The sequence below is a fragment of the Papio anubis genome, chromosome 17, assembly GCF_008728515.1.
Source record: "Papio anubis isolate 15944 chromosome 17, Panubis1.0, whole genome shotgun sequence".
Classification (NCBI taxonomy): Eukaryota; Metazoa; Chordata; class Mammalia; order Primates; family Cercopithecidae; genus Papio; species Papio anubis.
The window spans coordinates 66,123,293-66,192,999 of record NC_044992.1 but is presented as its reverse complement, the minus strand read 5'-3'; the positions used below and the strand labels follow the sequence as shown (position 1 = coordinate 66,192,999).

General features: G+C 52.2%; 1 protein-coding gene and 1 long non-coding RNA gene across 9 annotated transcripts; one reads left to right on the top strand and one right to left on the bottom strand.

Annotated features, from left to right (window-relative positions):
- Positions 1 to 11,569: 11,569 nt before the first annotated feature.
- Positions 11,570 to 32,132, bottom strand: GPRC5C (G protein-coupled receptor class C group 5 member C). 5 transcript variants are annotated; one of them, XM_009191167.4, is made up of 6 exons: positions 31,377 to 31,444; positions 22,116 to 23,198; positions 19,027 to 19,121; positions 16,321 to 16,470; positions 14,380 to 14,471; positions 11,570 to 13,959 (listed from the first exon to the last, which is right to left on the bottom strand). In XM_009191167.4, the coding sequence occupies exons 2-5, from the start codon at positions 23,164 to 23,166 to the stop codon at positions 14,412 to 14,414; spliced, it is 1,356 nt and encodes a 451-aa protein (XP_009189431.1). In that variant the 5' UTR covers positions 23,167 to 23,198; positions 31,377 to 31,444; the 3' UTR covers positions 11,570 to 13,959; positions 14,380 to 14,411. The 5 variants fall into 5 exon arrangements, with proteins under 5 accessions (XP_009189431.1, XP_009189430.1, XP_031513602.1 ...); XM_009191166.4 differs by lacking the exon at positions 31,377 to 31,444 and adding an exon at positions 30,877 to 30,958; XM_031657742.1 differs by lacking the exon at positions 31,377 to 31,444 and adding an exon at positions 30,495 to 30,577.
- On the top strand, positions 29,752 to 34,283 carry LOC116271076. 4 transcript variants are annotated; one of them, XR_004179499.1, is made up of 4 exons: positions 29,752 to 29,841; positions 30,117 to 31,679; positions 33,808 to 34,006; positions 34,243 to 34,283. It is a non-coding gene; the product is annotated as an uncharacterized LOC116271076 (long non-coding RNA). The 4 variants fall into 4 exon arrangements; XR_004179498.1 differs by lacking the exon at positions 34,243 to 34,283 and having other exon boundaries at positions 33,808 to 34,235; XR_004179501.1 differs by lacking the exon at positions 34,243 to 34,283 and having other exon boundaries at positions 30,117 to 31,824; positions 33,808 to 34,235.
- The last annotated feature ends 35,424 nt before the right edge of the window (positions 34,284 to 69,707 follow it).

Below are 69,707 nucleotides of genomic sequence, written 5' to 3'. Positions count from 1 at the left end.
TGGGGCCGGCCACGGTGGCTCACTCCTGTAATCCCAGCACTTTGGGAGGCTGAGGCGGGCAGATCATGAGGTCAGGAGTTCGAGACCAGCCTGGCCAACGTGGCGAAACCCTGTCTCTACTAAAAATACAAAAATGTGGTGGGCACCTGCAATCCCAGCTACTCGGGAGGCTGAGACAGAAGAATTGCTTGAACGCAGCAGGCAAAGGTTGCAGTGAGCCGAGATCGTGCCATTGCCCTCCAGCCTGGGCAACAAGAGCAAGACTCCATCTCAAAAAAAAAAAAAAAGATTCAAGACCCTTTGGATCATGACACTGTTGAGCTGAACATAAAAATGCAGGAGATGCGTCATATTCGGTGGTTTTTGTGGCCTGATCATTGCAAAGTTTCTCAAAAATTATTTTTTGATTCAACCACGACCAAAAAGGAGCTGCTGCAGTCTTAAACATCCAGGCCAGACAGAGAAGCAGAAGGCTAAGTTCTGGTGTGGCTTGTCCACTTACCACTGAATGACCTTGAGCAAAGCCTGTGGCTTCTGTAAAACGTCAATAATGACGGCTTCTCTGTGGGAATAAATATTATAATGATTATACAAATACTGAAATGTCGGTGTTCGTTAACATCCTCAGGTCAGTTTTTCTGAGGGAATACATCTCTACTTTTGGTGAAAGGTAATAGGAAAATTGGATTCAACAGGAAGTGTGCTTCACAGATAATCGATGAGATGCAATTCTCCTTAGGCACATAGAGAAACACCTGACTTACTGCAAAGGAAAGGGATCGGGGGATCCCTTAGACCCTGCCACGCCCATCCTGCTCACCCTACCCTGTCCACAAACCGAAAGGAAGAAACAAAATGGTGCAAAATAACCACAAAACATGAGAGAATTCAGGAAGTTGCACATTCTGGCTATGTCCTGATAGCTGTCAGGTAACATGACTCAGGGGGAGGATGAGCTGAGGCCACAGGGCTGGGGCCCATTTCCCAGGGCTGGGGGTGGGGGGTGGTCCCACAGCAGCCACAAAACTTCTGATCAGCTCTGGAGTCTCTTCCTGGTGTGGACACACATGCCCAGAGGCCAGTGAGGGGTGCTGGTGGCGATGTGGGGTTGGGAGCTTTCTGGGAAGACCTGCAGCAGCAGCATTGAGCCTTGTGAACCACAGGGTCCTCAGAAAAGATTTGCGGAGTGGATGGGCTTTGGCACTTCCCAGCAGAACTTCCCTTTTGAAAGCAGCCCAGTCTCAGAGCCACCCTCCTGCCGGGGCAGCCTGGCTGTTTCCCATCCACTCTGTTCCTTCCTCCCCTGAGCTTGAAGCTGGGAGGGCCTCAGCCCCATGGGTGCCACTCAAGGGCGGCCCAGAGGCTGGGCACCCAGAGCTGAGAAGCGGGATCGGGGTGGCGTGACTGTGGCCCCCCACTGGGACGAACAGCTTGACAGCTGCTGAGCACAGGATGGAAAGGGGGGGCAGGCTGACCTCTCGGGGGAACCTGCTGCCGCTTGGTGCTCTTGCTGTGTGTACTTTGAGTTGTGTACTCAGGGTCTGAATGAGATTTGCAGGGGGAGGGGCATTAGGGAAGGACAGAGACTGGGGACTAGGAAGATCTCGCTTCCTTTCTTTCCCCAGGAGCCTGGGTGAGACCAACTGCAAGAACCTGATGCTACCTGGGGACAGCCCACGCCCTGCCCTCCTGCCCATCTCTGGGGAAGCTTCCCCACCCCTCCTGCAGCCCCCAGAGGCTCAGGCAGCTTCAGCAACTCATGCCCCGGCACGTCCCACAGTCCCCAGGCCATACATAGTCCACACCAGCTGGTCACAATGACTGGTTACCTGCTCTCCTGGTTGGTCCTGGGTGTATTGTGGTCAAGATGAAGAGGAAGAGGAAGCCGTAGACAGATGTGTGGTGATCATAGTCAGAGGCCTGGGAGCCTCAGCGTCCTACAAGGTTTCCTGTCCATGATGCCAGTGCTCCATGCAGGCCCCAAACCCAAGCATGCCTGTAGTCCGGCTACTCAGGAGGCTGAGGCAGGAGAATCGCTTGCACCTGGAAGGCGGAGGTTGCAGTGAGCCGAGATCGCGCCACTGTACTCCAGCCTGGGGTGACAGAGTGAGACTCCGTCTCAAAAAAAAAAAAGAACACTGGCTCCACCTTGGCTCTGTCCCCACCCCCCAACCATCCCTGGTTGTCTGTCCCATAACTGGTTGGCCCCAAGGGGACACATTGTGACCCTACAAACTTACGGTGGCAGGGAGGGGAGTGAGCAGAGACTGGACAGAGTGGAGCTGGGGTGGGCTAGATGGTGAAACTTAGCCCTGGAACAGGCAGGTTGTGGGGAGGTGCTTGAGGGGGGTCCCACAGTCCTGCTCCTAACTCCCAAAGTGGCTGGAGCCAGGGAATGCCAATCAGGCAGTGGGACCCAGCAGCCAGGAAGGGGTGCAGTCTGCAGCCCCCTAAAGAAACTGCTCTCCTTGGAACCCTGGTGAAGTCTGAACTGGCTAGTCACAAGCAGCCCCTGTCGCCATCTGATGGTGGCTGCTAGAGCTGCCCGCTTTCTTGGACAGGCAAATCAGTTCTTATCTCTGCAGGTCTGGAAGTGGAGAGGCGTCTGTATGCGGATCCTTCCAGACTCCCCAGCCAGTAGACCAGGAACAGGGGAAGGCTCCAGCCCCTTTGGAGGAGAATCTGAAGGCTCCAGAGGGTGAAGCCCTCCAAGGGAGAGGAGGAGTGGATGAAAAGAGAGGGAGAGGCAGAAGTCACAGGGGAGGCCTGGGCACAGTGGCTCAAGCCTGTAATCCCAACACCTTGGGAGACGGAGGCGTGAGATCACTTAAGCCTAGGAGGTGGAAGCTGCAGACAGCTATGATCGTGCCACTGCACTCCAGCCTGGGAGACAGAGAGAAACCCTGTCTCTAAAAAAATAATGAAAATGTTTTAAAAAGATGTCACAGAGGAGGACATGGCACAGTGCCCAGCCTTCAGACCAGGCTACCCAGGAGGGTCCACGGGTGCCGTGGGTTGGCCTCTGTGGTCTCTTGGGCTCCTGGTTGGCAGTCGAGGAGACCCAGGGGACTCTCAATGCCCAAGAAGGTCTGTAGCCCTGAGGCCAAACTGGGACTGTCCAGCTGCCCCAGTAGCGTAAGCAGGCTGCAGCACTGTGGCTCCACTGCCTGCCTCCCATGGACTGTTCCAGGAGAGGGGAGGGGCTAGGCTGCAGGCGGGGAGTTGCCTCTAGGATGGAGAGGACAAAGGCAGGAACCTGGGTTTCACGCCTCCCTCCCCTCCCCTGAGTAAGGTTACATGCTTTACCTTAAGGCTCTAGGGTCAAGGGACACCGCCCCAGGGCTCCCAGCTGGCAGTGACCGCTTTGTGAACATGTGTTTTGGCCATAGGTGCAGGAACCCAGGGTTGTGACTTTAAATACTGCTGAGGGCCCGAGCGTGGTGACTCACACCTGTAATCCTAGCACTTTGGGAGGCTGAGGCAGGTGGATCACTTGAGGTCAGGAGTTCGAAACCAGCCTGGACAACATGGTGAAACCCTGTCTTTATTAAAAACTCCAAAAAATTATCCAGGTGTGTTGGGGAGCGCCTGTAATCCCAGGTACTTGGGAGGCTGAGGCAGGAGAATTGCTTGAAACCAGGAGGCGGAGGTTGCAGAGAGCCTAGATCATGCCACTGCACTCTAGCCTGGGAGCAAGACTCCATCTCAAAAAATAAAAAATAAATAAACACTGCTGAGATATCTAGCTTCTAGAGAATAGGAGAGTCAACTTTTATCGTGGGCGGTTTTGGGGGTGTATTAGTCAGGGTTCTCTAGAGGGACAGGACTAACATAGATGTAGATATAAAGTGGGAGTTTTTTAAGGAGTATGGACTCACACAATCACAAGGTGAGGCCCCACAACAGGCCATCTGCAAGCACAGGAGCCAGGAAGCCAGTCTGAGTTCCAAAACCTCAAAAGCAGGGAAGCTGACACTGTCGCCTTCAGTCTGTGGCCAAAGGCCCAACACCCCTGGCAAACCACTGGTGTAGGTCAAAGAGACCAAAAGCTGAAGAACTTGGAGTCCAATGTTTGAGGGCAGGAAGCATCCAGCACGGGAGAAAGATGGAGGCTGGAAGACTCAGCCGGTCTGCTCTTTTCATACCTGCTTTTATGGTGCTCACCCAGATTGAGGGTGGGTCTGCCTCTCCCAGTCCACTGACCCAAATGTTCATCTCCTTTGGCAACACCCTCATAGACATACTCAGGAACAATACTTCGCACCCTTCCATCCAATCAAGTTGACACTCAGTATCAACCATCACAGGAGGTCAGAGTGTATATGTTGGGGTGGGGACTCAGAGTGTAGCAAAAACAGCAGCGACCTGGAGAGAGCTCTGTGGGGTGAAGCAGAGAGAGACATAACTCCAATGCAGCTTCCCGGTCCCGCTGACCACATTTGCTTACACAGATTCTGGTGGAAGTCTCAAGCCTAGGTGCACATGAAAATTCTTTGGGGACCTTCGGGGGCGGGCATGGTGGCCCACACCTGCAATCCCAGCCAGTCAGGAGGCTGAGGTAGGATGATGGCTTGAGCCCAGGAGTCCTAGACCGGTCGGGCAACATATGGAGACCCTGTCTCTAAAGCAGAGTCATAAAAACATCCATGCCTGAGTCCATGAGTGGAGCCCTGGCAGAGACTCCACACCCGGAGGAAGAGGGAGGGTGGGAGGGCACTGCAGTGGGAGGAAAGAGGTTTCAGACACCAGACAGTGCATAGGAGGGGGTGGAGGAAGTGCAGAAGTCGGCTGGCCATTCCAACTCAGGGAGATATTCTCCAATCCCAGGACTACCTAAGCTCGCCACAGACAAGGAGGGGGTCTCTTCAGGGAGGACTCAGCATGACAAGTCCCAGGCTCCTGCTGAATCCTGCCCATAAAGTTGGTTCTGAAAGTGAATAAATGGATGGATGGATGGATGGATGCCGAGAGTGATGAGGAGCATGAATTCTGGGTTTCACTGCCTGGTTTGAATCCCAGCCTTGCCTCTGATAAGCTGTGTGACCTTGGCTGAGTTACTAATCTCTCTGAGCCTCAGCTTCTCCACCTGCAAAATGGGAAAAAAATCACACCACTCCACAGTGTCCACACTCCATAAATGTTGGGATTGTTGTTATCTGCAGTCTTTATTATATCACCACCACCCTCCATGCTCACGGGGAATGCATGGTGCTGCGGCCTGTGCCTCTTCTTCCCTATCCAGAAGGAGCACAAGAGCCTCCTTGGCCTCACCCCGTCCATCACACAGCCTCCTTTCCCTCTTCTTTTTCCATGCCCTGAGTGTCCCTGGCTCCCTGTCCCACCTGCCCCTTGTAATCCTGAGAGAGTCACATCTTTCAAAGGCCCACCCCTCACCTCCCCACCAGACCTTGTTCAGGGACCCCTACCTCACCCCTACATGACGTCACACTTGGATGGGCCGCCCCAAACCAGGGGACCAGGATGCATCCCCCAAGGTCTGCTGCTCCAACTGAGATCTAAGCACCACCATGCCCGCTGATGCCGCCAGGTGGCGCTCGGTGCCCAGGCACTGTCAATTTGTTCACCAAACATTAATGGCTGTCCCCATTGAGCCAGGCACTGGGTCTAAAGATGGGGACATGAAGCTAAAAATACCGCAATATCTCCTTTTCAGGAGCTCATGGTTTCGTGGAAAACATGTAAACAAAGACGGGAAAACAAAGGATTGCCTTAAAGGGTGAGAGGCAGAAATCCCAGGGGCCTAGGTAGGAAGGCCCCCTTCTATCAGACGCAGGGAAATGGCAGGAGACAAGTGGCCCAGGGGTCCTGGACACCAGCCCCGTGCCTCCTTCTCAGCCCACTTGCTCACTCTCCCCCTTGAGGAATTCTGGAAGGAGGGTGAACAGAACCCTTGAAAAATACAGAAAAACATCCAGCCTGTCCTCAAATGGGTCCTCAGTCGTGGGGGAAGCTGGGGAACCACAGCCTTAGATCTCTTGACTCTTCCCTCTCCTACCCCAACCCCGCACCACAGTCCCTCCACAAGGTCCCACCTCCACCACTGAAAAAGTGAGAAGGTGATGGCTTGAAAGGCCTCCCGGTCACTCAATCACCCAGCTCCTTCTCCCGACACCCCTAGGCAGTGGTGGAGGCAGCATTAACCCATCTCAGCCTCCCCTACAGTAGTGGGGCCCAAGTTTGGCTGATGTAACAAACACCTGGGGTACTGGCTGAGAATGCAGATTCTAGGGCCTGCCTCGGACCAGCTGGATCAGGAATCTCTCTGGTGGGGACTGGGAATCTGTCATTTAACAAACGCCGCCAGATGATTTCTAGAATCAGACAAGTTTAGGAACTGGAGTGCATAGGGGTTATGAGAATACCGGCACTTCACTGGTGCCCAGGAGAGCACCCTCTTAATCTTTCTATGACCAAAGGAGAGAGTCCCCCACCTCAACCCAGGCCATCTCCCTGGCCTACTTTCTTTTTTCTTTTTTTTTTTTTTTTTTTTTTGAGACAGAGTCTCAATATGTCACCCAGGTTGGAGTGCAGTGACATAGTTTCTGCCCACTGCAACCTCCACCTTCTGTGTTCAAGCAATTCTCCTGCCTCAGCCTCCCAAGTAGCTGGGATTACAGGTGAGCGCCACCACACCCGGCTCATTTTTGTATTTTTAGTAGAGACAGGGTTTCACCATGTTGGCCAGGCTGGTCTTGAACTCCTGGCCTCAAACAATCCCCCTGCCTTGGCCTTCCAAAGTGCTGGGATTATAGGTGTGAGCCATCACGCCTGGCCAACCAGCCTCACTTTCAGAGCCGGCACACAACTGTCTCCAGGTGACCAAAGTCCCCATCAGTGAACTCTCATCCCCAACATAGGGACATGAACACAGACGCAGGGATGGGGGTGTCTTTGCCCTTGTAGACCTCAGAGCAGGTCAGCATCTATGGACACTGTCAAGTAGCTGAGGAATTGGCACACACAGTGAGAGGTTCCCCTCAGAGACCCAGCACACCGGGCTGCAGTGAGTTGGGGAGATAGAAGCCTCAGATTTGAGGAGGTGAAAGAATTGTGTGCCACACAGACTGGGATACTAGGAGAGAGATCAGTGTGGGAATCAATGTTAATTAGAATGATGGCATGAAGCAGCCTTTGATAAATATGGATGAAAACCTGATGAACGAATGAATTAATGAGCCAAATGCTATTCCCATGTCTGTTGCTGTCTGCCCCGTGGGACAAGGCGTGTTTTATAATGATGAGCTACACGCGGAGAAACAGCACACCAATCTACTCCACGGATGTAAATCTAATTCCACCTTCGAAGAATCATTTAGCAAGGCTGGGTGGAGGGTAGGCGCTCCAGGCCACATACATGCAATGAACACACACTCCCCACCCCAGCCTCCTTGAAAACCCTCCCAAGGAGAGAATGAGTTGAAAATCCAGGCAGGGTAAAAGTTGGCCCATCTTTCTTAGGGGGAGAGATGAGGAAGGGGAGTGTGGCTGAGAGTTGCTCACTCTGGTCTTTGTGTGGGCTAGGGCAGGGACATCGCAGGCCACTGCAGCTGCTGATGGAGGGCCACTGCTACCTCTGGCCCTTTTTCTTTCTTTCAGATGAACTTTTTTTAATTACGTAATTTATTTTTATGGAAAAGAGAGAAAGGAAAGAGAGACAGAAAAAGCAAAACAAGACAAAAAATCTTCTTGTCCTTCATCTGCTTGGTACCTGTGGATTCCCACCCCCACACCCAGCGCCCTTCCCCCCCCCCCCCCCCCCCACCCCCCATCCGCGGCCAACCCCACCAATGGTCCACTTTAACATGCTATGGTGCCTTTTGTCTCTTTCCAGATTTCCTATGCAAATACAGCCAATTGTGAATACACAGGGGGAGGGGGACTACTAAAACCTCCCCTGTGAAGTCTGGAATTGGATTCTTCTGAAAATTCTGCTTTGCATGGCAGGGTGGCATGCAGATGGGGGTTGGGGCCAACAGTGCCCTGCCCCAGCCCTCTCACGGCCCTCCTGGCTCTGATGACCGCCCCCAAATGGGCCTGGTGAAGGGACAGGGCGGGATCCTCCCCAGCTGGGACCGACTCCTTTTGTCTTTCCCATGCCCCACCCTGTGTGTGTGTGTGTGTGTGTGTGTGTGTAAGGGGTGGACCCTGTGGGCCAGGATGCCCTCTGACCTTCAGTCCTGACAGCCCCTGGGCTCACACGGTAGCCTCAGCCCAGCCTCTCCTGGCGAAACTCAGGCTGCCCATGGACACCCAGTGCCTGAATCTCTTTCTGATGCCCCAGCTGGCCTGACTGCTAGTGACGGGCTTGTCCCCAGCATTCCCTGTCCCAGCACCCACATCAGGGTGGGGGGCACCCTATGGTGAGAAAGCCTGGCAGGTCACATGCTGCCGAAATACTGTCAGGTCAAGGGTCACAGTCCCTAGGCCGGCCTGAAGCAGCTGGCAGCGGTGGGGAGAAGGGGAGGCCAGCACCAGCGTCCTGGCTGCAGGGACCTCGGGCTCCCGGCCCCCAGGCCGTGTGGCTGCCTCAAATGCCCACCGTAAAACCCTCGGGGAGTGGGTCTCTACCCGGAGAGTTTGCCCCCAGGGGACATTTAGCCGTGTTCAGAGACGTTTGTGTTTGTACGGTTAGGGGGCTGACTGTGCTCCTGGCATCCAGTGGAGGGTGTCAGGGATAATATCCTGCAGTGCCCAGGCCAGCTCCACTACACAGCGATCCGGCCCCAAATGTCGCTGGTGGAGCCGAGGAACCCCGGTCTAGAGCCAGACATAAGGCAGCGGCAGGGCTCCCCGTGCCCTCGGCCCCACTACGTCCACCTGTGGAAATTCCACGACCCGGCGGGCCTCCGGGAGGGGATTCTTCCCTTGGGAAAAGGGGCCTGCTTCCCTGGCCTAACCCACCCCACCCCCGTCTCTGCGCTGGCCTGCGAGACACATGGATGAATGCGGCCCCCGCAATCCCCGGCGGCTGCGAGGCCCGGCTCTGAGGGCGGGGAGGGGCGGAGCGCGGCGGCCCGGCCCCAGGCTACAGCAGGCGCTGGGACAGCTGGCTCCGGCCGCCGCCCGGCGGCGAAGATCGGGTTGCAGGGGCCGGGGCGGGGCTTGAGGTGGGGCACGAGAGGCGTCCTCGGGTTGGCTGGAGCTGGGGTGCTGGGCCCTCGCGGGAGAGGCACGTGGGCGCGCCTGCTGCTCGGGCCCACCCCCACCTCCCCCGACCCAGGTGCGTGCGGAGGAGTGAGCTGTCTGCGGCTGGGGTTCCGGGGCCCCGAGCCCTCTCACAACCCGGTCAGATTATGACGCTGGGTTAAGGACTGAGCGTAAAACCTTCCCTGGGCCCGGGCCTCCATGGCCCTCTCATGCCGTCGGTGGAGTTGGGGATGAGGCAAGCCACTGTCGCCTTTGGGTGAATCAGAAGGAGCCACTTTCAGGCCCCTGGCTTGGAGGAGTCTGCGGGGGTGAGAGGTGGGGGGATGGGGCGGACAACCGGCTGGGACAGGCCCCACTCACCCCCGACGGGACCCAGCTTCTCTGTCCAAAGCACAGCCAGGCGGTGACCCTGTGTCCGCCGGGTTCTGCTCCAGACTTTGAGTCGGAACCCCTAGGGGTGTATCTGTGGCACAGCCCTGGGGCTTTAGGTCCCCTCTCCACTGCTGGGGACACCAACTCCAGGGCTTAGACAGAGCTGGAGACATCAGGGTGCATTTTACAGATGAGGAAACCCTTGTGGGGGTGGGGAGGGGATCAAGGGAGCTGTTGAAGGCCACAGAGCTAGCTGGAGCCAGGACCTGTCTGAGATGCCCTACCCGCCACGAAGGTGCCGCTTGAGGAGGGGATGCCCGGGGAAGCTTGCTGAAGGCACCTGCCTGCTTAATCCCAAAACGCATTTGCTGGGACTCACATGGCCACTCCCACTTGAACCCTAAGGCCTGACCTGGCAAAGGAGGGCAGGGACCAGATCGCTCTCATCTCCACTGCCTCCCGTCCACCCAGTAGACAGTGGACTTTGCTGTCAGAAAGCAGTTCTGTCCCACCTCTTCAGCCTAGCTTCCTAGACTTCCTGTGCACCTGGTGACCCTCCTAACGCCTCTGAGAGCCCTTCTCCCCTGCCAGTCAGGGCGCGCGCACTGCCAAGGGTCTCTCTCCTTAGCATCCTCTTCCAATCGCGGCAACCTGCCAAGCCACCCACTCTGGGGACCCAGGGCATGAGGCAGCGCAGAGGGAAGGGAGGATGTGGCACCAGGAGGTGCCAAACTGAAATCTGGCTGGAAGACTTGCTTGTCTGGGCAGGAAACACTGGGCAGATGGTGCCTGGATGCTCTGCCTTGGCTGTGACTTTCATGGGGGTTACCTGGAGGGGACAGAACGCCAAACACAAACTCAGGAGGCTGGTACCCCCATTTTTCAGATGAGAAGACTGAGGAAGGACTAAGGGAGCTGCTGAAGGTCACACAACTACTAACAGCCAGGATCTGAACCCACAGCCTCTGATTCCAAAGTCATATTTTCTCTGTGCTGCAGAATTGCCTCCTGCTACAGGGGCATGGGTCCCTGCTCCCCACCTCCTTCTCTGAGGGTACTGATGTCTCCCTTTCAATCCCCCGCACCCCAGAGGGACGCGCCACTCCAGCCTCTGCCCATCAGCAACCTTTTCTCAAGGAGGATGAGGTCAGAGCCGCACCCCGAGCCCAAGGAGGATGAGGTCAGAGCACTCCCGGTCTGGTGCAGGTGCTAAATAATTCATGCAGCTGCTGTGAACAGGGGTTGCAGCTTCCTGGAGGGCCCAGAGTGGAGACAGCAGACAGGAAACACATTCTGGTCCCTGGCACCTGTGCCTGACCTTGGCGCGTCCTCTGGGGCTAGTGAAAATGTTGGCCTTGGCGAGAATGGCTTGGAGGGCCGACAGACCCTTCCGAGCAGCACCCCCACGGGACAGGCACTTAGCCTCCGTTGCTTGCTCTCTTCTATGAGCTGTGAGGGGCTGACGAACAAGTGCAGGGCCATGAGTAAACTGGAAAGTCAGGCATGGCACTCGGCAGGTCTTCATGGCCCGGGGGATTTATCAGCCATCCCTGGTTCTGGTGTGCCTTTCTGTGCACTGAGAATTTCACCCAATAGGTGTCCTGGCTGCCTCTTCCAGCCATGCCAGGCAGCAACAGGGATACTATTGGGGTTGCCCCCCTCCCCACTCACATCTTGTGTAGGTGTCAGAGTTCTCTGGCCTTGACTGGTTGAGAGCTCAGTGGTTTTTGGAGGCCTGGTTTTCCCCAATAGAGAAAAAGGTTAGTTGGAATCAAACAGCCTTTGTTGGTATAAAAAGCAAGAGGACTAGCAGGGAAATACACATGAAAAAAATCCCAGAGGCAGGGTGGGGGGTGGGGGAGCAGGCACCTGGAATCCCAGCTACACGGAAGGCTGAAATGGAGAATTGCTTGAGGTCAGGAATTTGAGACCAGCCTGGGCAACGTAGCAAGACCCTGTCTCTAAAAATAAAATAATAATAATTTTTAAAAACTAGTCACTCCCAGAAGAATTTATGAACACACAGGAATTCAGTGGCAGTAAGCCCTCACCCACGGAGAGTAAGGTCATTTAATTCTGAGCAGTTATGAAGTCCAAAGTCCTCGGTTTGACAGTGGTGGGTGTGAGATTTCCCACGGTGTTGGCTGGATGATGGTGAACCTGCGATAGGCTCTGCCTCTTCTAGTTTTCTTCCATTCAGTGCTTGTTTGTGATGCCACTCGACCACCTCAAAGAAGCCACCTCTCTCCTCCTAAGAACTCATCTAACTTCCCCACTTGGCCCGGGCAGGAGTAAGCAGGGCCGGTGGGTACTCCTGAATACAGGCAGGCCTGCATCTTTTAGGAGCCCATCCCACCCTGAGCCTCACGCGCTGAGCCCCCAGAGGACTCAGGCTATACACAAAGCCGCGTCCACTGGAGACTGCAGCCTCTGGGCAACAGGCACTGCCAGGGACTCCTTTGAAATTATCACATAGGAAAGCAACACAGTACCTCGATTCACTAAGGGATCTTGGGGCTGCTAAGCTAGACCAAGCGCAGCGTGAAGTCCACAGAGCTCCCTGCTTCCCTTCCACTGGAGGGAAACAACACTCTGTTCGTGGACTTCAGCAAGCAACAAAGACAGGCCAGGGGCCACAGTCAGGGCTGCAGTCCTACTCTGCAGGGATTGCTCACCCAATTTAGCTCTGGAAAAGTAAGCCAGTGACAAAGGCACAGGCTGCTGGGGATGGGAGTAGCACCGGAGGGCTGTGGGACTGACTACAGGGCACCCCCCCCAGAGAGCTGCTCTGGTCGTCACCCTCCACCCTGGCACCCAGAGGTGCTGCTGGGCTGGGGACTGAGCTCTAGGGCCCACCTTGGATAAGGGCAGGAAAAACCCCAGGAAGACAATGCTATAGAGAGCTCATTTCCACAAGCCTGGAGCTGTGCCCATCTCCGTCCTTGGTGCCAGCACCATGGAGGTCCTGAGAAGGCACCCTCTTCACTGGGTGACCGTCAGGATCCTCTGGAGCATGTCTGAGGGCTCAGAACACAAGAGGCTCCTCCAGTGATGAACCAGCACCAGCACATCCAGGTGCTGCTCAAGATGAGGTAGAAACTCAACACATCTGCCCATCAGGAAATAGCAGTCTTTAGTCCTGGATCCCACTTACCTGAGGATCCCACTTACCCACTTACATATCTGCCCATCAGAAAATAGCATAATCTTTAGTCCTGGATCTCATGGGCCTCCCACGTCCCACAAGTCCCAGTCACGAGAGAGGCCTAGACTCCAGTTCATCGGGTCCACTGTTCCCTGAGAATGCAGTCTGAACCCCAACCCCACGTGTCCTAAGAGTACTTCCAGGCCCTGACCAGAGATGTTGGAATAGCCACAGCAGGCATTCTGGGAATCCAACTACATTCCCAGAACCTGTGAGATCCAGGTAATCAAGGTCATGGACACCTGTTCCTGCCACAGGAGCCACCTTGAACCCCAGATGCCAGGGTGGCCTGCCATTCCCAGCTCCTTAGTGAGCTGTCCATGGGGTACTGCTGGATAAAGAGAGCCCTCATCCCAGCATGCTCATCCTCGTCCCAGATGGTGAGGGGCACTGGGGGCAGAGCTCAGGCAGGGCTGGCCCTGGCTTGCTGGTGGGACCTGCTTCGTGGAAGATGGGGACAGCTCAGTGGCTGGCCCTGGCTTGCTGGTGGGACCTGCTTTGTGGAAGATGGGGACGGCTCAGGGGCTCTCAAGTGAAACACCCCAGGGGTTCAGATCAGGGACCCATAGGCCGTGGAGAGAAGCAGTGTGCCCAAGCCTCGGGCTGAGCTCTGCCCCCATCTCAGTGGCCTTCCACAGTCCAGGTGGTGGTAGGAGGCCCTGGTGAGAAGGGCAAGGGCCAACTGCTGCCCTGGCTTGGCCTCAAAGACTCATGGAGGAGATCCATCTAGGCAGAGGGCGGGACAAGCCAGTGCCAGACACCAAGATGGCAGGGCCAGGAAGGTCCAGAGTCAAGACGGTGCACTGAGGCCTGCTGTTCACAGAGGGGAGGATGGCAATCTGAAGAACCACAGCCTGGGGACATAGGGGCTATGATTTGGTGAGGGGTGGGGGGTGTCAAGAGGGGAGTTGGAGGCAGCCTGGGGGCCTGCGGACAGCTCCTTGCAGCTGCAGCCACCTGGGAACCAGGAAGATGGGCTGGGCAGGAAAGGGAGGTGGCCCTAGGTGCTCCAGTCACACACTCAGGGCTTCATGAGGGCCCACTCGGTCCACTGCTTCAGGTCGGTGGCCTCCGGCCCCTCCCAGCTTCAATGACAAGGACAGGAAAGGTGCTGGGCCCAGCCCAGCCTGGGTACAGAGGAATGAGGATCAGGATGCCGTGCGGTTCCGGGAAGAGGGCTTCTACCATCTCGTTTTACTTTGCGGGGACTGAGCCTAAAGTGACCAGAAAGAACAAGAGTCAAAGGGGACTCTACCACGCAGGGCCCAAGCACTAGTTTTTACTTAAAAATAGTGTTTCAGTCCCCAGGAGGCTGATGCAATCTGAGCACAGAAGGAGAAGTTTGGGAGAAGTTTATTTTTTTTTCCAGCAACCTTTCTCTCCCTTTCAAGTTTTTTTTTTTCTTTCTCCCCAGCAACTTTTCTGTCCCTTTCAACAAAAACAGTTTTTCCCCTACAACCGGTATCAGAAAATAGCTTCTGACTAGCTGGGGAGAAACGTTCCCAAGCCTGGGAAGAGCAGGCTCCCCGGGGCAGGCCTGGCAGCCCCCGGCAAAGCCTCGAGCAGCGTCCAAAGGTCAGGACCCTGCTGTCTCATCCTCACAGCTGGAAGTGCCACCCACTGGACTGGCTTACCCAGGTGGGCCACGGAGAAAGGCTGCTGGACGTCAGAGTCTGAGGAAAACCTGGTTGGGGTTGGCCTGACCTCTCTGGGTCAGTTCGCTTACCTGTAAAAGGGGGCGGTGTAACCACTCTGAGGCCCTGTCTCACCCCAAAATGGTACAGTTCTGGGATTTTGAGTTGGGAAAAGGGAGAGCATACTAGTCCTGCCCACCTTCCAGGGCAGCCTTGGGGATTAAAATGAGCTGATGGGCCGGGTGAAGTGGCTCGTGCCTGTAACCCTAGCACTTCGGGAGGCTGAGGTGGGCAGGTCACTTGAGGCCAGGAATTCAAGACCAGCCTGGGCAACATGGTGAAACCCTGTCTCTACTAAAAATACAAAAAGTTAGCCAGGTGTGGTGGCACATGTCTGTCATCCCAACTACTCAAGAGGCTGAGGCAGGAGAATCACTTGAACCTGGGAGGTGGAGGTTGCAGTGAGCCGAGATTGCGCCACTGCACTCCAGCCTGGGAAACAGACCAAGGCTCTGTCTCAAAAAAAAAAAAAAAAATTAAAATAAATAAATAAATTAAATTTAAAAAAAAATGAGCTGCTGAGGAAAGGCTTTTTCTTAGTATAAAGTACTGAGCAAACTGACTTTCTTTTTTTGAGACAGAGTCTCGCTCTGTTGCCCAGGCAGGAGTGCAATGGTGCAATCACAGCTCACTACAACCTCGACCTCCTGGGCTTAGGAGATCCTCCCACCTCAGCCCCATGAGTAGCTGGGACTAATGCCTGGCTAATTAAAACACTTTTTTTCTTTTTTTTTTTTTTGGTAGAAACAGGGTCTCACTATGTTACCCAGGCTAATCTGGAACTCCTGGGCTCAAGTGATCCTCCCACCTTGGCCTCCCAAAGTGCTGGAATTACAGGCTTGAGCCATCGCGCCCTGCACAAATGGACATTTTAATGACCGCTCAGGAACGAACCCAACCAGGACCTGGCCCAACCCTTTGCACTTTTGTCAACCCATTTGTAAACAATTCCTGACCCTCTCTAGGCCATTCCTTTGCACGTATCGCACGGTGTGATCTCAAAGCATGGAGCAGAATGAGTCTCCACTTTGTCCGCTATGGGATCTTCACCGTTATTCATCTCAGGAGAAGCTGAAATTAGTTCATCTTCCCTTATACACAGAGCCACCTGCTCAAGGCCCACCTTCCTAGTCCTGTCCCTGCAGCCACTGAAGGGGGGTTCCCAGAGGAAAGCTGCCTGACCTCAGACAAGCCCGGGTGTAGGACTGCATCCTAGGCACGCACTGAGCCTGGGTGTTCATTCTGATTGCACACAATACAGACAGAGGACCTGCTAAAGAACCCCTCACTGGGGAGAGGCATCAGCTACTTAATTGCACGGGAAAAATCTGCAGCAGCTTTAAATATGAGCTGGATTTGGAGGGAAGAAAGAGAAGTCACCCACAGGCCATGGAGGAGGAGAGGTTCAGAAACCAGGAGCCCAGCTCAGAAACCACAATCCCAAAGCGAGAGTAAATAAAGCAGAAATGTATTTATTAGGCACCCTTGTTCCTCACAGAGGAGCAAGATCCAGGCCTGAGCGCCTGAGAAGTCTCTTGAGGTTGCAGGAATCTCCAGAGAAACATAGGCGCTGCCCGGCCACCACCCCGAGAACACTTTGGCTGGAGTGTGACCGCGGAGGTGACCCTGGCAGGAGGCCGGGGTTGGCTCCTCGACTCCACAAACACTGAGGAGTGGGCAAGGACACCCAGGACACCCACCAAAACATTGGCAGAGAGGGAGGCCCTTCTAGCTCTAGGGCACATGTTGCTGAGCCTGCCAGTGGGAGGAGGAGCCTGGAGAGTCCCTTGCCTGGGGCCAGGTCCTCAGGGCCCTCCCCAAATCCGCCCGCCTCTCCTGGCCACTGCTGACTCAGTCCCACACATAGGGGTTTCTAAAGACCTGAGAGTTCTTGCCGTCTTTCAGCGGTGTGGCCGCCTGGTGGCTCTGGGCCGAGTACATGTCTTCAGCCCGCAGGGTCGAGTTGGCACTGCCCATCACCTGGCTGTTGGCGGTGGCCCGTGGGAGGATGACGTCGTAAGCTCCTTCGGACTGGAAGGAAGAACAGGCGGTCTCACAGTCGGGGATCGGGAGCCAGGTTCCGCCAGGGCGGATGCACAAACACTCACTTCCTGCAGGGCTGGGCCTGCCAGATCCCCCCCGACTCCCCCCTCGGCCCCTCTGCCCCCTCTGGCTGGGCCCCAGGGACGGCCTGGGACAGCCAGACCTGAGCCCCTTATCTTGCCCTGCCTCTGGGCATGGGAACAAGGCCCCTGGTGACCTTGGATGGTGCTGGGGCTTCACAGAGGGGGGTCCTCTTCTCAAGCCCCCTCCCGCTTCTAATTGTTTAGGGAAATGCTAGGGCCAGTGGAGGGTCAGCCACATAGAGCTGCTATTACCTGTCTGGTATAGCTCCCAGGCCCCTTCCTCCAAGCATCTTACCCCGAGTCTACCGCCTGTCACTACCATACCCACAGCATCACAGCTGCTGGCTCCCCTGGCCGAGGACATGGCGCTGGGTGTGCCCACACATCTCTCTAGGCATCTAGGCTGGCCGGTCTGATTTAGTGTCTTTTTTTTTTTTTTTTTTGTAGAGATTGAGGGGGTCTCACTACGTTGCCAGGGCTGCTCTCGAACCCCTTGCCTCAAGCAATTCTCCCATGTCACTCTCCCAAAGCACTGGGATTAAAGGCCTGAGCTACTGCATCCAGCCCTGATTTGGAGTCTTGAAACCTGAATTCTCTGCCTGGCGCTGGGTCTTGCTCCCATGTGGGTGAGAGACACCAGCTGTGGGGTGAAGAGGGTCCTGAGGTACCTGTTCTGGCTCCCATGCTGGAGGGAAGGTGAATTCCTGGCCCCATCTGTCTTAGCCCTATGCGAAAGAGCTGCCACCAAATCTCTGTAGCTCCCAGGCCCCAAACCAGCCTTCAAGTCAATCAGGCTCAGGAGGTCCTCAGCCCTGTCTGCAATGGCCCCTGTCCACGTGGCCCCTGGAACATCTACATCCGGGCCCCAATCCACGGATGAGTATGCACTGGAATCACCTACACTGCTTGATAAGCCTCACCGACTCATAGCCGGACCTTACACAGCGGGCCCCACGCAGCTGGCAACAACTGGGGCTGGGGGAGGGAGTGCTGAAAGCAGGGCTTGTGGATCTGCGCTGAGTAGTACCCCCATGGTGCCGATGCCCTGAAGGGATGCTAACATCCCAGCTCTGGCCCCGTCCCATCTGCACTTTTATTTTTTTTATTTCTTATTTATTTATTTTTTGAGACAGAGTCTCACTGTGTTGTCCAGGCTGGAGTGCAGTGGTACAATCTCGGCTCACAGCAACCTCCACCTCCCGGGTTCAAGGGATCCTCTGGCCTCAGCTTCCCCAGTAGCTAGGACCACAGGCATGTGCCACTATGCCTGGCTAATTTTTGTGTTTTTAGTAGAGATGAGGTTTCGGCATGTCGGCCAGCCTGGTCTTAAACTCCTGACCTCAGGTGATCCACCTGCTCAGCCTCCCAAAGTGCTGGGATTACAGATGTGAACCACTGCACCTGGGCCCCTTTGCACTTTTAGCAGGCTCCCAGGTGAGGCTAATGCTGGTGGTCCGGGTACCATGTTTTGAGAACCAGTCAGATAAAATATCCCTGTTCATCCAGATCATCCCCCAGGAAGCGGACTCCAAAGGTGCTGGGGAGTGAGGCACAACAACAGTGAGGGAAGCTACTCAGGAAAAGCTCCTGTGGCTGCCCACTCCCCACCAGAGCTGGCGGCCCGCAGCCTCCACTCCTGGTCCTCCGGAAACTCTCCTCTGCCCAGGTTCAGTTTCAGGCTCAGGGAGAGGGGAGGCACTGGGACTGGAAGCTTCAGCCACACTCGCCTCCCCCTGCCCTGCGGCTCTCACAGAGAGGGCGGGGAGGGGGATGAGAACGCCACCCGGCTGACCTCCTTGCTTCCTGTTCCCAGTGTCTTGCCAAGACGGGTCACTGACCTCTCCCCACAGCCTCTGCCAGCCGGGAGGAGGAACACATACAGGAGCAAGTAGAATCCAACCCACTGTCTTCCTGCTCCCATCCCCTCCCCTGGCTAATGGAGCATCTAGTTTCCAGAACCCAGGGGAGGTGTAAGGTCGAGACTTGCTCCCTGCCAGAGCGGGAGGGGAGTCGTGGGCCCCCTGGGCACAGCTGTGGTTGAGAAGGAAACACCTATCCAGACCTGCAACATTTGGATCCTGGTCCATTTTGGTAACACCTGGCTGAGACCCTCCTTTGTCCCTCCACAAGCTCTCCAGGGTAAAGCTGGCAGCTCCCACCAGGGAGAGCTCACCCAGCATTCCCTGTAGCATCCTGACACAGCCTGTGTGCAATGCCCCAGTGACACAGGGCGGGTCCCACTGCAGTGCAGCTGGAGGTGGTGGGTACGCTGACTCCAGGACAAGGAAGTTAAGAACTGGGGCTCTGGATTCCCCAGGTAGAAGCACCAGATGGAGAAGCTTGCCTTCCCCCTACCATCTCCACCCAACCCAGCTCTGGCCACATGGCCCTCTCCCGCTGGCCTGCTGAGACTGGTGTCTGTAGCCCAGCTGCATCATGGGGACCTGGGGAACCCACTTACTGGGACTTTGTGCATCAGGGCCATCTCGGTGGGCTGGTACACACTGGTCAGCAGCTGCCCATTGTACCCGCTGTATGGTGACACAGGCCTCTTAGCTGCAAGGAAAAGCAGGAACAGTTTGAAGATCCCAGGGCTCTCAGTTCCCTTCCCCACCTCCCACAAGCCAAGCAAGGCTCTCTGGGGGCAGGGAAGAGGTACAGGGGGCAGGCCAACCCTGGCATAGTCTCTAACCCAGGAGTGGCCAAGTTGGGGATGAGGTTGTGAACACAGGGGCCCCCTCCCAAACCTAGCACCCCTTTGTACAGATGCATGGGAGTGAGCAACACTGCTGGGCTTCCCTGCACTGTAGACCCCCCAGCCCCTGACCCAACACCTGAGAAAATGCTCTGTCAGCAACCTCCACATCCCCATCCGCCCTCCAGGGCCAGGGGCCAAGAGGACACATGGACCTTCGGCCACCTTCCAAGATGGCCAGCCTCCAGCTCTGCCTGTCACCATGGGCCAGCTGCCAGGCGCAGGGGTAAATACATCTGAGACCCCACGGCCTAAGCCTCTTCATGTCCTCCCAAGGCCGACCTGGGCGCCCCTTCCCCACTACACCAACCCGGAGCCTGGCCAGGGAGCCTTCACACACGTCCCATCCTATAGCCCCCTGGCAAATTTCCAGAACTATTTTTAGCTCCAGGGATACTTCCCTGTGCCTTTGGGGTGTTGGTTTCCCGATCTGTTCCGCCCTGCTGGGCACTCCCAGGGTGTTTGAGGAGGGCTGCTGACCCACCCCGGGGCCTCGGAGCAGGCCCTGCTGTGAGGACGGCACAGCGGATGTCTGGCTCCAGCAAGGCTGACGGTCCCACAGCTCTGAGGGACCGCAACCTATATAGGGTTTCCTAAGTGCTGAGGCTGGGCTCACTCTATTGATTTTTCCATTTAGAAAAAAAAGAAAATAGGAAATAAAAACTCAGCCCGAAGGTTGAGAACCATTTGGCCCTGACAGGCATTGGGTGTGGGGGCGGGGCCTGAGGCTCCTCCCAGCACTTGTCCATAAGCCCCGCCTCTCCAGTGGGTTTTGCCGATTCCGCGCCCCCACGCACACTGTGCGTGTGACAGGGACCACCTAGGGCTGCGGCCAGCACCTCAGCCCAGGTGGGCAGATCAAAGATCAAGTGCCCGGCAGGACAACGGTCATTTCTTTCCCCAAAGCAGGGATTATGAGGATTTCAGAGTTTGTAGAAGAGAAAGGAATGTCTCTAATTCTGGAACTTCCACTGCCTGACTCTGACCTCCCGGCAGAGACCCCAGAGCCGGTGCTTGTTAACCGGGCAGTTAAGAAAGTCTGAAGCCCCCAGGCCTCCAGATCAGCACAGTCTGGGGACAGGGTAACGCCTTTGAGATGGTACCCCCAGATTTCCAGGTCATTTTCAGATGAGGGGCTGCAGCCAGCAGGTTGAGGAAGAGCAGGTGGGAAGCGCACAACGGGCCACATAGGTAAGGGGATTAGCACCGGAGCTGGCACAGAGCAGGTGCTGAGGAAATGCTAGTGGGCTGCACAGCTAACGAGGGCGCTGCTGAGACCACTACGCGGCACCCCAAGTACTTTTATTAAAAAGAGAAAAAAGCCAGGTGCAGTGGCTCAAACCTGTAATCCCAGCACTTTGGGAGGCCCAGGCAGATGGATCACTTGAGGTTAGGAGTTCGAGACCAGCCTGGCTAACATAACGAAACCCCGTCTCTACTAAAAATACAAAAATTAGCCGGGTGTGGTGGTACACGCCTGTAATCCCAGCTGCTTGGGAGGCTGAGGCAGGAGAATCTCTTGAACCTGGGAGGCGGAGGTTGCAGTGAGCCAAGATCAGGCCACCGCACTCCAGCCTGGGTGACAGAGCAAGACTCCGTCTCAAAAAATAAAAATAAAAATGAAAAGAGAAAAAAATTATCTGAAAAATACTTCCTTTTAAAGAAAACTAAGGTGATTATGGATACATACATAATAGAAAAACAAGTTCTGGAAAGATGGTATTAGTAAAATATGTAAAATAATAGTCACGCACACACAGCAAATAGCTAATTCTTCAAGAGTGCTTTTCATGGGCCGGGCACTCAGTAATTTTTTTTTTGAGATCATCCAGGCTGGTATGTGGTGGTGCAATCACGGCTCACTGAAGCCTCAACCTCCTGGGCTCAGGCAATCCTCCTGCCTCAGCCTTCTGAGGAGCTGGGACCACAGGAGTGCACCACCACACCTGGCTAATTTTTAAAATTATCTGTAGAGACGGGGTCTCACTATGTTCAGGCTGGTCTCAAACTCCTGGGCTCAAGCTCCACTCACCTCAGCCTCCCAAAGTGCTGGGATTACAGGCATGAGCCACAGCGCCCAGCCGGCACTAATGAATTTAATCTTCACAAGAACCCTATGAAATAGACACTGTCATTATCCCCATTTTACAAATGGAGAAACGGAGGCACATAGATATTATATCGGTCAATAGCGCTCACTTCGGGGGATGGAACAGGATGGGATGGGTAGGACTGGGGAGGCAGCTGGGGAAATTTTCATTTTATCTGTAATGTTTGAAATTTTAAGGTGAGAATATATGCATGAATTATACGAATATAGAAAAAAATTGTTTGTTTTTTTTTTTTGAGATGGAGTCTCACTCTGTCACCCAGGCTGGAGTGTAGTGGCTTGATTTTGGCTCATTGCAACCTCCACCTCCTGGGTTCAAGTGATACTCCTGCCTCAGCCTCCCGAGTAGCTGAGATTACAGGCATGCACCAGCACACCCAGCTAATTTTTTTGGATTTTTAGTAGAGATGGGGTTTCACCATATGGGTCAGGCTGGTCTCGAACTCCTGACCTCAAGTGAGCCACCTGCCTTGGCTTCCCAAAGTGCTAGGATTACAGGCATGATCTGCCATGCCCAGTTGAAAAAAAAAGATCTTTAAATTAAATGGAATTTAGAGACACTTAGGCAGAAAACTACAGAAAACCTCAAAAATTTTCCATTTTGCTCAAGAGACTGGATCCCTGTCCTGCAGTAAAAGACATAGGATGGAGAAAGGGGCCACTGGGGGCATCCACAGAGACCCACCTGCAGCCGGCTCATCCATGGAAAAGGCCTTGTTCTCCACGAACATGCTCTGACCCGTCTGCTCTTTCAGGATGGTCTCATAGCCCACGCCCCGGGTGGGGTACATGTCCCCCTGGTAGCTGTGCTCTGGGCTGGCCTTGGTCACCTGAGAGACCTCGGGGATGACGTAGAAGAGGACAAAGGCCCAGGCATTGGCGGCAAGGGCGATGGCCAGCGTGGGGTCATCCCAGGTGGGGCTGTTGCGCTGCTCGTTGCCGTAGGTATACATGACGATCCACACCACCCATATGGCAATGGAGGTGGCCGTGGTGAGCAGCACGAAGACCCCGTGCTTACGCCAGCGCTTGAAGCGGCCACACAGGGCAGGCCAGGCCCCCAGGAAGGCACCCAGCAGCAGCAACATAACGTAGATGAGCGCCATGACAAAGTCCATGTTGGCGATGGCGCAGGGGGAGGCCACGGCCCAGCGGGCACTGCTGTTGCCCTGAGGGCCGCCGTCGCCACTGCCCCGAACCAGTGTGATTATCAGCCACTCTGTATTGATGATGACCTCCACCAGGGTCAGCAGCAGAGCCACAGTGAAGATCACCCAGCCCCGGGGCCCATGGTTCTTCCGGGCCAGGAAGTTGAGAGCGAAGACGTGAGCCGCCAGACAGGAGAAGCAGATGGCGAACAGAACCCCAAAGAGGAAGCGCCGAGAGGCACAGGTGGAGAAGTCGGGCTTCACCACGCAGGCAAACACGAGGCAGAAGAGGCCCAGGGTCCCCAGAAGGAAGAACACCTGGGTCCCCAGCAGGCTGCGTTTCTTGGTGTCCTGCACAAAGGGGAGGCTGGCCACCAGGATGATGGTGAGCACAAACGTGGTGACGACGCCTGCCCCAGCCACGGCCTCTAGGACGATGCCCCACGCCCCAGAGCGGTCACACAGATTGTAGTACAGGGGGTTGAGGCCTTGGCTGCAACCGGGTGGGACATGGCTCTGGGCCCGGGCCCCTGGGAACAGGAAGAGAGGCAGTCCCAGGCACATCACCAAGGCTTTGTGGATGGCCATCCTGGCTCCCAGGCCAGGCTCTGGTTGGGTCCCTAGAGACAGAAGGAAAAGGGACAAAATTAGTCCTCCAAGGTCAGACTCCAATATACATGGTGCTGCTTTCCCCACCCCAAACCCAGGCAGACAGTGCCAGCTGACCATGAGGCTCTCTGGACCTCAGAATCCTTCTTAACACAGAACTCCTGAGAGGAATTTCAACTGGCCAGAGAGGCAAATGAGATGAAGCCCATTTGTCAGCCCTATTCCTAGCCATGGCAAAGGAAAAACCTGTCATTGAATTTTCAGTTCCCTCCCTTCCACCAACCATAACCTGGGTTCAGATATTCCCTGAGCTCTGGCGGCTAGGGTGGAAGATGAAGGGGCTTTGTGAACAAGTCAAGACTAAGCATACCACCCACCCAGCACTTCCTCTCTGCCCTGGGACTTCCAGGCTTCAGGAGGTCAGCTGCTATGTCCCTAAACTCCATTCCTGTAAGGCCTAAATCCATAGCCAGTCAGCTATGCATGCATTCACTCATTCATTCATTCATTCATTCATTCATTCATTCATTCAATAAGGACTTAACAAGCACCTGCATCAGGCATAGCCGACAGCCAGGAAAAATGAAGAGACAGTCATTTTCCCAGTTTTAGTGCCAAGTCTCCACTTCAGAATCCTACATTTTTTGCTTAGCTCAGAAGCAGAAGTGGAGGATAAAATAAAGTCCCCAGCTAAGGAGTTAATGACTTAATGCCAAAATTTTCCTTCAGAGCATTAACATTTTAAAAGCAAGAACCAGGCAAGGGCAATGCAAAACCCAAAGGAATTAATCTTTAATAGAAGACTTTAAGACGTCGTAGTGGCCTGGCGCGGTGGCTCACGCCTGTAATCCCAGCACTTTAGGAGGCCGAGGCGCGTGGATTACGAGGTCAGGAGATCGAGACCATCCTGGCTAACACAGTGAAATCCCGTCTCTACTAAAGAATACAAAAAATTAGCTGGGCGTAGTGGCAAGCGCCTATAGTCCCAGCTACTCCGGAGGCTGAGGCAGGAGAATGGAATGAATCCAGGAGGCGGAGGTTGCAGTGAGCCAAGATTGTGCCACTGCACTCCAGCCTGGGCGACAGAGCAAGACTCTGTCTCAAAAAAAAAAAAAAAAAAAAAAGAAAGAAAAAAAAGACGTCGTAGCTAGAAGGCAAGAAAGTTAGCTTTTATTAACACCAGCAAGGTAATTTTCACTCCATCTACTCACTGCCACCCTACCAAATGCCACAGATCTGTGTCAGAGAAGAACACCAAACCTCTGCTCCCAATACCAATTGGATTTTCCCACATGAAGTGGAGGTAATGGATTTAACCGGTTAAGAGATATTAAAGACCAAATCAATGAGTTTTTTCCAATCAAAAGTTTTAAATGTAGTTGCAGGAACCTAACACTGAAAATTTAAATGCTGCTGAGCACGGTGGTTCATGCCTATAATCTCAGAACTTTGGGAGGTCAAAGTGAACAGATTGCTTGAGTTCAGGAGTTTGAGACCAGTCTGGGCAACATGGTGAAACCCCGTCTCTATAAAAAATACAAAAATTAGCAACCGGGCGCAGTGGCTCATGCCTGTAATCCCAGCACTTTGGGAGGCCAAGATGAGTGGATCATTTGAGGTCAGGAGGTCGAGACCAGCATGGCCAAAATGGTGAAACCCCGTCTCTACTAAAAATACAAAAATTAGCCGGGCGTGGAGGTGCACGCCTATAATACCAGCTATTCAGGAGGCTAAGGCAGGAGAATCACTTGAGCCCGGGAGGTGGAAGTTGCAGTGAGCCAAGACTGTGCCATTGCACTCCAACCTGGTCAATAGAGTGAGACTCCATATAAAAACAAAAGAAAACAAAACAAAACAAAACATATATATATATATATGAATTAGCAGGGTGTGGTGGCATGTGCCTGTAGTCCAAGCTACTTGGGAGGCTGAGGTCAGAGGATCATCTGAGCCCAGGGGATCGAGGTTGCAATGAGCTGTGATTACACCACTGCACTGCAGCCTGGGCAACAGAGCAAGACTGTTTCCAAAAAAAGAAAGAAAACTAAAAAAAAAAAAAAGAAAAAGAAATCTTAAATGCTTTAAGAAGCAGGTTATACATTTCAAAATTCTATGAATGCAGGTAGTCCACATTTAAGTCACCCCGTGTTGAAATAACTAGTTGTAACCCCGCTTCATCAGGAACTCTCTGGGGAAACGCAACCAAGCTTTCCTGGTCTGACAGTGACCACTAGTGGCTGGTAGGGGAATGGCATTATCTAACTGTATTCTGTAAGGCTGCTACCCTTCTTCCTTTCTTAGGGGGATTGTGAGGTTGTTTATACACGGTTTACCTCCTTACTTTTTCTACCATTCCTGGCTACTTAATTTCTAATAGGCAAACAAAAGGCCTAAATCCCACAGTTGATAGAAATTGTCCCTCTTTTCAGCACAGAAACAAACAAACAAACAAAAATTCTGTCCATAACTCATATGTGAAAGAACACTTACTAAATCAGGGGCAATGAAACTCATAAAATTCAGTGAAATGGACACAATAAAGAGGATCCATTGTCAAAGTCCCTTCAAATAGTCTGCAGGCCACTTGAAAATATTTAGGTCGTCTTAGCCATCTCAGCTACCTCATCTTTCAATTAAGCTTGCTTAAGAGTAACTCTTAAAATTAACCATCTCATGCAAATGTACTGTTGTTTTCCTAAATAACTGGCATTGTAACAGGTAGTTTCTCTTCACTTCTAATGCAGGACTTACATAAGCTTCTGTAGGGGACTTTGGAAATCAATAAAGCACCAACTGTATTTTATTTATAAGTGCTGGAAAGAGGAAAGAGGAGTAAGAGAGGGCTAAGAGGTAAGGAGTAGGCCGGGCGCAGTGGCTCACACCTGTAATACCAGGACTTTTGGCGGACAGATCACGAGGTCAGGAGTTCCAGACCAGCCTGACCAACATGCTGAAACCTCGTCTCTACTAAAAATACAAAAATTATCCGGGCGTGGTGGCACGTGCCTGTAATCCCAGCTACTTGGGAGGCTGAGGCAGAAGAATCACTTGAACCCGGGAGGCAGAAGATTGCAGAGAGCCGAGATTACGCCACTGCACTCAGCCTGGGTGACAGAGCGAGACTCTGTCTCAACAAAACAAAACAACAACAACAAAAAAAAAGGTAAGGAGTAATATGGAGCCACTCCCGGGACATAATTTATGGATAACAACATTCTGTGGGGTCCTAAATGTTCAACTTCATCTTGGGCTCCACAGCCAATCAGCCAGAACTTGGGCTTGACGCTGGACATAGGGAAGAGAGCCCTCAGAACTGCCACTTAGCCTCCGGGCACCTGTACTTACAAGGGCTTTTCACCCCACCTCCCTCGGCCAGGGCCCAGTTTAGAGCAGGCAATTACTCCAAATCAGCAAATATTGACTGTGCACCTGGGAAGGAAAGGCCCTGTTGTTCCCAGAGCTGTGGAAAATACAAACATGAACATAGTCCCTGACTTGATGGCATTTAAAATCTATCAGGAGAGATAAGGTAGGTACTCACAAAAATTACACAAGGAAGAATATGATTAAGGGCCACACAATGGAATTTACCTGTAGGAGAGAGACAGGGGCTACAGAAACACAGAAGAGAAACAGGCAGAGCAGAGAAAGACTGTTCCACAGAGTTTTACTCAGAATCTAATAAAAAACATACCAGGTCCCAGACACCGCCAAGAGACAGGGACACCCAGAAGCTAAGCCCTGAAGAATGTGAGGAACGGCTGAGCAGGTGAAGGGAACAAGGAGAGGGACGTGTAAGGCAGAAAAGACGGTGTGAATCAAAGCCCTTTGAGCCCAAGTCCAGAGCAAGTGAAAAAAGAATTCAGTTTGCTAACTATCAGCTGAGTTTGCAAAGGGAGGCTGCAGCTGCTGGCTGACACATTGGAAATGCTACAGGGGTGGGGCTGGGGGCATTATTCTAAAGGCTGGGGGCATTATTCTAAAGGTAACAGCCAGCCACTGAAGGCTGTTTTCAGCATGATGGGGGCATAGCCAGGGTTGTACTTTTAATAAATGAGTCTGGGAAAAATGCACAGGCAATCGGTTTGTTGGAGGGGGGGGCGCACATTCATCTCAGTTAAAGGTCAAGGCCAAAGGTAAAGCCATAATGGCCAGCTCTGAGAGATCGTTTCCAAAACACAATCGAAGGACTTGTTGGCGGGCAGAGGTGGGGGAAAAGGATGCTAAAGCCCACACTACAAGTTCAAATCTAACAGGCATGTCATTACAGAAAACCAAGCCAGGGACCAATGTCGCTCATTCTTCTTGATCCATCTTGCCCTAGAAATATTTGCGTGTACCCTGCCAGCTCCCAGAAGCCCACAGGCACTTGGGCCAGGGTCAGGAAAGCATCACAGCTCCCTGTCCCCAAGCCCCCACCTCCCATTTCCCCCTGACTTTGTGGTTGGTGACCAGCAACTTCCTTCTGCACCTGACCCTTCAAGTCTTGCTTCTCCTGCCAACCCCCTCAATATAGAAACTTCCAGGGAATGAGAGAGGAACCTGTATCTGCCCCTTACTGCATCCGGGTACCATGCTGCTGCCCAGCAGCCAGGCTGCTGCTTTTAGGAAGTTGCTGAGCAACTTAATAGCCTCAGAGGAAACAACCTGGTCCCATCCTGAAAGACCTTATTTCTCTGGTACCCCCAGAAATGGAAGAGCAGGTGGGAAGACAGAAATGCATGGACTCAGGTGAGAAAGCTGGGCCTTCTGGGCGTGGCTCTCATCTACTGCCTAGGACAAGGACCCTCAGAGAGTTAAGAGAAGCTCAGAAGAACACAGCTCCAGCCCTCTGATGCCGGGAGTGCACATTCAGCCAATGCCATGGTTTTTTTTTGTTTTTTTTTTTGAGACAAAGTTTCACTCTTGTCGCCCAGGCTGGAGTGCAATGGCGGTGATCTCGGCTCACTGCAACCTCCAACTGCCAAATTCAAGCAATTCCCTGTCCTCAGCCTCCCAAGTAGCTGGGATTACAGGCGCCCGCCACCACACCCGTCTAATTTTTTGTATTTTTAATAAAGACAGGGTTTCACTATGTTGGCCAGGCTGGTCTCAAACTCCCGACCTAAGGTGATGTGCCTACTTCAGCCTCTCAAAGTGCTGGGATTACAGGTGCGAGCCACCGTGCCTGGCCCAATGCCACTTTTAAGATGGTGGCTAAGGGACTGACAAGATGGACTCAGTTCTGGTCAGAGGCTTTTCCTCAGGACCCTGGAGGAACCTTCTGCTTCCTATGGGTCCCTAGATCCCGCACTAAGACTGAGCCTTCTGATCCCTGAACATTCAAATCATATCCGTGTCTCCCTTCCAGGGCTGGAAGGTCTTTGAAGCTGGTGAACAAGAATTCTAGAATTCACTGCCACAGCGGGTGCTGTGCCTGAACACACTGGGCATTTGGAAGTCACCTCTGGATGGTCTCAGGTGCATTGATCCGTACCCAGGGCTGCCCCCTCCATTTTGGAGTTGCATCTTTTGCTTAAAGATTCTCAGAGGGTACAATGAGTGGGGTAGGAGGGGAACCTCCTTCTGCCCTGGGTCTCCCCGATCCCACAGTTGAAGCCCAGCCCCAGCCTCAGATTATTTTCAGGACAAAAGGGCCTTTTGCTTCACTTCCCTGGAATCAGTTGTATAAATATTTTTAATCGCCTCTGAAATCGGCCTTTCCCCAGGCTCAGCCACCCGGCCCCCAGCTCTCCTCTGAATCAGTCCAGTCCAGTTGCTGAATCTCCCTCCTCCCTCCTTCTCTCTGCAGGGGGCGCAGAGGCCTGGTGGGCTCAGAGGCTGAGGCCCAAGCAGCCCTGACTGGTTTCCCCCAGCAACAAGTGGCTTCATCCAGCAGCAGGGGAGACAGCCAGGCCTTCTCACTTCTCCAGAGCAAAACCCCCTTTCTCGCTCCAGCATCATCCACACACAAGCCTGAGACCCCCTCCACCCACCAGGGCAAAGGATACCACCCTGCAAAGAGAGCTCCAGCGTGTCACAGGGCCAACCAAGCTCAACACTGACCCATGGCCAATGGCTGTCTTCAAGGGTGCTGTGACCAGGGCACTCTCCAGGGAGGTTCACCCAGGTATACCACAGAGCACCTGCCTTCCTCCCATCCCACACACTGTACAGCCTATCGGGAAAGAGGATGGCCTCACTGACAGCCTTCCTACCTCCATTTCCATCCCTCTCTCCCAGTCCCTGGTTAGGTCCCATTGTCTCACCCCTCTGTCCAGGGCGCTCAGGCGTTTACCCCATCAATAAGAAGGCGCACAGGAGAAGCCTGTGCCTGGAAGGAGTGGGCTCAGTGTGTAGGTTGGTGGGCGGGGAGGGGGGGGGGGGGGAGGGGTTGCTCGAACCTCAGCCTAGACAGCCCACCTCTATCCTCCTATCCCTGCCCCGCACCAAGACCAGGCATTTGGGCCAAAATGCCCTGAGCACTCTGAGACTTGGAAATCCTCAAGGGTCTGCCCTGGAATGTCACTCTGGAATGCGCCCCGGCCCCCAAGGCACTCCCTCCCCTAGTCACAGTTGAAGGCACAGGGGTGGGGGGACGACGCTCCAGGAGCACAAAACCCTACTTCAACACAGTCTCCTCCCCTGGACTTTAGGATCTTGGTCGTGGAGTTTGTAAGTGATTGGGTCTTCCTGCGTGTAACACTGCGGGCCTGAGGATGGAGGTGCAAAGGACGCTGGAAAAGCCAGCCGGGAGTGGGGCTTCGGGATCTAGGGGCCAGGCTGCCAGAAGGAGAGGCGCTTTGATAGTCTGAATTTCCAAACTTCCCTCAGGGAGATTCTGAGCCCTCTCGTCCCTACTTGGGTCGACGGTACTGGGGTCTACACCTGCGCTCCCCGGATGGCTGGAATGGGGAGCAAGGGAACCAGTCTCTCTCTCCCATTTTTAGGGCTACAGAAACCTGCCCTCCCCATCCACAGTAGCAGGCGGCGGAGAGGACGCCGACCCACAAGAGAGGGTGACCGCGGACTCCCATCGAGAGGCAGGCGGTGGAGGGGCTCCCATTGGAGACCCCGATCGTGGAGTCCTTTCCCCTCCCTCCAGCCTGAGCCGCAGCGCCGGGCTCTCCCATCCCCCATTCCCCAGCCCCAGCCCCCAGCCTGCTCGGGTCTGAAAACTTTCAGCGACCGAGCGGAGTTGGTGCGGCGTCCCCCGCCCGCAGGATGTCCCAGCCCCCGCCTCTGCCCTCGCCCACTCCCCGCCGGCCCGACCCGACTCTTCCGGACGGCGGAGAGGGAGGGCGGAGCGGGAAGGCAGCAGCCCTTACCTGGGACTCGCCGCGGGCCCCGCTCCTGCACAGCCTTTGGGGCCAACTCCAGCCCCAGGCGGGCGGCGGGCGGGGGTGAGAGGGATTCGGCGCGGGGCGCTGGGCCAGGCCCGGTCCTGGCTGGGATGGCGGGACCCGGGCCGGGACGCAGGGCCTGCCTCTCCCCGGGACCGAGGCTGAGCCGGGCGCGCTAGGTCGCTCGCTCTCGCGCGGGCCTGTCCCCAGGCAGGACTCCTTGCTGTCGGCGAGGGTGGGCTGGCGCCTGCATCACCGTTACATCACCTCCATTCAGGGCACTTATCGGGCGCCCGTCGCGCTCCAGGTACGTGCGCTCGGTTTACACAGGAACAAAGCCTGCCCGGGCCTCCCCGCCCCGACTCACCTCCAGGCTGGGCCGACTCGCACTTTCCGGCTAGGGAGGGAGATGGGAGTTTCTGGCCCTGCCGGCGTGTGGTTTGTTGCTGTTGACTGCCACGCCCCCGCACGCGGGCGCGCGCACACTCACGCGCACTCACTTTCTGGGCTTGGCCTTCTCCGGGGCAAGCGGTGTGGGGGTGCAGCCCTGCGCACCCCCCACCGCGTCTCCCAGAGAGCGCGCGTACGGACACGCGTGGGGCTACCTTGACGCGTCTCCGTGGGGGACACCTAGCCTTTGTCACCTTCGTCCTGGCCCTCCCGTGAGACACACTTAGGGCACAGTTCGCTGGGAGCGGGCCGGAGCGAGGCGCACACTCAAGACACAGAGTCCGTCTTTTTGTCACGCCTTCTGCGTCCCCTCCCCTCCCCAGCTTGCACACGTGGACACACCGAGGTTCGCCTTTTGCACGCGCGGTCCTTCTCTGGGACCCCCCACCGGTCACAAAGCGTACGTGGGATCGTTACCAAGTGCCCCTCTCACGCGTGGGCCGAGTCCAGAGCCACTCCGCACCGTGGGCAAAGGTCGCCCTGGGCCCGACTATCCCGCGCCCGGATTTCCTGCGACCGTTCCAGGTTCTGCCCAATTCGGAGCGCGCGCTCCCCTCCCAGCGTCCCGGTTCCCTGCTCCGACTTGTCCTAATTAGCCTTCACGGTTTTGTTCCCCGAGGTACAGTGTTTAGCGCGGCCCCCTCGGTCTCTGCGCTCCGGGACACGTCGGCTCTGACTCCGAGTCCGTCCCCTCCAGCAGCCGGGGGACCTTTCCAAGAGGTCAGGTTCCCACCAGCCCCACCCCCACTCCCTGTCCCGGGGTGGATCTGTGGGTTGCCACCCTTTCCCCTCCGGCCCCAGGAATCTGCTGAAGGTGGACCGCAGAAATTGGGAAGCCAATCCAGGCTGGGACTTCTCCAGCCCGGTAAACAAGAGGAGATTTTCCGGCCGCCTTCCCCCGGGGCTGCTGGCCTCGCGGCGGGTGGGGTGCGCCGTCCCAGGGACCGGCCGCGAGGCCTAGTTAGCCCGCGCCAGAGGCCCGTAGGGGCCGAGGCGCACGGAGGAGGGAGAGGTTGTTAGGTCTGGCCGGGGCCCTGGGGACGCGGAGGGAGGGCAGGGCGCCGAGTCTCGGGGTGCCTGTTCTCATGACGCCGAGTTGCCTGGGGGATCGCCAGCGGCGCGCCGGTCGGAGCCAGCTGGTGGCGAGGCAGGCGGGGCGGGCGGCCGGTGTTTGCTCAACCCCGAGCGCCCGCGAGGGGGAGGGGAGGTAGCTGGTCGCGGGCTAGGGGGTAGCAAGGTGGAGGAGCGGGGGCAGGGAAAAGGGTGGGTATCTCCCGAGCTGCTTGTTTGCGTGCCTGCCCCGGTGTAAGACAACTGGGAGCCTAAACTCTATGAATCACCCGGAGTTGCTGGAGCGATAAACCTCAGGCTGGTTCCTCCCCTCGCACGCCGGCTTCTCTGACTCCAGGAGGCAATGTTTGCTTAGCGGCTGGAGCTGGCGGAGAGGCCCTGGTTCTCTAGAACCCTGTATCCCTTCCTGGCCTTGCCTTGACGGGCTGGTCTGCGGTGGCGGAGACTGAATTGTTTCACGTCTCTTCAAGAAGAGGGGCGCAGTGCTGCTGCTGATTTGTTCCTCACTCTTGGGCTCCCTCCCGTAGCTCCATCCCCCCCCCACCCTAAGATTCAGAGGCCCCCATGCCAGGGAGGCAAACGCTTGTAGGGTCCAAGCAGTTGGGTGCCCACGCTAGAAAGGCAAACGGCGGGTCAGACCTAAGCGAGGGGCATCCATGACTCTGGGCTGGGACTAGTTCTCATGAACCAGGCGACCAGTGCTGAACACAGTGTGCTGGGAGGGGCTGCTCATTAGCATATGTGAAAAGCCAGAGAAGAGCTAGAGGAAGGTGGAAAGGAAATAGTCTCCGAGACTGCTTGTGACCTTAAGAAGCCAAAGATGAATTGTGCATCTGGCAGGTGTGTTTCAATTTATTTTCAAGCTTGGGGACTCGCTTTTCCCTACCTAGATTCTCCAAAAAGGCAACTCTTGGCCCCTCCCTCCCCACCCAGGCAGGGAAAAGGCTGGGGCATGTGAGGCCTGGGCACCCCAGCAGTGGAGCCCTCCTACCGCCAGCCCTGCATAGTAGATGGCAGTGGAAATGTAGGGAGGTTTCCTGAGAGCTGTTTGCTCTTTTTGTGTTCAATCCATCTCACTTCTGGGGCAGGATCTGCCTTTAAAGGACAAAGCAAGTCCTTTGGGGCGGATGACATGGGCTTCAGCCTTCAGGGTCCCTGTTAGCCTCTGCTCTAATCCCACGGGCCTGTGCTGGTTCAGAGTGGGGAGGCAAGAGTTGGAGAAGGCATGAGACCCCTCCACCATGAGTCGGACCCTGGTGGGGGCTGTGGACACAGCGAACCTGTGACGCTAGAAGGAAAGTTTCGTGGGAGGTGGCTTTGCTTTCGGAAAAACTCCAGCCACAGGGTCCTCTGTGCCCCCAAATGTCCTTCACCTTAATTTAATACCCCAGTAGATGTAGAACCCATTGCGAACTCCGTTTTCACCAAAAAACTACACTCTGAGAAGTGTTCAAAGAGTGCTACTGTTCAAAGAGATCTCGGGGCCCAGCACAGTGACTCACGCCTGTAAACCCAGCGTTTTGGGAGTCCTGGGTGGGAGGATCGCTTGAGCCCAGGAGTTGGAGACCAGCCTGGGCAACAAAGACTTCATCTCTATTGAAACAAACAAACAAAAAAGAAAATGATATGGGGTCTCACTGTGTTGCTCAGGCTGGTCTCGAACTCTTGAGCTCAAGCGATCTTTCTGCCTTGGCCTCCCAAAGTGCTGGGATTACAGGTATGAGCCACTGTGCTCAGCCTATTTAATTTTTTTTTTTTTAATATATGAAATAAAAAGGAAGAAAAAGATTCTGGATTGCGGATTAGCATGTCTGTGTCCACCACCCAACTATCTCCACCCCCACCTGAGTTGGGTTCCTACTGGCAGAGTGAGAAACCACCTTTGTTCGTTGGAAAGCTTCCTTCAGAGATGTCTGAGGTCTTGACAAGGTCCAGGGGTGAGAACACCTGTGCCACCTGCCGGCTGTGTGACTTGGGTGAGTGGTCTTATCTCTCTGAGCCCTGCTTTCCTCAACTGTAAAACTGGATGACATCACCCCCAGAATGAAGCTGTGTCTGGAATGTTCCTCACACAAGCCAGGTGCTCACAGGGAGCCAGCGATCAGCCTCCGCTTTCCTGGTGTGATTGTCATTCCCTCTAAGCCTTGACAGGTCTACCAGTTTTTATTTATAATTTAAATTTTAATTAATTAATTAATTATTTTTGAAACAGGATCTCACTCTGTCACCCCGGCTGGAGTGCAGTATTGCGATCTCGGCTCAGGGCAGCCTCAACTTCCCAGGCCCAAGTAACCCTCCTGCCTCAGCCTCTCGAGTAGCTGGGACTATAGGAGTGCATCGTCATGCATGGCTAATTTTTGTATTTTTTGTAGAGATGGGGTCTCACTATGTTGCCCAGGCTGGTCTGGAACTCCTGGGCTCAAGCAATCCTCCCTCCCTCACCTCCCAAAGTGCTGGGATTACAGGCATGAGCCACCGCGCCTGGCCTAATGGTTTTTAACCCCAACTCTTGCAGAAGCTGGCATTCTTTCTGTTCTGTTTCACCGTGATTAGAATAGCTTTGCCATGCCATGCTCTGAGGCTTCACCTGTGATGTTCCTGCCACCTCGAACATTTTATGCCTCTCACCCTCCTTTTTCTGTGTGAATAAAAAGTTTTTAAAAATCTCCCCTGCCCCAAAGCTTAGCTCCAGTGTTCCTTCCTTTGCGAAGCAATCCACACCTTCCCACGAAAGACCCATTGTGAGTTGCCCTTTTTACCCACAGCCTGTTACGCATTCATTTATTTATCATTTATCCTAGTGTATCATAATTAGCCTTCTAAATTGGTTTTTTCTCCAATTACACTGTGCCCTTCTAGAGAGCCAGGGACACGTCTCACTCATCTTGTTTTCCCTGGCATCTGGCACTCAGACGGGTGTGGGTAAATGTTTTCAGTAAATGCTTGTAGAATATCCGTTATTCTGTGGCTGGCCACGGCTGATCTTCCCCTCACACCAGCAGCCTTGCAAACAGCACCACCCCTACCCTGCCTCCCGTACCCCACTTTCTGGGAAGCAGGCAAGCCACGGTGCCTACTGGAGAAGTCGCCTCCCCTGGGGCTGCAATGCCCTGCATCAGAGGTGAGGGTAGGAGGCTCTGGCACCCTGGCTTGGGGCATGGAGGGGCCTATCCAGAGAGAGCCAAAGGTCAGTTGTGTTGTTTCGAGGGACTTCCCAGTTTGCCTGGGCAGCAGGAATTCTGGAGTGCAGTCTCAGCCTGCAGAACCTCCAACAGGAACCATTTCCTCCTCCACAGAGTCGAAGGCCTGCTCCCTCTGCCCGGGGAGTGGAGGGCCCCAGGTCGAACAGCCAGGCCCCAGTGGGGGAGGAATAGTCCCTCGCGGAGCTGAGGGTGGGGCTCCTGCTTCCTGACAAGTTGGGGCCTGGAATCCTGTGCTAGGTGGCTGGGTGCCCTGCAACCCACAGCCGGCTGCTGGTAAACAGTTAGCATTTCACCTCTCCTTGCTCCCAGGCTCATATTAACTGGTTACTGCCCCGACTGCCGTGTCTGGCCAAATCTCTTTTTCTCGTAGGCTCATAGGACTTTCTGTGTGGAGCAGTGGGAACTGCCCAGTTTTTTGAAAGGACTTTGGTCCCATCCGGGCCCGTTAAGAAGCAGAAAACCAGGGCCAGGGAGCAGGCGAGTGAAACAGTCACTCACCACAACCGGCTGCCCATGGGTGATCGCTCTGGAAGTGTACCCGGAAGCAGGCCTTGAGCAGAGGCCACCGGAATGTCACCTGATGCTGAACCCTCCCCCATGGCTGCAAAATCTGCTCCTCCCTCATCCCCCTCCCTGCCCAGGGCTCAGTAGCCACTAACCAACTCCCTGTGGAAGGAGAGAACGGGGGCTCCTGAGCTGCTTTGATCTGGTCAGCCTCCACCCTCAGACTGAGCCAATCCTGAGAGCCAGACCTCAAGGCCAAGGGTCCAGGGATCCAGGCCACTCAGTCTGCCCACCTCTATCAAAATCAAAACGGAAACGTGTAGCCAGCCCTGCAATTCGTTCCCCTGCCTTCAGGAAGCATCTCACCCCAATCCGTGAGCAGGTCAGGGGGAAGCATTCCTTCTGCCTTGCTGCAGTGGCTACAGCAGCCCCCAGACTGATAGCCTCTGGTGGCAGTCTTCCTCCAGTCACCCTGCAAACCCCCATCCAGGGCAGGACCTTCACTGACCTCACCCCAACACCTTTCACTCCTAACACCTTCACTGGCTCCTGGTGCCTTTATGTGAAAGTCCAGGTTCCCTTGCCCGGCATTCAAGGCCTCTGCAACCTGTAGGTACCCTAACCTTGGCTCCAGCCTCCTCTCCTTCCTGTTCCCCCACGGGAAATTGTCACTCCAGCCTGAGAAGCCTGCTGTGAGTCTGCCTCGCCCCCGCACTTGCCTTCCCGTGACTTCGCTCACATGTCCTGTATTCTCGATCCAGGATGCCTCTCTCCTCCTCTCGGCCCCTAGATTCCATCCCCCTTTAAAGCCCTTGGCTCCTCCCAGAAGCTTTTGCTGGTGCCCGCCACCCCGTAGTCCTCTTCCTCCCTCTGCTCTCCTGGGATCCCACTACTGGCGTGCATTTGTTACTCTTACATGGCTCTGCCTTTTATTTTATTTTATTTTTTTTGAGATGGAGTCTTACTCTGTTGCCCAGGCTAGAGTACAGTGGTTTGATCTTGGCTCACTGCAACCTCTGCCTCCTGGGTTCAGGTGATTCTCCTGCCTCGGCCTCCCAAGTTGCTGGGATTACAGGAGCCCACCACCACGCCCAGCTAATTTATATTTATTTATTTATTTATTTATTTATTTGTATTTTTAGTAGAGACAGGGTTTCATTATGTTGGCCAGGCTGGTCTCGAACTCCTCACCTCTGGTGATCTGCCCACGTTGGCCTCCCGAAGTGCTGGAATTACAGGCATGAGCCACCGTGCCTGGCCCCGTGTATCTTATAAACAGAGATCTTACCTCCCTGGCTCATGATAGGTCTGTAGGGAATGGACTCTGGATTTCATGCCTCTCCATGAAATCCCTAGCATAGTGCTTTATACATCCAAAAAATGGGCACCACATATCTGTGGGTTGATTGGATTGATTGGCCAAGAGCTGAGAGGGGCTGTTAGCCTTCTGTAAGGGGAAAGGAGGGCTCAAGGTCTAGACTTTGCTTTGCTGCTGATGAGAACCCAGTACTCAGATCCTGGGCTTCCTGTGGCTCCCAGAATTCCAGGCGGAGAAGTTCAGAGAGATGCTGGCTAGTTGGATAATACAATAGCCATAATAGCTTACCTCTGTATAGTGCTGTACAATTTCAAGCACCTTTTATATATATTTGATGCTTACAACCTTATAAGCCACCATAAGGCAGATGTTATTGTCTCCATCTTCTATATTTAAAGACTGAGGTTCATAGAGGCTCAGTGGCTAGCTGTGGATTAGAACTATCTTCCTTTAGCCCACTGGACTTGCACCTCTCTATCGTGTGCTCCCCAGTACACTTCTCTTATCTCTTATATAGCCCTGACATTTTCTACCTTATTGATGGTTATTTCTGTCATGCTTTATGTCCCCAACCAAGGTATAAGCTCTTGGGAAGGGAAGATGTGTGCTTGACCCATCTTTGTGTTACCCTTGGGCCCTGCCTCGGTTAATACTTGCAAGGGAATAAATGAATGAAGGAGGCCACTGGAAAACACATAACTGTTGTCAAGTCAGAAATGGGCTTGGCCACCCTCCCTTCTCCCAACAATCCCTTCACCTTCAGAAGCCAGCCTCAAGACCGTGCTGCACGGGGCAATGGCCTGGCCTGAGGCAGGGCTGTGTCTCCCTGCCTGCCCATCTTCATTTCCCATCCCTGTTCTGCTGGTGGCCACTGGCCTCCTAAGGTCACATCTGCCTGGCACACACTGCAGCCTCCCCTGCCTGCAGGACCATTCAGCCCTTTAACACCTTCTCCAGCCACTGCCACCAAAGACTTCAGGAGACCCACTCACTAATGCCACCCTCTTGCCTGGGATTTGAGGCCACCCCAGACTCAACTGGATTCAGCTGGGGCCCCAGGTAATGGTGGGAGAGCCGCAGGGGAGCCAGACATGCTCCCACTCACCAGAGATGGCGCTTCCAGCAGGGCAGGGCAGGGCCAGCCAGCTGGCTTCTGGGCGGTGTCCAGCCCCAGCTGTCCCCGGCAGTGCTTGGGGCTTGACTCAGCCCGAGGCTGCCGGGAACCTAGCCGCACTATTCTGGGAGTGTGATGGAGCCCCAGAAGGCTTGGCAGAGGCTGAAATTTCAGCCCTTTGGTTTCCACACCGTTCTCCTCCCCTCTGATGATACGGCAGAGTTCAATCATTATGCAAAATTCAGAACCACTGATGGTGCGTTTGAGGGTCTTAATAGCAGCTGTGGTTATGCTAAAGTGGGACCTGGGTCTATACTTCAACCCTCGGATGCAAAGGGCTTCATTCTTGCTGTCACTCACATGGCCTTTCGGCATTTTCCTTTAGTTTTATAATTTGTCCTCATGCCCACCCTGGTACATTAACCCATTCACAGGCACGAAACAATCCCTCCCATTTAAACCCAGTGACCAATTGCCTCTGAGGATCTTTTTTCCTATTAAAAAAAAAAAAATTTTTTTTAACCACTAGACTATGTGGGATCTCTTTTTTTAATTGTGACTGGATGATTCTGCAGTGTAAGCAATAAAAGAAAGTTGAGTTTGGAGGACAAATGATTCGAGGTGTAATCCATCTCAACTTCCAGCAAAGCAAAGTGCCCCAGGCTTGGCCTCTGAGAAGCCCCCCTCGCCCCCATCCAGACAATGGGACTGACTTCGTTATCCTCTTGGGGAAGCTGGAGGCCAGGGTGGGAGGATGGGAGGAGCCTACCAAGGTCACCTGGCGATGGACATAAAGCTTAAGCCTGGGTTTTTGTTTGTTTGTTTTGAGAGGGAGTTTTGCTCTGTCACCCAGGCTGGAGTGCAGTGGCGTGATCTCAGCTCACTGCAACCTCCGCCTCCTAGGCTCAAGCGATTCTCCTGCCTCAGCCTCCCGAGTAGCTGGAATTACAGGTGCCTGCCATCATGCCCAGCTAATTTTTGTATTTTTAGTAGAGATGGGGTTTCACCATATTGGCCAGGCTGGTCTTGAACTCCTGACCTCAGGTGATCCAACCACCTTTGCCTCCCAAAGTGCTGGGATTACAGGTGTGAGCCACTGTGCCAGGCCTTAAGCCTGGGTTTTGACTTCCGCGCATGGAATCACAGTTTTAGAGCCAGAGGGGCAGCAGAGGAGTCCAAAGAGCACAGAACTTGCCTATCTATAAAATGGGGCAATGGGTTGGGCGCGGTGGCTCACACCTGTAATTCCAGCACTTTGGGAGGCTGAGGTGGGTGGATTGCTTGAGGTCAGGAGTTCAAGACCAACCTGACCAACATGGTGAAACCCTGTCTCTACTAAAAATACAAAAAAATTAGCTGGGCGTGGTGGTGGGTGCCTGTAATCCTAGCTACTCTGGAGGCTGAGGCAGAAGAATCGCTTGAACCTGGGAGGTGGAGGTTGCAGTGAGCCAAGATTGTGCCATTGCACTCCAACCTGGGCGACAGAGCAAGACTCCGTATAAAAATAAAAAAAAATAAAAAAAAAAAGGCAGGGCAATGACCCCTGCCTCTGGGACTTGCTGTGGAGCGTAAGTGAAACCACAGATCCCAGAGCCCCTGGTAGCGGAGCTCGGTGATTGGGTGCTGCTAGCTCTGGGCTCATTATCCTCTGCTCCACAATTCTGTGGTGGGGAAAGCAGCTGGCAAAAATGGCGATGAAACTGGCCCCTCGACTTCCTCCAGCATCAGTGCACAGCTTCAGAACCAGTTACACTGTTTGTTTAGACAGCAGATTCCTGGGCCCCTTTCTGGACCATTGAATCTGAATCTAGCTGACAAGCCTCCAAGCCTGTTTCACATCCCCATCCCCCAAATGTGGTTAGTGATTGATACAGTTTGGCTGTGTCCCCACCCAAATCTCATCTTGAATTCCCAAGTGTTGCTGAAGGGAACTGGAGGGAGGTAATTGAATCATAGGGGCAGGTTTTTCCCATGCTGTTCTCATGATAGTGAATAAGTCTCACGAGATCTGATGGCTCTATAAGGCAGCGTTTCCCTGCACAAGCTCTCTTTCTTTGCCTGCTGCCATCCATGTAAGGTGTGACTTGCTTCTCCTTGCCTTCCACCATGATCGTGAGGTCTCCCCAGCCATGTGGAACTGTAAGTCCATTAAACCTCTTTCTTTTGTAAATTGCCCAGTCTCTGATATGTCTTTATCAGCAGTGTGAAAACAGACTAATGCAGTGATGCACACTGGCCTTGGGAACCAGGGAGGCAAGTTTAAGAATTGTGGATGTTAACTATGAGGAATGAAAGGAGAAACAGCCACAATACAAACAGTGTGGATGCCCCATGAAGAATAATTCAGGTCAGCTGCTGCTTGGAGAAAGAGGGATCAGCATAGGGTAGGGCCAAGGTGAGGTGGCCCAGAGGGGTCCACAATGAAACCTAGAAAATTAGAGCCTTGGCCGGGTGCAGTGGCTCACGCCTGTAATCCCAGCACTTTGGGAGGCCGAGGAGGGCGGATCACCTGAGGTCAGGAGTTCGAGACCAGCCTGACCAACATGGAGAAATCCCATCTCTACTAAAAATACAAAATTAGCCAGGTATGGTGGTGCATGCCTGTAATCCCAGCTACTCAGGAGGCTGAGGCAGGAGAATCGCTTGAACTTGGGAGGTGGAGGTCGCGGTGCACTGAGGTCAAACCATTGCACTGCAGCCTGGGCAACAGAGTGAAACTCTGTCTCAAAAAAAAAAAAGAAAAGAAAATTAGAGCCTTGGCCGGGCGTGGTGGCTCACGCTTGTAATCCCAGAACTTTGGGAGGCTAAGGCAGGTGGATTGCTTGAGGCCAGGAGTTCAAGACCAGCCTGGTCAACATGGTGAAACCCCGTTTCTACTAAGAATGTAAAAATTAGCTGGGTGTAGTGGCAGGTGACTGTAATCCCAGCTACTCAGGAGGCTGAGGCAGGAGAATCGCTTGAATCCAGGAGGCAGAGGTGACAGTGAGCCGAGATCATACTATTGCACTCCAGCCTGGGTGAGTGAGTGGGACTCCATCTAAAAAAGAAAAGAAAAGAAAACGAGAGTCTTACATTTCTTTTTCTCTATTCTTCCCTGTGTTTTGCCCTACCTCTGTTGAAAGATAATTAAAGAATTAGGCATCTCCTCCTTTCTTGTGCCCTCTTTCCCCCTTCCCCAAATACTTCCCATGCCTGTCTGAAATCATCCCCATGAGGGCATGGTTCCTGGGAGTTACAGGTTCCCCTCCTTCACAATCTCCTGCGAGCTTTATTAAGACCATAACCTGGCCCAGTGCGGTGGCTCATGCCTATAATCCCAGCACTTTGGGAGGCCAAGGCAGGAGGATTGCTTGAGCTCAGGAGTTTGAGAATAGACTCAGTGAAATAGCAAGACCCCATTTCTAAAAAAAATACAAAAATAAGCTGGATATAATGGTGCATGCCTGTGTTTCCAGTCACTTGGGAGACTGAGAGGGGAGGATCGCCTGAGCCCAGGAGGTCAAGGTTGCAATGAGCCAAGATCCTGCCACTGCACTCCAGCCTGGGTGACAGAGCAAGACCTTGTCTCAGAAAAACAAAAAATGAATGAATTTTAAAAAGCCTATTACCCACTGTATAAAACACCCTTAATATAAGTAACTCCACCTTAGACAAACATTTCATTTTATATTTCATAGAGTACTTTCCCAACGAGAATAAGATGTTTTGCTTGGCCGGGTGCCGTGTCTCATGCCTGTAATTCCAGCACTTTGGGAGGCCTCAGAGGATGGATTGCTTGAGCCTGGGAGTTTAAGACCAGCCTGGGCAACATGGCGAAACCCCGTCTCTACCAAAAATACAAAAATTAGCTGGGTGTGATGGCGTGTGCCTGTAGTCCCAGCTACTCGGCAGGCTGACGCAGGAGGATTGCTTTAGTGTAGGAGGCAGAGGTTGCAATGAACCAAGATCCACCACTGCTCTCCAGCCTGGGCAACAGGGTGAGACCCTGTCCCCCAACCCCTAGAAAAGTTTTGCTTAATAAATCAACAAACAACGGCTGCATCCAACCAGATAAGGATGGACAAACAAGCACACTCTCACCATCACTTCTCACCAAATGATTCTGTAACCATTAAAAGAGCAGGCCTTCCGCCGGGTGCAGTGGCTCACGCCTGTAATCCCAGCGCTTTGGGAGGCTGAGGTGGGTGGATCACCTGAGGTCAGGAGTTCGAGACCAGCCTGACCAACATGGAGAAACCCTGTCTCGACTAAATATACAAAAACTAGCTGAGTGTGGTGGTGCATGCCTGTAATCCCAGCTCCTCGGGAGCCTGAGGCAGGAGAATTGCTTGAACTCGGGAGGTGGAGGTTGCAGTGAGCCGAGATCGCGCCATTGTACTCCAGCCTGGGCAACAAAAGTGAAACCTCCATCTCAAAAAAAAAAAAAAACAGACCTTCTAGTGGTTCTAGCACAGCCTTGCACTGCCTCATAATAAGAACCCAGTCTCTGCCTTCGAAGGCTCTACCACATCAAAGACTCTTCCTTGAAAGACTGAAGAGCAGGGCCCAGACCAGGACTGCTTTTGTCTTCTTTGCTCCTGCTGGACTGGTTTGTTAACTCTTTCTCCCATCTCTCTCCTCTGGATGTTAAGTGCTACTTTGTTTGTTGTGGAATGGTTAATGTGTAACATGTATATATTGCTTAAGTATATTATTACGTATGGTTTGCAGTGTTGATAGACTGTGGAGTGGCTTGAGCCTATGTGCAGCTCTGAGTACAGGTGAACAGAAAGTACTAAGGAGAACTGAACAGGAAGTACTAAGGAGAACTGAACAGGAAGTACTAAGGAGAATTGCCTCCTTGGGAACTCCATGTAGCCCATGGCTTTTGTGATTGAAATGGCATCAGTAAAAGCCTGACATTGTGGAAAGACATAAGCCCGTGTGTACTTGGTTATCTCTAACCTTGCACTGTTCTTGACACTCACCCAAACCTGTCTATCAGAATATATATATATATATATATATATATATATATATTTTTTTTTTTTTTTTTGAGATGGAGTCTTGCTCTGTCACCCAGGTTGGAGTGCAGTGACCGGATCTCAGCTCACTGCAAGCTCTGCCTTCCGGGTTTATGCCGTCCTCCTGCCTCAGCCTCCCAAGTAGCTGGGACTACAGGCGCCCGCTACCTCGCCCGGCTAGTTTTTTGTATTTTTAGTAGAGACGGGGTTTCACCATGTTAGCCAGGATGGTCTCGATCTCCTGACCTTGTGATCCGCCCGTCTCGGCCTCCCAAAGTGCTGGGATTACAGGCTTGAGCCACCGCGCCCAGCCAGAATTTATAATTTATATTTTAACAAGTTCTCCGGGTGACTGTTACGTCTAATAAAGTTTGAGAGCCAATGAAATACAAATCCATTTTCTTTTCTTTTTTTTTGAGATGGAGTTTCACTCTTGTTGCCCAGGCTGGTGTGCAAGAGCATGATCTCAGCTCACTGCAACCTCTGCCTCCCGGGTTCAAGCGATTCTCCTGCCTTAGCCTCCCAAGTAGCTGGGATTACAGGCATGCGCCACCACGCCCGGCTAATTTTGTATTTTTAGTAGAGATGGGATTTCTCCATGTTGGTGAGGCTGATCTCGAACTCCCAACCTCAGGTGATCCACCCACCTCGGCCTCCCAAAGTGCTGGGATTACAGGCCCAAGCCACCGCACCTGGCCCAAATCAATTTTCAAAACAAGCAAATGCTTCCCAGGAGGGTTCAAGTGGAGTCTGGGGGCTGAGGAGCTGTAGCTGTGATTGGATGGTGTGTGGTAGGATGGCAATCCAATTAAACCAACTCCTGGGAAGGGAGGTTTGATGGGGAGAGAAGCAGTGAGAGTCAGAGAGCATGGAATCCTTAGTGGGGAGGCTTGCTGTGAGAAGCCTTGGTTAGCTGCACACACAGAGAAGGCCCTAGGGAGGGAGGGGCAGCGTGCACAGAGAAAATGAGCCAACCCCAAAGGCAAGATCTTATCAAGATATTTTGGGAGCTGACTCTTTGCACGTTGTCTCTTCCCGGACATCAAAGGCAATTATCATGGAATGATCATCTGCTGTTGTCTAGTCTTGCCCTATCACTCCTAACTTCCTCTTTCTAGAAAATGGTAAGGCTCCGGAGAAAAAGTAAATCAGCCTAAATGATCTGAGCTCCTCAGTATGGGACATTTTAGGTCCTGATGGCAATTTCAGAAAAACCACACTCAGTAACCTTCCTTGATGTTTTCCATTAAGGAAAACCTAGCCGTGAGGAGTCTTTAGAAAGCTACAAGCACACCTGGAGGTTCTTTGCATCCAATTTTCATAGAGATTATTGCCCGTTCAAAGGTGAATTGCACAGGCCACTAGCTTTTCTTATTTCTGCTCTTTTTTCTTTGCATCACTCTGGCCATTCACTGCTTTTTGCTCTCAGATGTGGGGCAGGTGCCACAGACTTAGAAGAAAGGAGTAGATACTTCCAGGGGAACTGTGGCTCCTGGGCCGCCGCTTGTCATAAGTCATTTTGGGGTTTTTTGTTTTTTGTTTTCGAGATGAAGGCTCACTCTGTCGCCCAGGCTGGAGTGCAGTGGCGGGATCTCAGCTCACTACAACATCTGCCTCCCAGGTTCAAGTGATTCTCCTGCCTCAGCCTCCCAAGTAGCTGAAATTCCAGGTGCCCGCCACCATGGACAACTAAGTTTTGTATTTTTAGTAGAGACAGGGTTTTGCCCATGTTAGCCAGGCTGGTCTTGAACTCCTGACTTCAGGTGATCCGCCCACCTCGGCCTCCCAAAGTGCTGGGATTACAGGCATGAGCACCCATGCCCGGCCTGTCCTAGGTCATTTTGGTTGGCTTAAACTAAAGCAGCCTGTGCCACAGGGATTTACTCCCAGCAGCCCTTTCGCCCTAATGTTGTATTGCTTTTCAAAACAGTTGTCCTGCTCTCCTGGCCATTTCCTAACCAGGGCTACAAGCAGCAGCTCGGCTCCTTCCCTGTCCTTGGACCTGCTCTGACAATGAAATGTGATCCAGAAAAGCCCCTCTCAGAGGCTATGCAGCCTGCTGTCTGCCTGCCCTGGCACACCTTCCTAACACCCCTCCTGCAGGGGCCAAGGGGCTCTCTCTTCCCAGGGTCAGGCCCAGAGCCACAGTCTGACCCAACTGGCTGCCCTCCCCACCGCAGCACAGGTGCATAGCCAGCTGTTGACAGTGCATGGCTGCGTCTACGGCCATACTACCCTGAACGCACCTGATCTCATCTCATCTAGGAAGCTAAGCAGGGTTGGGCCAGATTAGTACTTAGATGGGAGACAGTGCACGGCTGCTGAAACAGCCTGCCACACAGGAGGGAATAACAGAAGTTACAGTCGCGCAGAGCATCGGATTTCAGTTAAACAGGTTTCAGTTAAACCATGAGCTCTGTACAGGGAGCCAGGAGACCCAGGTTCAGGACTCAGCCTGACCAATGAGTCACGGGCTGTGTTGCCCTGGAGTTGTCTTTTCACCTCTTTTGATCTCCTTAGTCACCCATGCAAATCATAATGACTAACATTTACTACGCCACAGGGACCATCAGAAGTTAAATATTAACTCCTTTGGTCCTCCCAGCAGTCTTTTTGTTGTTGTTGTTGTTGTTTTGAGACAGTCTCACTGTGTTGCCCAGGCTGGAGTGCAGTGGCTCACTCAACCTCCATCTCCTGGGTTCAAGTGATTCTCCTGCCTTAGCCTCTCAAGTAGCTGGATTACAGGTGTGCACCACCAGGCCTGGCTAATTTTTGTATTTTTATTAGAGACAGGGTTTTGCCATGTTGGCCAAGCTGATCTCCAACTCCCTGCCTCAAGCGATCCACCCACCTCGGCCTCCCAAAGTGCTGGAATTACAGGCATAAGCTGCCACACCTGGCCTTCCAGCAGTTTTATAAGGCAGATACAGTTATGTTACCTGCTTTCACATGAGGAGACTCAGAGAAGGCTGAAGCAACTTACTCAAGGTCAATAGCTAGTAAGTGATAGTTGATTTTTCTTTTGTAAAAATGAGATTTCACTGTATTGCTCAGCTTGATCTTGAACTCCTGGCCTCCGGTGATCCTCCTGCCTCAGCATCCCGAAGTGCTGGGATTACTGGTGTCCGCTATGCCCAGCCAATATTTGAGACAGAGTTTTGCTCTGTCACCCAGGCTGGAGCTCAGTGGCGCAAACATGGCTCATTGCAGTCTCGACCTCCTGGGCTCAGGTGATCCTCCTGGGTATCTGGAACCACAGGCAAGCCATGCCTGGCTAAATTTTTTATTTTTAATTTTTTTATAGAGATAGGGTCTTGCCATGTTGCCCAGGCTGAACTCCTGGCCTCCAGCGATCCTCCTGCCTCCCAGCCTCCCAAAGTGCTGAGATTACAGACATGAGCCACTGCATCCAGCCAATAGTTGACTTTGTTTTTTTTGAGATGGAGTTTCTCTCTTGTTGCCCAAGCTGTAGTGCAATGGCACGATCTCAGCTCACTGCAACCTCCTCCTCCCGGGTTCAAGTGATTCTCCCGCCTCAACCTCTCGAGGAGCTGGGACTACAGGCGCATGCCACCACACCCGGCTAATTTTTTGTATTTTTAGTAGACACAGGATTTCACCATGTTAGCCAGGCTGGTCTCAGATCAGCTCCTGACCTCAGGTGATCCACCCACCTTGGCCTCCCAAAGTGCTGGGATTACAGGTGTGAGCCACTGCGCCCGGCCAGTAGTTGACTTTTAACCACTATGCATGCTGTGTCTGATGGGATAGGAAAAATGTATTAGCTATCTACCACAAAGTGTAGTGGTGTGAAGCAATAAACATGTAGGATAACATGCAGTTTCTGTGGATCAGGAATGAGGGAGTGGCTTAAGTGAGGGTTCTGGATGAAGGTGTCATGAAGCTGTAGTCAAGATGTCAACTGGCCAGGTGCAGTGGCTAACGCATGTCAGCAGCTCAGGAGTTCAAGACTAGCCTGGGCAACATGGTGAGACTCCGTCTCTGCTAAAAATACAAAAATTAGCCAGGCATGATGTGCCTGTGGTTCCAGCTATTTGGGAGAGTCACCTGAACCCAAGAGGTCAAGGCTGCAGTGAGCCATGTTTGTACCACTGCACTCCAGCCTGGGCGATAGAGCAAGACTCCGCCTCAAAAAAATAAATGAAAAGGAGAAACAGAAGTCAACTATTGGCCAGGCATGGTGGCTAACTCCAGTAATCAAGGTGTCAGCAAAGTCGTGTTCCCTCTGAAGTCTCTCTCAGGAAGAATCCTTCCTTGTCCCTTCCAGCTTCTGGTAGCCGCAGGCAATTGGTTGGCACTTCTTGGCTTGCAGTAGCATCACTCCAGTCTCTTGTTGTTGTTGTTGTTGTTGTTGTTGTTGTTGTTTTTCTTTTTTGAGACGGAGTCTCACTGTGTTGCCCAGGCTGGAGTGCAGTGGCCCAATCTCGGCTCACTGCAAGCTCCATCTCCTGGGTTCACGCCATTCTCCTGCCTCAGCCTCCTGAGTAGCTGGGACTACAGGCGCTCACCACCACACCTGGCTAATTTTTTGTATTTTTAGTAGAGACGGGGTTTCACTGTGTTAGTCAGGATGGTCTCGATCTCCTGACCTTATGATCCGCCCGCCTCGGCCTCCCAAAGTGCTGGGATTACAGGCGTGAGCCACCGCGCCCGGCTTGCTGTTGTTTTTTGAAACAGAGTCTTGCCCTGTTGCTCAGGCTGGAGTGCAGTGGTACATTCACAGCTCACTGCAGCCTCAGGCTCCTGGCTCAAGTGATCCTCCTGCCTTAGCCTTCCGAGTGGCTGGTACCACAGGCACACACCACCACACCCAGCTGCTTTTTATGTTTTTCATAGAGATGAGATTTCACCACGTTGCCCAGGCTGCTCTCGAACTCCTGGGCTAAAGCAATCCTCCTGCCTCAGCCTCCCAAAGTCCTGGGATTACAGGCATGAGCCACCATGCTTGCTTGCTTCTGTTGTTACACGGCCTTCCTATGCCCTGTGTCTCCTCACTTGGCCTTTTTTTTTTTTTTTTTTTTTTGAGACGGAGTCTCGCTGTGTCGCCCAGGGTGTAGTGCAGTGGCCGGATCTCAGCTCACTGCAAGCTCCGCCTCCCAGGTTTTTACGCCATTCTCCTGCCTCAGCCTCCCAAGTAGCCAGGACTACAGGCGCCCGCCACCTCGCCCGGCTAGTTTTTTGTATTTTTTAGTAGAGACGGAGTTTCACCGTGTTAGCCAGGATGGTCTCGAACTCCTGACCTCGTGATCCGCCCGTCTCGGCCTCCCAAAGTGCTGGGATTACAGGCTTGAGCCACCGCGCCCGGCCCTTGGCCTTCTTATAAGAACACCAGTCCTAATCGACTATGACCTTATTGTCACTTGATTTTATCTGCAAAGACCCTATTTCCAAATAAGATAACATTCACAGTTTCAGGGGGTTAGAACTTCTCCGTTCACAGTTTCAGGAGGTTAGAACTTCAGGTATCTTTGGGCAGGGGCGGTGAGGAGCACAATTTAACCTACAACCCAGGCTTTATGATATGAAAAGCCCTGTGTACATATGAGTCAGTGTCACCTTCATTACTGCGGTGCTGGGAGAAATCACGATCATGGAAGCTGAGGGAAGAGTGATGATTAGACTGGCCTGCCTTATCGATGACATAATCAGCAGATAGCAGCATAGGCAGGCAATTCTTTTAAGTCACTTTGTGTATTTATTTATTTGTTTTTAGTTTATTTTATTTTTTTGAGATAGCGTCTCACTCTGTCACCAAGGCTGGAGAACAGTGGTGTGACCTTGGCTCACTGCAACCTCTGCCTCCTGAGTTCAAGCGATTCTCATGCCTCAGCCTCCTGAGTAGCTGGGATTACAGTTGCCTGCCACCACACCCGGCTAATTTTTGTATTTTCAGTAGAAACGCGGTTTCACCATGTTGGCCGGGCTGGTCTCAAACTTCTGACCTCAAGTGACCCACCCGCCTCGACCTCCCAAAGTGTTGGGTTTACAGGCATGAGCCACTGCGCCTGGCCTTTATTTTTATTTTTTGAGACAGGGTGTCACTTTGTCACACAGGCTGGAGTGCAATGGCATGATCATAGCTTACTGCAGACTTGAACTCCTGGGCTCAGGTAATCCTCTCGCCTCAGCCTCCTGAGTAGCTGGGACCACAGGAACACGCCAGCCACCACACCCAGCTCCTTAAGTCACTTTGAAAGTCCTTCATACCTAGGCCGTTTTTCCAAGCTGCGGATGCCCTCTCTCGCTGGAGGGTCCTCATGGCTTTCAGTGGATTCTGGATTCTGCCTGCAGAATTTGTCTCCATTGATTTCTTCCTTGGATGTTTTATCCTCCTAAGGCCAATTCGGCTCCAGAACTTTCCCACCTGACTATCCCAAACGTCTCTATGCCCCATGCCTTCCTCTATGTTTCAGAAGTCACCATTTCTCTGAAATCTCTGTTTCTAGGCAGAGTCTTGGCACACCTCCAAGGAACACCACCCCGCCCCTCATTCCTGGTGCTCACTGACTCCTCCGCCAAACCAGGTACTTGGCCGTGCATGCCAGGAAAAGACTGCACTGGGGATTGGTTGCTAGTCCCAGCTCTGCCTCCAGCGAGCTAGGTGAGCTCAGATAAGTCCCTTTGGCCCTTCATACTGTAGCTTCCCGACGTGTCAGACCCATTTCTACAGATACTAAATGAATACTCCCAGCAAGCCAGGCACAAGTTACAAGGGAAACTGAGTCACCATCTCTGCCCCCTAGACACTCATCTAATCAGTGAGACAGAAATGTCAACCAGTCATTAAGATATATACAGTATTGTAGTTTCAGAGGAAGAACAGATGCTCCTCAACTCACAAAGAGGTTACAGCCCAATGAACCCATCGTAAGTTGAAAATATCTTTAAGTCAAAAATGTATTTATGGTGGCTCACACCTATAGCCCAGCACTTTGGGAGGCCAAGGCAGGAGGATCACCTGAGGCCAGGAATTTGAGACCAGCCTGAGCAAGACAGAGACACCTAGCCAGGCGCGATGGCTCATGCCTATAATCCCAGCACTTTGGGAGGCTGAGGTGGATAGATCACTTGAGGTCAGGAGTTTGAGACCAGCCTGGTCAACATGACGAAATCCCGTCTCTATCAAAAACAGAAAAAATTAGCCAGATGTGGTGGTGTGCTCCTGTAATCCCAGGTACTCAGGAGGCTGAGGCAGGAGAATTGCTTGAACCCGGGAGGCAGAGGTTGCAGTGAGCCCAGATCGTGCCACTGCATTCCAGCCTGGGTGACAGAGCAACACTCTGTCTCAAAAAAAAAAAAAAAAAAAAAAAAAAAAAGACACTCCATCTCTATACAGACTTAAAAATAAATTAGCTGGGTGTGGTGGAGCGCACTTGTAGTCCCAGCTACCCTGAAGCCTGAGGCGGGGGATCGCCTGAGCCCGGGGATCGCCTGAGCCCAGGAGTTCAAGGTTACAGTGGGCTATGATTGTGCCACTGCACTCCAGCCTGGGTGACCCTGTCTCTAAAAAAATGCGTTTGTTAAACCTAACCTAGCAATCATCATAGCTTAGCCTAGCGTACCTTAAACATGCTCCAAACACTTAACTTTAGCCTGTAGTTGAGCACAGTCATCTAACACAAGGCCTATTTTATAATGAAGTGTCGAATAGTTCACATAATTTACTGAGTACTGTACTGAGAGTGAAAAACAGAATGGTGGTATGGGTTCTTGAAGGACGGTTTCTACTGAATGCACATTGCTTTCACGTCATTGTAAAGCTGAAAAATTCTAAGTCAAGGCCGGGTGCTGTGGCTCACGCCTGTAATCCCAGCACTTTGGGAAGCCAAGGTGGGCAGATCCCTTTAGCTCAGGAGTTCGAGACCAGCGTGGTCAACATGGTGAAACTCAATCTCTACTAAAAATACAAAAATTAGCCGAGTGTGGTGGTGGGCACCTGTAATCCCAGCTACTGGGGAGGCTGAGGCAGGAGGATCACTTGAACCCAGGAGGTGGAGGTTGCAGTGAGCTGAGGTTGCCCTACTGCACTCCAGCGAGACTCTGTCTCAAAAAAAAAAAAAAAAAATTCTAAGTTGAATAATCATTAAGTCAGGGACCTCCTGTACACGAAGTGCATGGAAACAAAGACAAGAGGGTGGGGACCCATGTGAGCCCGGAATGGGGGAATAGAGTCAGAGAAGTGAGATTTGAGCTGGGCTTGGTCCCTGAGTAGGAATTCCTAGGCGGGAGGGAAAGAAAGTCTTAGCAGAGGGAACGGCGTGAAAAGGACATGGAGGCTGCAAGGTCTCGGTTCAGAAAGCAGTGAGGAACCCAGTGTGGCTTCAGAAAGGGACCAAAGAGGGAGAGAGGAAGATCGCAGGCTGGCAACGAGGTCTTGACCTTGCCCTTGAAGCGGACGCCTCTTAGGATCTGGGGTTGGTGGTCGAGGTGAAAGTGGAGGGGAAGGCTAGACTGTAGTGGCACTCAGGGTGGAGAGGAAAAGTCAGATACAAGACCTCTCTGCAAGGCAGACTCGGAACCTCCAGAATTGGAGGCTGAACCCCTGCAAAGGCTATGAAGAGAGACAGGCAAGGCCTCTACAAGCTCCAGGCTGGTTTGGATGATCGCAAATGTGGACATCACAAACAACAGCATGGGGCCCAATCCAGCTTACATATACATTTGATTTTATCAACCCAATGTTTTAAATTTGAATTGGTTGCTAGAATTTAATAATAAGATTTTACACAAAAATCTAGACTTCTAGCTTCCTGTGGAAACCAGAACATGTGGCAGCTCCAAGGCCATGCTCCTACATAACAGCCGTCAGCTGGGGCTGTCTAGTTCGCCACACTCCTCATCATTCCCTAGTGTGTCTCATGCAGCCTTCTTCCTTCATGTGTGCGGCCTGCCCGGCCCCTGTCAGCACTGAAGTGTGCAGCTCCTTTTCCAAGACCTGTTGCTACTGCAGAGGTCCATACTTCTGTGACGAATTGTATTTTGGTTAAACCAACTCCACAGTGCCGGGTGCGGTGGCTCACTCACTCCTGTAATCCCAACACTTTGGGAGGCCCAGGTGAGAGGATCGCTTGAGCCCATGAGTTTGAGAATGGCCTGGGCAAGATGGCAAGACCCCGTCTCTACCAAAAAATGTAAAGATTAGCCAGGTGCAGTGGTGCACACCTGCAGTCCCAGTTACTCAGAAGGCTTAGGCAGGAGGATAGCTTGAGCTCAGGAATTCAAGGCTTCAGTGAGCTATCATCGTGCCACTGCGCTCCAGCCTGGTCAGCAAAGGGAAACCCCCATCTCTAAAACAAAACAAAACAAAAAACCCAACTCCATCCAGGTGGGGATTTAATCCCAAATCCACACAAGATATTTGGGGGAAGAGTTTTTGGCTACCTACATTCTGCCAGAAAGATGCACTGTGGGTATTGGAGAGAGATGATCTAAACTCTAGGATGAAGAAACTGAAGCCCCACCATGGGTCAATTATGTTTTTGCTTATTTTTGTTTCATTCAAGCTGTTCTGTGAGGAGCTGTGAGAGAGACTGCATCCGATGGCGAGCCTCTCCTGTCTGTTTCTTGCCCTGGACCTTTTGGCCCTCTGGGCCTCACTCTAGCTGTGGCCGGTAGGCATCTTCCATTATCCTAGGAGACCCGATTACAAAGCTGCTGTCCTCTTATTTCTCTGGGGAGCATCCTGTTTTGCAGTTCTGCATCTGACTTAGGAGTTGTAAAACACAGTCACTGTGATGACAGCAGCCTGGAAACCTCTAGCCCCCTGTGCTAACTCCCCTGGGCTGCCATAACAAATTACCATGAACTGGCCAGGTGTGGTGGCTTATGCCTGTAATCCCAGCACTTCGGGAGGCTGAGGCAGGTGGATCACCTGAGGTCAGCAGTTTGAGACCAGCCTGGTCAACATGATGAAGCCCCATCTCTACTACAAATACAAAAATTAGCTTGGTGTGGTGGTGGGCACTTGTAATCCCAGCTACTTGGGAGGCTAAGGCAGGAGAATTGCTTGAACCCAGGTGGCAGAGATTGTAGTGAACCAAGATCATGCCACTGCACCCCAGCTTGGGCAACAGAGCGAGACCCTGTCCAAAAAAAAAAAAAAAAAAAACAAACCAAAAAAAAACCCCAAAAAACTCAAATTGTCGTGAAAACAACAGAAATTTCATTCTCACCGTTCTGGGGGCCAGAAATCTGAAATTAAGGTGTCAGCCAGGCCACTCTCCCTCTGAAGGCTCGAGAGGAGGATCCTTCCTTGCCTCCTCCAGCTGCTGGGGGCTCCAGGTGTTTCTTGGCTTGTGGCTGCATCACTCCAGTCTCTGCCTCTGTGCTCCCGTGGACTCATCTCTGTGCCTCCCACATCTCTGTGTCTCCGCGTGTCTTCTCCTTTTCTGTCTCATAAGAACACTGGTCACTGAATTTAGGCCCTATCCTAAACTAGAATGATCTGATCTCAAGATCCACATTTTAATTACATCTGTGAAGACACTTATTCCAACTAAGGTCACTTTCCGAGGTTCCAGGTGAACATCTTTCTCTTTCCCTCTTTTTTCTTTTAGGGGAGCAGGTGGGACACATTTCAACCCACTCTGCCCCAGCCACCTTGTCCCCATTGTGTGACGTTGCTGTGGAACAAATAACATCCAGACATAGAGGCTTCAAACAGCAACAACCATCTTATTACCTCCCATGCTTTCTTTGGGCAAGAAGTCCAGGCAGGGCCTGGCTGGGCACGATCGTAGCTCCCTGCAGCCTCCTCCCAGGCCTAAATGATCCTCCTGTCTCAGCCTCCCGAGTAGCTGAGACTACAGGTGTGCACCACCACTCCCAGCTAATTTTGTTTGTATTTTGTAGAGACCAGGTTCTAGCTCTGGGTCTTTCAGACAGGTGCAGTCAGGCAGTGCACGCTGCTGGGACAGCATGGGGCTGAGGTAACAGGGGACTGGCAGGCATCTGTGTGTCCTCCATCCTTCATGTGGCCTCAGGGCCTCTCCCTGTGGGTAGTTAGGGCTTCCTCAGCGGGGCAGCCTTAGGGAAGTCCGACTGCTTCCCGGAGAGCGAGGCAGACAGCACGCATTCTTTCATCTGGCTTTCAGCGTCACAGAGGGTCACTTCCGCTGTGCTCTGTCAGTTGAGACAGCCCCCAAAGCCTGTCCTCCCCCAGGGTTTTCACCAAGTCTCAGCAGTAGAGCTCTCTCCAGCAGCAAGTCTCCGTTTACAGCTGGAGAAATGACATCTCCCTTTACAGCTTCAGTAACTAGCTGCCAAGTTATCCTAAGGGCAGAGCCACAGCTGGATCCAGGAAGCCGACTCCAGGGCTCATGGCTACTGCCTGTCCTTCCTCCAGCCTGGGAAAGGGCGCCTGTCCAAGTCGAAAACTGCTCTCCAGCTGGGCGTGGTGGCTCACGCTTGTGATCCGAGCTGTTAGGGAGGCAGAAGCAGGAGGATAGCTTAAGCCCAAGAGTTCAAGGCCTGCCTGAGCAATATAGCCAGACCCCGTTCTCTAAAATATAAAATAAGGTCAGGTGTGGTGGCTCATGCCTGTAAACCCAGAACTTTGGGAGGCTGAGGTGGGCGGATCGCTTGAGGCTAGGAGTTTGAGACCAGCCTGGCTAACATGGTGAAACCTCATCTCTACTAAAAATCCAAAAAATTAGCTGGGCATGGAGGTGCACACCTGTAATCCCAGCTACTCAGGAGGCTGAGGCAGGAGAATCAGTTGAATCTGGGAGGCAGAGGTTGCAGTGAGCCGAGATCGTGCCACTGCACTCCAGCCTGGGCAACAGAGTGAGACCTTGTCTCAAAATAAATAAATAGGCTGGGTGTGGTGGCTCACGCCTGTAATCCCAGCACTTTGGGAGGCCAAGGTGGATGGATTACCTGAGGTCAGGAGTTCGTGACCAGCTTGGCCAACATGGTGAAACCCCATCTCTACTAAAATTACAAAAAAAATTAGCCGGGCGTGGTGGCGCACCTGCCTGTAATCCCAGCTACTCAGCCTCCTGAGTAGCTGGAAAAAAAAGAACCCTGGAGGTGGAGGTTGAAGGAAACAAAGACAACGCAACAGAACCCAAGCCAGGGGAAAAGAGTAAAATACAAACCAAAAAAAAAAAAAAAAAAAAAAAAAAGAAAAGAAAAGAAAAAGAAAAAAGAAAGAAAGAAAAATAAATAAATAATAAATAAAAATAAAAAAAGAAAAGTGCTCTCCAGATGGTTGGAAGACAACAGGGATGCAATGAAAGGAGGCCTGTGGACCGGTAGCCGGACAACCTGGCTTCCAGCCCTGGCTTTGCCATTTCTATTTGTGTGGCCTTAATGTAGTTTCCTGCTCAATCACAAAAGGGAGGATGCCTGCCCGGCTGCCTTTCATGGTTATCATGGGTGAAATGTGATGAAATATATTAGAGTGCTTGGAACACTCGTTACTGCTCTTTAAATAAAAGGTATTGTGTGCTGTTTTAGTCCTCAGAGTGCTGCAGACATCCAGCTGTTTTACAAATATTTGTGGATTTTAATGTAAAGATTTCCTATCAACCCCAGAAGAGGTGCCACCCAGCAACTCTACCCTGTCACCCGGGCTGGTCTCACCAGGGATACCACTAGGTCAAATCATTCATGAGGGGCTGTGGATTTTGGGGCTTGGGGGTCCTTGTGGCCCCCAAGTAGCCAGTGAATGAGGTTGGGAAAGGAGACGGCTGTGTGAACACACTACCCCAAAACTTAGTGGCTTAACACAACAATTTATTTTTCTCTCTCATGGTTGTGTGGGTTGATGGGGCTCAACTGGCCAGTTCTTCCTCAGGGATCTCTGTGTAGCTGCAAGCAGATAGCCACGGGGGCTGTGGTCATCTGAAGGCTCAACCGGGCTGGATGTCCAAGATGGTGACTCAGGGCTTCTCCATGTGGCCTCTCCAGCAGTACAGCCTGGCTGCTGCTGCCTTTTTTTTGTGGGAGGGGAAGGGTCTTGCTTTGTTGCCCAGGCTGGAGTGCAGTAACATAATTTCAGCTCACTGCAGCCTCCTCCCAGGCCTAAGCAATCCTCCCATCTGAGCTTCCTGAGTAACTGGGACCACAGGTGTGTACCACCACACCCAGCTAATTTTTTTTTTTTTTTTTTGAGACAGAGTCTTGCTCTGTTGCCCAGGCTGGAGTGCAGTGGCCAGATCTCAGCTCACCGTGCTCTGCCCTGGTTTACGCCATTCTCCTGCCTCAGCCTCCCGAGTAGCTGGGACTACAGGCTCGCCACCTTGCCCAGCTAGTTTTTTTGTACTTTTTGTAGAGACGGGTTTCACTCCATGTTCGGCCAGGATGTCTCATCTCCTGACCTCGTGATCCACCCGTCTTGGCCTCCCAAAGTGCTGGGATTACAGGCTTGAGCCACCGTGCCCGGCCAGCTAATTTTATATTTTGTAGAGATGAGGTGTCACTGTTGCCCAGACTGGTCTCCAACTCCTGGACTCAAATGATCCTCCTGCCTTGGCCTCCCAAAATGGTAGGATTACAGGTATGAGCCACTGCACCCAGCCCCAGGCTTCTTAAATGTAAGCTCCTGGCTTCAAGAGCAGGTAGACATTGCCAGTTCTCTCCAGGGCTCCAGGCATACCTGGCACAGAGTCACATGCTGATACCACCATATTCTTTTGGTCAAGACACCCCAGATTAAATGGGGTGGTGGAGAAAGGGACTCTACCCATCAATGGGACAGTGACAGGGAGGAAAGGAAGTGATGCCCACTATCACCCAGAATGAGGGCCAGTCCTAATTCTAAGCCTCCTCAGCTGCCCAGGTTAGAAGGTTTGTCACTGTGACAATGTAGGGGTCCTGGCTTTGGCTGGAGAGTGTGGGGAGCAGCAGAGACCCCTGAAAAGAAAAGCCGCTGAGCAGCCTTAGCCCCTCCCCAGCTGTCCAGGTGCTGCTGGGTTGCCCGGTGCAATGGGAATTAGAGCCCTGGGCCACCAAGGTCAGGGCCAAGATACAGAGGCCTGTCCCTGGCCACCATCCAGCCTGGCCTCCCTCCCACATCCTGACCACAGCTCTGACCAGGCAGTTGCGTGGCTACATGGGGGGTGGCTTCTGATTGTCCAGTGGGCAGCTGTGTAGGCACAGGCGCCAAAGCCGACCAAACAAACTTTTCATTGAACTGGCTATCTCTTGGGTAAAGAACTGGTCACAGCTCCGCCTGTTTGCATTTCTCAGGCCTAGAGGAGCCGGTGCCATGCGCAGCCAGTGCCATGCGCAGCCAGCCTCGCCTCTCCTGTGTGTTTTCTGGCCTCGCCCCTCCTCCTGGCCCCCTGCAGTAGCTTCCCTTAAACTGGCACTGCTCCCTGGCTTTCCAAGCCATCCCCTGCCTCACCAGCTGATTTCTGTCTTTCTTTGTCCCTTTATCTGCCCATTCTCTCATTCTACAATCATCATTGGGGATCTCAGAGTGTCTGGGAACCAGGGACATTGGGAACCACCCTCCAGAGTTCACACATAAATGCTGGGCGCGGTGGCTCACGCCTGTAATCCCATCTCTTTGCGAGGCTGAGGTGGGTGGATCACCTGAGGTCAGGAGTTTGAGACCAGCCTGGCCAACATGGCGAAACACTGTCTTCACTAAAAGTACAAAACTTAGCTGGATGTGGTGGCCCACACCTGTAATCCCAGCTACTCAGGAGGCTGCACTCCAGCCTGCGTGACAGAGCAAGAACCTGTCTCAAAAAGAAAAACAAAACAAAACAAAACAAAACCAAAGTTCACACATAAAATATTCATTTCCTGTCACTGATGAAAGAAATTCCTATAAACTGGGTGACTTCAGAGATATTTATCCTCTCACAGTTCTCAGGCCAGATGTCCAAGATCAAGGTGTGGGCAGGGCGGGTTCCTTCTGGAGGTTCTGAGGAAGAACCTGTTCCATTCCTCTAGCTTTGGGGACTCCCAGCAATCCTCAGCACTCCAATCTCTGCCCCATTGTCACAGGGCCTTCTCCTGTAAGTCTCAGTATGTCCTTTTTTGGTTCCTATAGGGACATTTTCATTGAATTTTGGGCCCATCCTAGTCTTGTATGATCTTATCTAGGTCCTTACCTTCTTCTTCCTTTTTTTTTTTGAGACAGGGTCTCACTCTGTTGCCCAGTCTGGAGTGCAGTGACACAGTCACAGCTCACTGCAGCCTCCACCTCCTGGTGTCAAGTGATGCTCCTGCCTCAGCCTCCTGAGTAGCTGGGACTACAGGTGTGCACCACCACACTTGCCTAATTTTTGTATTTTTTGTAGAGACAAGCTTTTGCCATGTTGCTCAGGCTGGTCTCAAACTCCTAGGCTCAAGCTATCTGCCCACCTAGGCCTCCCAAAGTGCTAGGATTATAGGTGTGAGGCACTGCACCTGGTCCTTACCTTAATTCTATCTGTAAAGACCCTATTTCCAAATCGGTCACATTCTGAGATTCCAGGTAGACTATTAAATAGTGAGGGATGCTACTCAACCCCTTATGCAGCCACTGGGATGCTCATCCCATAAACCCCCGAGGAGCCTTTCCACCAAGGGCCATTAGCTTCCCGGGAAAGCCCAGCAGGTGTACCAGAGACAGGCCCCCAGCTGAGTCCATGGCAGCTCAGAGGCACTGCCCTCTTCCTCTGCAAAACATGAAACCATAGTTATCCCAATAAAGCTTCTTACCTGCCTTTTGTCTGTGGAGGTTCCCAAGGCTCCTCACCCACTCCTGTCCTTTTCTTCTTGTATATTGGCTTTCATATTTTCCTTTGTTTGTTTGTTTGTTTGTTTTTGAGATACAGTCTTGCTCTGTGGCCTAAGCTAGAGTGCAGTGGCGCGATCTCGGCTCACTGCAACCTCCGCCTCCCAGATTCAAGCAATTCTCCTGCCTCATTTTTTTAGTTTTATCTATTTATTTATTTATTTTTTGAGACAGGGTCTTTCTTTGTCACCCAGCTACAGTGTAGTGACATGATCCCTGCTCACTGCAGCCTCAACTTCCCAGGCTCAAGCAATTCTCCTGCCTCAGTCTGCCGAGTAGCTGGGACCACAGGCACGTGCCGCCAAACCTGGCTAATTTTTGTATTTTTTGTAGAGATGGGGTTTTACCATGTTGCCCAGGCTGGTCTAAAACTCCTGAGCTCAAGCTATCTGCCTTTCTCAACCTCCGAAAGGGCTGGGATTATAGGCATGACCCATAAGGCCCTGCCTGAGTTTGCTCTTTTTATCTCCATTTTACAGGTGAGGAAACTGAGGCTCAGAGAAACAACAACTGTCCCAAGGGCACATAGATTTAGCTGTAGTCAAAAGGAAACTACGGGGCCAGGAGCAGTGGCTCACGCCTGTAATCCCAGCACTTTGGGAGGCTGAGGCGGGCAGATCACTTGAGGTCAGGAGTTCGAGACAAGCCTGGCCAACATGCTGAAGTCCCGTCTCTACCAAAAATACAAAACTTAGCCAGGTGTGGTGGCGGGCACCTATAGTCCCAGCTACTCGGGAAGACAGCTGATCCTAAAGAGTGCTCAGACCTGCCCTAGGAGGTGCCTGGCGAATAACAGCTGGGTCAGCAAACTACAGTCCACAAACCAAATCCAGCCTGCCACCTGTTTGTATAAATAAAGTTTTATTGGAACACGGCCATCCCCATTCGTTGCCTTGTTGTCTGTCTGCTTTCATGCTGTACTGGCAGAGCCGAATAGTGATAGAGACCATGTGGTCATGAACGAAGTTGAAAATGTTTGCTATTTGACTCTTTATAGAAAAAGTTTGCTGAGCCCTGAACTGGGGAGGCGGTGGGGCCTCAGGATGTTCTCTGCATGAGGTGGTTTCTGTCTGGGCTCCTGATAGAAGAGGGGAGAGATTTGTGTTTCCAATCAGAGACAGTTCATTGGATGCGGTATCTATGTCTGTGTCCCAACCCTGCGCGCTGGACTTGTTCAGGAGGGGAGCGGGGTGGGGGTTGGAGTGGTGCTGACTCAGGACTGGGTCCTCCTCACTGATTCTCAGGGGCCACCCTGCTCACTGAGCAGCTGCAGCCCCCCTCAGGCTCGGGACAGCCACTAGTGCAGGACAACTGGTACCCCCTCCCCTGCAGGTCCAGGTAGCGGCAGGAGGACAGGACAAAACTTGTTTTCAGCGCACAAGGAATCCCAGCCCCACCATACCCAAAAATGTCTGCAGAGCCTGGGGCCAGGAGGTGAATTCCTGAGTGAGCCCCTACCGAGCTCATCTGTGAATGCGACCTGATTGGTGTGGCTGGCTGGAGAGGCTGGGCTCCCTGCCTTCCCTGCCCTCTCTCCCCACTCCACAGAGAGAGGTCCTAGGGGTCCTGCCCTCTGTCATTGGTCAGAGTGACAGTCAGGATTGCCCCATTAGGAACAGCGGTGGTCTCTTTCTTGGGTGCCTTTCCTTGCTCCTGGGGTATCCTGGCATCTGCAGCTCTTTTCTCAGATGTGGGAGGGGCTCTGGGGAAAGGAAGGCCTGCCCTGGACAGATCTCAGCCACTTGGGGGGATCAGAACACGCATTCCACCCGCGAGTGGCTTCCAAACAGCAACTAAGCACGTAGAGAGGCACACGACCCCATTGCCCCTTGCTGCCCGGTGAAGTTGTGCCAGCCCCTGGCTATGTCTTTGTGCTTGGAATACTGGCCAGGCTGGCCACTGCACCTGCTGAGCCGTTGGCATGCCCTGAGCCCCCAGCTGCACCAGCTCCTTGGGAGGATGGCCTCTGCACCCAGGTCCCTCACTCTGGTGGGCTGCTGCCCCAACGATTGATTTTTTGATGTGTTTTGTGCTGACTCTATTCTGTTCAGCAGCAGTGCTCTTTCTGGCACCACAGTGCCTGCCTGCAGGCTGGGCTGGCCAGATAGCCAGGGAGAACCACATGCCTCATCCCTGGGAGGCTCAGAGAGAGGAGGCAGGAGCCAGACTCGCAGTCAACAGAAGCCATGGAGGGGACCTCAACGCAGGTCCCCATCCTAGCTGATTTCATCAACACCCTCAGGTTTCAAATATCCCTGGGCTCAGCCTGTCATGCTGTGAAACCAATGTGAGTGACTCCGAGCTAAGCAACTCACAACACAGGCTAAGAAGGGTAACTGGCAGCTTAGCAGGGCTGGAGACTTTTGAAGACCACAAAACACATTATTACATTACCATACATGTGAACATTTACAAACTTTTTTTTTTTTTTTTTTTGAGACAGGGTCTTGCTCTGCTGCCCAGGCTGGAGTGCAGGGATACAATCATGGCTCACTGCAGTCTTGACCTCCGGAACTCAGGCAATCCTCCCACTTCAGCTTTCCAAGTAGCTGGGACTATAGGTGTGCACCACCCTGCCCAGCTAATTTTTAAAATTACTTATAGACCTGGGTTCCACTCTGTTGCCCAGGCTGTTCTCAGACTACTGGGCTCAAGGGATCCTCTCACCTTGGCCTCCCAAAGGGTTGGAATTACAGGTATTAGCCACCGTGCTGGCCTATTTTTTATTATTCAAATTAGAGACAGGGTCCCGCTATGTTGCCCAGGCTGGTCTCAAACTCCTAGGCTCAAACAATCCTCCTGCCTTGGCCTCCCAAAGTGCTGGGATTACAAATGTGAGCCACCATGCCTGGCCTACAAACTGTTTCAATCACGAAAGGAATCCATATTTGTTAAACCATTTCGAAACAAGATCAGAATGAATTGAAGACAAACACAGAATAACCGCAGTTCCCTCCATTCGCCCCCATATCCTCTTCCCTAGAGAAGCCATTCTGAACAGTTTGGGCTGCCTCTTTCCGGAAGTTTTCTGGAAAACTTGCTTGATTATTTGAGTCTTGCAACAATTCTGTGAGATGAGCAGGTCAGATTGCATAGCTGCCAGTTTATAGGTGAGCACAAGGGGCTTGAGGAAGTCATTCTTTGTCCCAGGTATAGCAGCAAGCCAGCCACAGAGCCAGAAGGAGCTCCTGCATCCCAGGCCTCACCCATTTCTCTTTCCCCTGGGACTGGCTGTCCTAATGAGTGGCCCATGACTTCTCTTCCCCAAGCAGATCATCTTGTTCCACAAACAGAAAACTCAGAGGCCTTGTTTCAGGTAGTAAACAAGACAGCGACCAGCTCTAGAGGCCTCTGCTCTCCAGGCCTCTCAGGGATGCAGGGAGGGCCGGAGCAGGGGAGTCTTCCCAGGCCCAGGACCGGGGAGCTGGGAGCGGAAGGGCAAAGGACAGCTGGCTCCCCAGTCCCAGGAAGAAGGCCAGTAGGATTCTCTTAGTGATTCCCACTCACTTCAATCCTTCTCTTAGCTTTGGTGTTGAGTGGCAGCCTCGTCTATTCTAGAAACCAGAGAAGTGGAGGGCAGTGTGTTCAGATCTGACAATCCCAGAACAAGACAAGATGAACTCTCGCTCCACCGTTAGAAGAAACGGTATGTGCAGTTTCAGGCAAGCTATTTGACCTGATGAAAAACATGTTTCAAAAGGATAAGTAATATCTTCCAGGACGAGTCAGAAGTGTTCTTACCATTTTGCCGTCAAAAAAGTGAATATAACTTGGCCTTGGAAACTAGTGGAGAACAAAATGCACAGACCAACTCCACAGTGAGAAAAGAAAGCAAATCTGCACACTTCATATTCCTTAGGCAAAAGGCAATCTGTTCTCTCTCCCAAGAAGCAGGCGAATGGCTGTTTTTTTGAGTTTTCTATGAAATCAGCATTTCTCCCTTCCTTGGAACCTACCCAAAGGTTCTACCTAGAACTCTGAGTGTCAAAATCCTACCTAGAACAAAGAGTAAAACTGGGTCATCATAAGCCTATGCCTTGTAAAAATAAGTTAAAAACAAGGAAAGGTTGTAGATACAGACAGATGATTCTAAAATGTCTATGGAAGGGCAAAAGAATTGGAAAAGCCAAACAATTTTGATAAAGAAGAATAACAAAGCAATAGGACTTATAATCACACTACTCTGCTTGAAGACTTATGATAAAGTGGCAATCGTCAAGACAATGTGGTATTGGCAAATGGGTAGAGGCCAGCAGTCAATGAGAGAGAATAGAGAACACAGAAATAGACCAAACACAAGTAAACCCAACTGATTTTTGACAAAGATGTCAATTCCATCGGTTTTGACAAGACGTAATTTAACAAAGGAGAGCAATCTTTTCAACACATGGTTGCAATGATTGACATCCATATTTTAAAAAAGGGGGGAACCTCAACCTAAACCTCGTACCTTCCTCAAATGTTAACTTTTATTATTATTTTGAGACAGAGTCTCACTCTGTTGCCCAGGCTGGAGAGCAGTGGTGCCATCTCAGCTCACTGTAACCTCTGCCTCCCAGGTTCAAGCAATTCTCCTGCCTCAGCCTCCCGAGCAGCCGGAATTACAGGCACCCACCACCGTGCCCAGCTAAGTTTTGTATTTTTAGTAGAGATGGGGTTTCACCATGTTGGCCAGGCTGGTCTTGAACTCCTGACTTCAAGTGATCTTCCCACCTCGGCCTTCCAAAGTGCTCGGATTAGAGGTGTGAGACACCATGCCCAGCCAGTCTGTAGTATTTGTAGGAGCACAAAATGGAGTAAGACATTGAACTTCACCAAAATTAAAAATTTTGCTGTGTGAAAGACACTGTTAAGAGAATGGAAAAACAAACAATAGAATGAGAGAAGATACAAATCACATATTCCACAAAGAAACTTGTATCCATAATATATAAAGAACCCTTAAAATTCAACAACAAGAAATAAATAAATCCAACTTTAAAAGGGGCAAAAGATTTGAATAGACATTTTACCAAAGAGGATACACAGATGGCAAATAAGCTCATGAAAAGACATTTAACATTATTAGCCGTTAAGGAAATGCAAATTAAAGGCATGATGAGATACCACCACATGCCTAGTATAATGGATAAAATTAAAAAGATTGACAATGTCAAACACCGCCAAAGATGTAAAGCACCTAAAACCTTCAACATTGTTGGTAGAAATGCAAAATGGTAAAGTCACTATGGAAAACAGTTTGGCAATTTTTTATAGACTGAAACATACACGTATCATGTATTATTCTGCTCTCATGCTGCTAATAAAGACATACCCAAGACTGGGTAATTTATAAAGGAAAAAGGTTTAATTGACTCACAGTTCTGCACGGCTGGTGAGGCCTCAGGAAACTTACAATCATGGCAGAAGGGGAAACAAACATATCCTTCTTCACATGGCAGCAGCAAGGAGAAATGCAGAGTGAAGGAGGGGGAAAGCCCCTTATAAAACAATCAGATCTCATGAGAACTCACTCACTATCATGAGAACAACAGCATGGGGGTAACCGCTCCCATGATTCAATTACTTCCCACCAGGTCCCTCCCATGACACATGGGGATTATGGGAACTACAATTCAAGATGAGATTTGGGTGGGGACACAGGCAAATCATGTCATACCACATGACCAACAATTTCAGTTCTGTGTATTCCCAAGACCAGGGTTTCTCAGCCTCAGTGCTATTGATATTTTGGACCAGATCATTCCTTGTTGTGGGGACTGTCCTATGTATTATAGGTTGTTTCGCAGCATCCCTGACCTCTGCCAACCAGATGCCAGCAGCACTTCACCTTGACAATCATAAATGTCGGAGTCATTGCCAAATGTCCCATGGGAGGCAAAATTGCCTCCAGTTGAGAATTACTGCCTAGAGAAATGAAAACCTTTGTTCACACAAAAATCTTTGCACAAGTATCTACAGCAGCTCTATTCATAATCACCGAAAACTGGAAACAACCCAAATGTCCTTCAATGAATGAATGGATAAACAAACTATGGTATCCCCACACAATGGAATACTACACAGTAATTAAACCAAATGAACTATTGATATATACAACACCTGCGATGAACCTCAAAGGCATTATTCTAGAGAAAAGAGCCAGTCCAAAGGTTATATCATGTACAATTCCATTTCTTTTTTTTTTTTCTGAGATGGAGTCTCACTCTGTCGACCAGGCTGGAGTGCAGTGGCACAATCTCAGCTCACTGTAAGCTCCGCCTCCTGGGTTCACGCCATTCTCCTGCCTCAGCCTCCCGAATAGCTGGGACTACAGGCGCCCACCACCACACCTGGCTAATTTTTTGTATTTTTAGTAGAGATGGGGTTTCACCGCATTAGCCAGGATGGTCTTGATCTCCTGACTTTGTGATCCACCCTCCTCGGCCTCCCAAAGTGCTGGAATTAAAGGCGTGAGCCACCGTGCCCAGTCATAAAATTCCATTTCTATGACGTTCTCAAGAAGACAAAATTACAGGGACAGAGAACATATAAGTGATTTCTAGGCAGAGGCTGGGGTGGGGAAAGAATGTGGCTCCCCGAAGGGGACTCTTGAGGAGGTTTCTTGGGAAGATGGAACTGTCTGTATCCTGATTGTGATGGTGATTATGCAAATCGAAACAACAACAACAACAAAAATCAACTTTACTATATGTTAATTTTATTTATTTATTTATATTTATATATTTTTATTTTCTGAGACTGTGTCTCACTCTGTCACCCAGGGCCCAGGCTGGAGTGCAGTGGTGCGATCTCAGCCCACTGCAACCTCCATCTCTCAGGTTCAAGTGATTCTCCTGCCTCAGCCTCCTGAGTAGCTGGGATTACAGGCACCCACCACCACATCTAGGCTAATTTCTGTATTTTTAGTAGAGACAGGGTTTTACCATGTTGCCCAGGCTGGTCTCAAACTCCTGAACTCAAATGATCTGCCCTCCTTGGCCTCCCAAAGTGTTGGGATTACAGGTGTGAGCCACTGTGCCTGGCCAGTTTTACTATATATTAATTTTTGGAAGTAAATAGAAACAAGGAAGGGGAGGTGAATTAAGGAAAAGGAATTTTTTTTTTCTTTTGAGACAGAATATTGTCTTGTTGTCCAGGCTATAGTGCAATGGCACGATCTCGGTTCACTGCAACCTCTGCCTCCCGAGTTCAAGCGATTCTCCCGCCTCAGCCTCCTGAGTAGTTCGGATTACAGGCATGCGCCACCATGCCTGGCTAATTTTGTATTTTTAGTAGAGATGGGGTTTTTCCATGTTGGTCAGGCTGGTCTCGAACTCCCAACCTCAGGTGATCCACCTGCCTCAGCCTCCCAAAGTGCTGGGATCACAGGCATGAGCCACAGCGCCCGGAACTCCAGCCTCTTTTATAATCTAATCACCTCCCAAACGCTCTGCCTCTTAATACCATCGCATAAGAGAGAAAGTTTCAACATATGAATTTAGGTGGTGCACAAACAGACCACAGTCCAAAAAGTAACTCCCCCAACAGTCACTCAGGTAGGATGCAGCTGAGCTAGAATCTGAAGCCATCCTCTGATAGCTGGTGCCTGAGCCCATATGTACTTTGGTCTAGAGTGGAAATGAGGATAGCAGTGACCCAAGACCCCAGGTCTTGGCTGCTATAGGGTGAGGTAGAAAAAAGCATGTGATGGGGAGCCCGAAAACCTGGATGCCGCTGGGTGTGGTGGCTCATGCCTATAATTCCAGCACTTTGGGAGGCTGAGGCTGATGGACCACCTGAGGTCAGGAGTTTGAGACCAGCCTGGCCAACATGGTGAAACCCTGTCTGTACTAAAAATACAAAAATTAGCCAGGTGTGGTGGTGCATGCCTGTAATCCCAGCTACTAGGGAGGCTGAGACAGGAGGATTGCTTGAACCCTGGCGGCGGAGGTTGCAGTGAGCTGAGATTATGCCACTGCACTCGAGCCTGGGTGACAAAGGAAAACCCTGTCTCAAAAACAAAACAAAACAAGGCTGGGTGTGGTGGCTCACACCTGGAATCCCAGCACTTTGGGAGGCCGAGGCGGGTGGGTCACCTGAGGTCAGGAGTTCACGACCAGCCTGGCCAACATGGTGAAACCCTGTCTCTACTAAAAATACAAAAATTAGACTGATGTGGTGGTGGGTGCCTGTAATCCCAGCTATTCGGGAGACTGAGGCAGGAGAATTGCTTGAGTCCAGGAGGTGGAGGTTGCAGTTAGCTGAGATCGTGCCACTGCACTCCAGCCTGGGCAACAAGAGCAAAACTCTGTCTCAAAAAACAAAACAAAACAAAACAAAAACACCTGGATGTGAGTTTTGCTTCAGCCACTTGCTGTGCGACTTACATGAAATCATCTCCCCTCTCTGAGCCTCCATTTCTTCATCCAAAAAGAAAGGACTGCACTCTGGATTGAAAGCAGCAACAGAAATGAAACCGTTTGCAAAATATGAATGTAAAATGGAATGATCTCGTCTATTCACCACCTCGTTCTGTCCTGGAACTTGCTTGCCTCTCAAGTACTGGTGTCATTTTATTTTATTCCATTACTGAGCTGGGGCTCACCTTTTTTTTTTTTTTTTTGAGACAGAGCCTCACCCTGTCGCCAGGCTGGAGTGCAGTGGCGCGATCTGGGCTCACTGCAACCTCCGCCTCCCAGGTTCAAGTGATTCTCCTGCCTCAGCCTCCCAAGTAGCTGGGACTACAGACAAGCACCACCATGCCCAGCTAATTTTTGTATTTTTAGTAGAGACGGGGTTTCACCATGTTAGCCAGGATGGTCTCAATCTCTTGACCTCATGATCTGCTTGCCTCGGCCTTCCAAAGTACTGGGATTATAGGCATGAGCCACCATGCCTGGCCTCACCTTTTAAACTGTTTTTTTTAAAAGTAAGTAACATGTTTGCCTAGTTCAAAACAATATTTTTGAATTTGTATTGCTTTTAGAGATGAGGGTCTCACTGTGTTGCCTAGGCTGGAATGCAGTGGCTATTCATAGACCCCATCATGGTTCACTGCAGCTTTGAACTCCAGGCCTCAGGTGATTCTTCCGCCTCAGCCTTCCAAGTAGCTGGGACTACAGGCATGTGCCACCTGGCCCAGCTAACATATTTCAAAATGCTCAAGTTACAAAAAGGTATATGCTTACCTCTGTAAAGCCAATGAAACCAATTTTGGGGTCTCCATCCAGAGATATTCCTCAGCATACACATTAGACTGGATAGACATTGCTTCTCTGTTACCCTCCTTTACCCAAACGGGAACGTGCCATTTCATCCATTCATCGAGAATTGAAACCAGCCGGCCCCACAGCCTGTTCTGCTCCTTGATTTCTTTTGTTTTGTTTTTCCTCTTTCCAAAGTATCTAGGACACGGTTCCATATTCGTCCATCAATGGTTCCAGTTATCTGTTCGGCCTACTGTGACCCACTGCATGGGAACACCGCAAGTGTGGAACCAGTCACCTATGTAGGGGCCTCCAATTCTTTGTCATTATTACAAATAATGCTGCCTGGGTCATGTCATAAATGTGCATGCATAGCTGGGTGTTCCATTTCCTTTTTTTTTTTTTTTTTTTTGAGACGGAGTCTCGCTCCATCGCCCAGGCTGGAGTGCAGCGGCCGGATCTCAGCTCACTGCAAGCTCCACCTCCCGGGTTCACGCCATTCTCCTGCCTCAGCCTCCCGAGTAGCTGGGACTACAGGCGCCCGCCACCTCGCCCGGCTAGTTTTTTGTATTTTTTTTAGTAGAGACGGGGTTTCACTGTGTTAGCCAGGATGGTCTTGATCTCCTGACCTCATGATCCGCCCGTCTCAGCCTCCCAAAGTGCTGGGATTACAGGCTTGAGCCACCGCGCCCGGCTGGGTGTTCCATTTCTACAAGTAGAATCGCTGGGTCAAAGAATTTGTGCATTTAGTAGATAGATATTGCCAACTTGCCTTCCGAGGAGACTGTATCATTTTACAGCCTGCTAGCAAAGCGGGATAGTGGCTTCGCCTTCTTGCCAAGCGAGTGTGTCCCAAAAGCTTGCATTTCCGCCAATCTGCTCGGTGGAAAATGGGGCCTGGGTATAGTTTTCATTTGCACTTTTCTCCTGCTAAGTGAGGTTGAGCGTCTTTTCAGCGTCCAGCCCTATGGCTGGCTCCAGGTCCTCTCCGTACACAGCCTTATGATTGGCTCTGCAAGATCCAGGACTGGATTTGTGTTTCTATCTTCCGGCTTCTCGCTGAGTCACTCCCAAGAAGGAAAGGGCAGCAGGCTCACGTTATTTCTGCCCGGGCCATCTGAGCTGCCAGTCCTGGGAAGACCTTGGCCTCCTGCACTCCCTGTGGGCGCCCAGCACCTGTGCGCTGCACCTGTCAAATCCAGGCCTCCTGGTCCCCCTGGGAGGGATAGGGGCTGGCAGATAGGGATTAGGCCAGACATCTTTGTAAACCAGGCATCAGAGGACCCAGCTAGACTGGAAGAAGGAAGATTTGGAAGAAACCAACGAGCAAAGCCCTAAGCTCTAAGTGACAAAATGAGAGGAATGATGCTGAATGGAGGGAAGAGATTTAAGTTGTTGAGAGGACTTTGGGCAGAGAGGGTGGTGAGCCACCGCCGAGGGATGGTAAACTTGGGAACAGCTCTCACTGGAAGTCACGTGAGACGCACTGTAGCTTCCACCCTGGCTCCGTGGCTCATGATCACTTCAGGGTTAGTGCTAAGAGCTGCCTTGGGTGGGAAGTAGAGACAGCCTCTTGCCTGTGCACGGAGA

What these genes read in the sequence shown, in the direction of transcription:
- GPRC5C (XM_009191167.4), bottom strand. Translation starts at nt 23,166, where the DNA reads ATGGCCATCCACAAAGCCTTGGTGATGTGCCTGGGACTGCCTCTCTTC. An exon ending in CCCTGATGCACAAAGTCCCA is followed by an intron (nt 16,471 to 19,026) that starts GTAAGTGGGTTC and finishes TCTTCCTTCCAG; the next exon opens with TCCGAAGGAGCTTACGACGT. An exon ending in AAGACGGCAAGAACTCTCAG is followed by an intron (nt 14,472 to 16,320) that starts GTCTTTAGAAAC and finishes CCCCTTTTACAG; the next exon opens with GTAAGCGAACTGACCCAGAG.